The sequence below is a fragment of the Lissotriton helveticus genome, chromosome 3_1 (genome assembly GCF_964261635.1).
Source record: "Lissotriton helveticus chromosome 3_1, aLisHel1.1, whole genome shotgun sequence".
Classification (NCBI taxonomy): domain Eukaryota; kingdom Metazoa; phylum Chordata; class Amphibia; order Caudata; family Salamandridae; genus Lissotriton; species Lissotriton helveticus.
Genome location: NC_136061.1, coordinates 678,751,024 through 678,823,112, shown reverse-complemented (window position 1 = coordinate 678,823,112; position 72,089 = coordinate 678,751,024).

Here is a 72,089-nt window from a genome sequence, read left to right as displayed (position 1 = left end):
GTATTACAGAATCGCTAATAGCGGGAGCACTTTCAAGGGTGTCAAAGGGACACCCTGTTGCACCCCTGAAATGTGTATGTGTGCACATTTGGGCACATACATGCCCTAAGGGCATGAATGTGTGCCACATGGCACTTAACAAAAAAGAGATTTTTTAAAGGAAATCGGTAATTACCACCAACTTGAAGTTGGTGGTAATTACCGATTTCTTAAGGCTCAAAAACACTCTTTAATGTGCTTCCTACATCGCATTTAAGGAATCGGTATTACCGATTCCTTAAATGCAAGAGCAATAAGGAATCAGTATTTACCGATTTCTTCTTTACCGATTCCTTATTTACTGATTCCTTACCTACACTAGGAATGGCTAAATACCGGTCAGTAATGAATTTCGGTGTTACCGACCGGTATTTAGCCACTTATATCTGGCCCTTAGTGCCATATGAAGTGCTAGTAGTTAAGAGCCACTTTTTGTTTAAATGTACTTACACTGAGGTAGTGATGCTCACTGATGGCATAATGCCATTGATTTTAAAGTTACCTGCGTCTGCAGAGAGCAGGAACTACCAGCCTGCAAAACAATGAACACTGTCCTGAGGTTTAACCAGGACAACTGCTAATTTTTCCTTGACCCCTTATCCCCTTATCATTTTTCCTGGCTGCATGCACCTGTAGCAGCTAAATGCTGAGTATCAGTCTTTCTCAGCGCACTGACAAATAGCTTTTAACACTAGTGACATAAAAATACCGACTGCTGGTGATGGCAGAGGAACCCTCCAAATTGTATTGTGTTGTTGTATTGTATTATAATTGCATTTATATAGCGCTTACTACCCCTGACGAGATGTCAAAGCGCTTTTTTGCGAGTAGCACGCTACTCGGTAACCCATAAAGAATTAGTGTTGAATTAGTATAGTGAAATATGAAAGTAATTTGAGCGGTGGATATGTTATTCAGTTATTTGGGAAGAGAAGGGTAGCGGAGGGATAGAAGATTGAAAAAAAGGTTGCATTTAAATAGTGCTTGCTACCCCCGATGAGGTGTTGAATCGTTTTCTTCGGCGAGTGGCACACTACTCTGAAACCCATAAAGGATTAGTGGTGAATTAGTATAGCGAAATATGAAATTTGAGAAGTGGATATGTAAGTCTGTTATTTTGATTGAAACGATAGTGGAGGGATAGAAGAGTGAAGGATTTAGAATGTTTTTTTGGGGGGGGGTCATAGCAGTAGGAGGAGACTTGGGATGAGTAAAAAGGGATGTGGTGGGAACCAGACGCAAACATTCCACTCCGGGGTTGCCCCCTATCAACAAATCGAGCAGGAAGATTATCCCATAGCGTGTGCATGTCCCATCTACACTTACAACGCTCTATCCTGAAGTTACGAGGAAGGACACCCCAGTTGACAGTCTTTTGGCTACTTACAAAGACTTTGAAAGGAAGATTATTTCAGCCTTAAATGCGTTTGACACTCACTCGGATCTCTGCACTAGAGCAAACTGTTGGTTCTTTGAAGGTATCAGTGGATACCCTATATTCAAGTATAAGTAGCCGGTGCGCTGATTCCCAGCATACAATTCCAAACGCAGGTCCGAGTGCTCTCCCCCGTGACGCCATTGCCAGCAGAAGGGGGGGAGCAACATCTCAGGCTCAAGCACAAGCCCAGGTCTCATTGGCAGCATTATCACAACCGCCTTTGGGATCCTACACTCCCAACCTACCCAATGTTCCGAGGGTCACGGAGGCTAACTCTGGGTGGTAAACACTTAGCACGGCGACCCAGCAGGGAAGCCTGAGCAGCTCAGATAATGTGGGTGGTGCATGTGTGTGTTTGGATGGTGTTGTCACGGAACCTCCCCTCCACTACGAAAACCCCCCACTGTAGAATCATTACCTACCCTGGTGAAGGTGGCACGTGGGTGAATATCACCTAAAGGAAGGCCCCTTGTTTTTTATTGTTCATCGACAGGAAGAGACAGGACAGGGCCACCCCTCTGATAATTGGATATTGAACAGTCAGCTACAGTTCCAAAGGTACCTCCTTTCTACCACAAACCCAGGTGTTTCATCATTGCCTACATCTCTGTAAGTAAGCGCAGTTTAAGGGAGAAATGGGTATAAGGAAAGCTATTGATGCCCCAGGAGAAGATCAAATAGGAAAGGCAAGAAGCGTAAAAGGTCCGGAAAGTGGTCAATGGTACAAAATAGTAACCGAGCTATAGCCCTTATTGATGACCTGGTAAATGAGTGTGAGGTGATATTAACAACCCCTACTCCCATGGGTCCGGGATGTAGTATGATAGCCGAGTCACCAACCGTCCAGCGTCCATTATAGAAATTCCACCCCACATGTCCCAGATATGTTTGAGAAAAAAGCGAACTCCAAGGGACTAACTATGAGTTACAAAGTAGAATGCATCCGAAATTCCCAAATTATAGTTACAAGTACCGATGACACAAGCATTATCCAAATGGAACCCGTAATAGAATGTACTAACAGGTTTGCTGTATTATCTTCGTTGGATGAAGAATGTCTGGATGTAGCATATACTGAAGAGGTTGTCATCACAAGACATAATGTCACTCTACTCTGTTCATGCAGGACCAAGTGTTCGGATGTATTCTCTGGCCGGCTGTCCAGCTTAAAAGCCCAAACCATCAAACTCACTTAAGCAGTTACCTCACTTAAAAGTTTAGTTAGAAAACTAAGAAAGTTAATGAAAAATCACTTGCAAGATATTTCTGTTGGCACAACCAAACCTCCATTGACTCTGCAATCACAGGAGAGTACGCCTATCAGCCTGGGAAGTAGGGAAAGACTAAAAAGTAATACTGAAATTGACCCTTTGACAACTAACAAGGACAATAATAAATATCATCAAGTTACGAACTCTACTAAACCCCTAGTCCCAAATGGATTGAAAGTGAATCAGGGTTTCCAACGACAGAATGAGGGAGCAAGTAGGAATTATCACTTGCCGCCAAAAATCAGTCATCCCCCAGGGACAGAAACAACTGACGATTACAGCAAATGGGGTAAAGTACCAATACGAAACATGAGGAATAATCAAATATTTGTAACCAGTGTGCCAAAGCTAACTCTTAGCTCAGCAAAAGAGGACGTACTTACTTTGATTAACAAAAGCATTCACTGGCTCAGACAGGTGCGTAAATGTAGATCAGTCAATCGGGAAGATATAAACTTGGCAAAAAGGTGCAGTTTGAAGGTTCTAATTTTGACTATGTTCGCCTTACTTTGGTATCTCGAGACTTGGTGGATAACTTGGTGGCCTTTGAGATCAGGACATCAAATCTGATCTCACCACAGATAAAAATGAAGTATAATCCCCCATTTTCACCAATAAAGCGAAATGTAACTGCTCCAAGCCTATTAGCCAGTGAGGGATCGAGTTTGTCAAATATAGATTGAAGCCTAATGAACCCAATCTCTCCTACAAATCAACGGACAGCTCCACACACAGAGGTCATTGTAGAAAACGATTCATATATACTAAACCGCAGTAATATGAGCAGGTTGGATAACAAAGTAATGCCTAAGAGAGAGTGTAGAAGAAAGGCCCAAGTCTATTATAGTCCTCGTGCTAATTTCATCCAAAATTTGACGCCAGGGGCAAATGGTGTATTAAATCCCCCTGCCGGCTCTTTCCCATCACATACCCCTGATCAGGTGATTTTTGTTACATGGAACATAGCAGGTTTGCACTCTAAAATATCATCCTCGGATTGGCTAAACTTTATAGACAAACACAATATCTGTGCCTTCCAAGAAACTTGGTCATTAAATCCAATTTTTCATGTAGGTTACTTAATTTTTTTAAACCAGCAATAGGGGGCAGAGGGGCAGGTCATCTGGAGGTCTTACTATTTGGGTGAAACAGTGTATTTGCTATAAAATTGAGGAAGTATATGTCTCCTTAAGCTCAAACAACTTGTGTCACTTAATTCTGATAAATGTTTATACCACAGTCCCCAAATTACAGCACCTTTTAGGCAACCTAAAAGGCGCAAGTAACGTGGTGATTGTGGGGGATTTTAACACTACCTTCGAACCCCTCGACAGGGAGGATGGCAATCTCAGTGAGGAGGAAGATGCCCAATGGATCATTCCCTCACTAGAGTTGCCACCAATAAGAAATTGGACCGAGGCTGCATTACAATTAAAAGCACTTTGGAGAAGGGACTTAGGGCCACAAATGGAAGAACGCCCACAGACAGGCTGGGTTCCCCAACATATAGTAATGGACTGAGAAGTAGCCGCATAGACTACATTCTCATCAGCCTTGAACAATGGCCAGCCCTCATAGATATGGCGGTATGTGAGCGTATTGAAAGCGACCACAAACCACTTGTACTATCTATTTTGTTCCTGGGCACCAAAACGCCTTGGTGAACAACATCTGAGAGTGAAACTGCTGAAGTTCTACTATGTAACAACCTGAGGCGGGTGAAATGGGATAGGATTGTAACCAATGCAAATTCCCTCACACAAATGAAAGCAGCTGTGGAGAGTACCCTAGTAGATTTTCATACCAGGACAGCACTTGAGAAATGTAACGCTACAATCATCAAAGCTCATGGAGAATTGTTTGTAAAAATCAATTCTTTTTTTACAAAAATATATAAACCAATTGATAAAGGACCAGCTAGGCAGGACAGATGTTATAACAAAAGCTGCGGAGAGGCATATAGGCAGTTATTCCTTAGCCATTAAATAAAAAGATATGGGGAGAATAAGAACTGCTCGAACTTTTTACAAGACCACCTTAGTAACAGCAAAAAGGGATTGGGATGAGCAAAGATGGTCAGAGCTCCTACAGGCTAGCAAGGGAAAAAATATGCAGTCTTTTTTGGAATTTGGTTAAATGGGGGAATGTTGGGCCAGGGCTAAAACCATGTAATCATGTTGCCTCGGCCACGTGGGTCTCCTTTTTTGAGGGGTAATTCACCGCCAAAGATGGTGATGACACCGATTTTTTAATTCCCAATGTAGACCAGCCTCTGTTATTTGTTCGAGAAGAGGTGGAGAATGCTCTGAAGGCAGTACCCAGGGGAAGCGCACCAGGGTTAGATCGTATCCCCGTTTGTTCATGATAAAGAGAACAGGGTACAGTATATTCTTTGGTTGTCAAATGCTATTGCAAATGGAGCCCCCATCCCAGAATCTTGGTGTGGTGCCGAAATCCTCCCAATTTATAAAAAAAGGGGATCACTCCTGTCCTAGCAACCATAGGCCGATTAGCCTTAGTAATTCTATACAAAAGATTACCGCAAGGCTAGTGCTGAGCAGGATTGGATTGAACCCAAAGACATATTATCTCCCCTTCAGGCAGGATTTTGTTCTAATACAAGCACCATTGACCACGTTTTCCGTTTTTTATTAATTTATTGGTGCATTGTTGTAGTAGTAGGTGGCACCATCTATGCAGCTTTTGTTGACCTTAAGTCAGCATTTGATATGGTCCAGCGTATGAAGCTATGGGAAGTATTGCATCACCATGGGATGCCCTATGGTAGTGCGACTGCACAAGGACAATTTCGCACAAGTCCGATGGGGGACCCAGGGAGACGTAACCCCACGATTTCCAGTCTCCAAAGGGCTGCGGCAAGGGTGTGTCCTAGCCCCAACCTTATTTCCATTATTTATTAATGGGGTTGTAAAATATTTTCTTACACACCCGACAGACGCTCCTTCCTTGCTGGCACTAAAATACCCTTACTTACGTTTGCGGACGTCACCCTGATTATATCAAAAACACAAGCAGGGTTAGATAGGGCACTTAGGAGATTTGAGGTGTTCTGCCAAGATCACAACTTGGTGATTAACGTAGACAAGACAACATTTATAGTCTTGCATAAGCAGAACGTAGTCAAAGGGAGAGTAGCCATGAACAAGAAGCAACTAGAACAGACAGATTTGTTTACATACTTAGGGGCAGATTTATGTTAACTGGCGCATCCCCAGGGATGCGCCAGTTAATGTGCGCCACAGTGCGCCACAGCTCTGCCACCCATGGTGCGGCGCATTTACAATGCGGCGCACCATGGGGCAAAAACGGCACAGATGCGTGACGCATCTGTGCCGTAAAGGCGGCGCATTGCTGGAGTTGCGTCGCAAGCGAGACGCAGCTCCAGCAAGGCTCGGTGGTGCCCTATCTGACCAATGCTGCATCAAGACCTACGCCTGCTTCAAGCAGGCGCTGGCTTTTGACGCAGCATTGGCCTGAAAGTGACTGAGTGAAATCTTATAGATTTCACTCAGCCATTTTTGCGAGGCGCACCTGCCCCGGAACGCCCACCCTGCGCAGGAACGCCCACAAGCGGCGCAGGGCTTTACAACATGACGCATCTGCCTAGATGCGTCACGTTGTAAATCGTTCGTAGGGATGCGCCACGTTTACGCCGCCTTGCGTGACGCAACAGCGGCGTAAACGTGGCGCAAGGGCCTCATAAATCTGCCCCTTAGGGATTACCCTGAGTAGAAAGCTAAACTGGAAGCCCCACATAGACCTCTTGGGCTTTAAACATAGCCAACTAGCCGGGGTCCTATTAAAAGAATTCTATCTCTCCCATACCAAGCCTATAGGTCCAGCAATTAAGATTTATAACACCAAGGTTAGGTCCTCCAACAGTACGGTGCAGAACTTTATGGTTTCAATGACCTTTCACCCTTGATACTTGCCCAGAACAAATTTGTGAGAGCTCTGACTGGACTACCACAAAACACTCCACTAACACATTTGTTATCTGATTTGGGCTGTAATCTGCTGGTGGAAGAAATACGATTCAGACCAGTAGCATTTTGGCGCCGATTATGGTCCACTCCAGAGCTCACACATTACGCAATGGCAGTGAAGGATGTAGTAGAGGTAGATAAATCATGCAAGGTTGTCTGGCTCCAAAGGTTTAAGACCATGCTGGTAGATATGGGCATGGGTCATTTGTGGGAAGACCCGGTTGGTAATCAGTTTCCATCTAAAAAAAGAATTAAAGGAGGCATATTGGTCGATGGTTAAGGCAGAGCATATACACTCCACAAGGGTTAATTCATTGACTGGTCTATTTTTGAAGCATAAGGTTGCCCCCAAATATGAAAACCTTTGGGATTTTATAACTATACCCAGTGATAGGAGATTATATTTCCAATTTAGGGTAGGCAGCCTTCCGGTTAACTTTTATACTAGAAAATGATCCACTACAAATAATAGTAAATGTTTGTGCTGTAAAGAGCAGGACGAAATGGTACTACATATCCTATTTGTTTGCCCAACATATAAAATCCCCCGTAAAAAATGGTTAAAACCAATCTGTTCCAAAATGGGCACGCGGTCAAACACTATTGCTTTGTGCATCCTTATGACCAACACCAACGAGCTAATTGTAATAACTACTGCTACATTTGTAAGTTGGTCTCGGAGAATTTGCGCAAACTGCTCTAAAAATCAGGCTACAGGGGGCACAGTTAATACTGAGAAAGACTAATCGCCTGTTAGGGATTTAGTATGATCAAGCCTAGGGGAGATACTCTCGATATACCATAAAGTTTGTGAAGTGACAAAATGGAACAGCCATTTTTAATTATGAATTTTACTGTCCCCTGTAAATTTATATAGTGTTATCATTTTATGAATTGTTAAATCCATTCACTGGAATTGTTTATGACAAGAACTATTTTTAATTAATTTCTGGTACCAATGGACACTGTATTTTATGGCAAATGGCTTTTATGATTGATCTAATAGAAATGAAGCTTGAATTGAATTTGAGTGGTGAATAGGTTAGTCAGGTATTTGGATTAAGAAGGATAGCACAGGGAAAAAGGTTTGCATTTATATAGCGCTTGTTACCCGTGATGGGGTGTTGAAGCGCTTTTGTCAACGTGTAGCTCGCTACTCTGAAACCCATAATGGATTAGTGGTGAATTAGTATATTGAATTATGAAATTTGTGAAGTGGACATGTTAGTCTCTTATAAGAGTGAAGGATTTAGACCTTTTTTTCTGGAGGTAATAGCAGTAGTGGGAGGCTTGGGATGAGTAAAAAGGTTTGTGGAGGTGAAGAGTAAGAGTGAAAAGTTTAGAAAGCTTGTTTTGGGGATCAGTATAGTAAAAGAGGTGTCAGATGGTGCAAGGAGGGGTAGAGTAGGGAAGAGTCTAGAAAGGGCTATTTTGGGGATCATAGTGGTGGTATGGGGTTTGAGATGAATGAGAGAGTGGATGTAGAGGATATATTGATAGAGGTATAGGGTGAGAAATAGGGTAGTGTATTGGATATGCTGAATTAGAAGAAAGTAGTAAATATATAGATCCATAAGTACATGGAAAGTTTATAGATGCATAACAGAAGTAAGTATATGTAGATTAAATATATTGATATAAGTATAGAGTGAGAAATATGGTAGTGCATTGAATATGCTTTTCTTTGGAGGAACGTAATAAATATATAGATCCAAGTACATGGAAGGTATATAGATACATAAAAGAAGTAAGTGTAAGTAGATTAAAGATGCATTCGATAAACTCTGGTTTTCAGGTGTTGTACTTAAAAAACATTTTTGTTTTTTTAAACATAATTATTCAACATGTTTACACAAAGCAATAAACATATATAGGTACATATCTATAGTAGAAATAAACGCTTATATACAGAGGGATGTGATGTATATTTCTGTTGGCGTACGGTGCTTATGTGGGGAAGAGTCACTGAAGATGTGGTGGTTGTCCGTGGATCTTATGTTGAGGAGTAAAGAGTTTCATATTTTGGCTGCTTGAACAGAGAAGGAAGTGCCACCCATGTTTTTTTTTCTTATATCTTGGGATTTTGAGGTGAGGTGCCACTCTAGAGCAGAGTTTCCTATGATGAATGTGTTTGGTGATTTTATAGAAGAGTGGTCCCATTCCATGTATCGCTTTGTGGGTGATACAAAGCAGCTTGAACGTGGATCTTCTGGCAACCGGTAACCAATGCAGGGCTTTCAAGGCAGGGAAGATGTGTCCTCGCGGTTTGGATATGCAAGAGTAGTCTGGCAGCAGAGTACTGAATCCGTTGTAGTCTTTTCATAGTCGTTAAAGGTGATCTGTGGTAGAAGCTATTGGCGTAATCTAGTTTAGACAGAATAAGAGTGCTGGTAGCTTGGACCTTGTGTGGAAATCCCAAATGGGGAAAGATTTGTCACAGAGTTTTTATAGTAATAAAGCTTGATCTTGAAAGTTTGTCCATTTGGGCATTCATTGATAGCTTTAAGTCCATGGTCATTCCGAGGTTTCTTACTTACTTTGCTACTTTAGGCGGTGATCCCAGTTCATTAGGCCAGATGGCAAGTTAGTCATAATGTTTCTAATCTCCACATGTGAGTATTTCCGTTTTGAAAGCATTAAATTTGAGATGCTCCAAGTCATCCATTGATTCACAGCTCTGAGACAACTGAAAATTGGCGAGTTTCCAATGTCTTTGGGGCACTCCAGTTGAAGGAGTATTGGCGTGTCATCTGCATAGTTATAGCACGTGAGTTGAAATTGATTGATCAGTACCGGTAATGACTTCATGTAGATGTTGAAAAGCATCGGCGAGATGATAGAGCCTTGAGGGGCACCAGTTTTTGTGGATTATGGTTTGGACGAAAAAGGTGGGGTATGGATGACATTAGTTCTGTTTCGAAGGTAGTATGTGATCCCGTCTAAAGCAGTCCCCTCTATGCCAGCTTCATAGAGTCTTTGTATCGAAGTGTCATGATCAACCGTGTTAAAGGCAGCCAAGAGGTCTAAGAGGAGTAGCACAGCACCCCGTTGCGGTTAACTGTGTTCTTCATGTCATCCCAGATGGCAAGGAGGGCAGATTCAGTTACTCTTCCCAAACGGAATCCTGTTTAGAAGTCTGAAAGTATGGCATTGTCTTCAATTAATTGTGACATCTGGGCAAACACTGCTCTTTCTATCAGTTTGCTCAGGAAAGGTCCATTTGTAATGGGTCTGTAGTTGTCAGGGTTCAGCGGGCCCAAGTTTGTTTTCTTCAGTAAAGGGCGTATGTATGACTTTTTGAGTTCTTCTGCAAATATTCCGGTAGTTAAGGAATCGTTTATGATTCTTCTTACTGAAGTGGCAGCAGAGGTTGTTAGAAGAATTGTCTTGAAAGTTTGCGGTGGACACGGGTCAGAAGGGCTGCCGGCAGGCCTACTTGCTTTGAACAGGACCATAAATTCATTGTGTGAAATGTGTTGGAAGATACGGAGAGGCTGAGTTAGAGTATTCTTGGATTGTTGTTTGTAAGAGGGTTAGTGCTGGCGCTTTGTCTCTGTTTTGAGTACGAGTCCAACGTGTCTGCTTTGTCTGTGTAATGATTTGCCAGTTTGTCTGTGAAATCTTGAGTAACAGGATGAGTTCCTTCTAGGCAATTTGGTTTACAAAATTCATTGAGTATTTTATAGAATTCTGAATTTGCACATTTAGCATTTAGAATTCTGTCTGAATAGTACCTTTTCTTTGCTTTTTTGATAGCTGACTAGTATAATCTGTTAATTTTCTGTAGGTGAATTTGTCTTGTTTGTTTTTTGTTTTGAGCCAGGCACGTTGCAGCTTTCTAATTTGTAGTTTTATGTCTTTTGTCTCCTTATTTCTCCAAGGTGCTTGTTTTCTTTTTTTCTGTTGTGTGGTTTTGAGTGGTATCAGGATATCAAAAGCTTCCTGTAGCCACTCATATAGTTTTTTAACAGAATTTATTGTTTCCAAATCTGTCCTGGATGTTAGTTGTGTTTCTGAGTAAAAATGTTCCAGGATGGTAATGAGAGAATAACTAACGATTTGTGTTACTCTCACCCATGATGCGGAGCACTTGGCAAGGCTTTGTTTCCAACGATGGCTGATGGAATTCGGAAGTGGTGGGGCGTAAGACCAGTTGATGAACTTTAAGAGCAAACAAGTTAATGAGCGAGCTTGATATTTCCTTGGTGTAGGAAATTGTGCATGTGCTTGTACAATTTCTGTAGTAAATTGACCAAAAACGCATGGAGGTATGCCCTGATGTAGCCCTCACTATTACTCTGCCTCAATAACAGCAGATTCTAATGCAGATGGTTGAGGGAAGCTTAAACCTATTTAAAAGGTGGAAACCTATTTAAAAGGTGGTGTCCAAAACATGGATTAAACTAAGAAAGAGATGCTTTTTCAGTTAGATGGTTGCCTACAAAGTAGCATTCCGGCCAATGTGCATAGAGTACACTATCTGGCATGGTTCTAGCACACGTTAGCAGTCATGTGAACGGTGTTTAAAGTACTTTAAAAAAGAAATTGTGGGAAGCGTGATTGCGAGTATCATGGGATAAGGGAGTTAATTGAATGTGGGGGTGGGCCAAAGACGTGCATAAAGAACAAAATGTTCTTTAACAATAATTAAAAAAAATTTTTTTTCAGGTAACTGCCTTTAAATAAAACACATACCTGAAGTGAAAAATGTATGTTAGTTAAACCTAGCCTTGGGATGTTAACTCTTTTACATTATGATACCTTAATTGGATTATGCGATAGTGCAGATGTTAGTGTGTATCCAGAGAGCCGCAGAATTGAATCCTGGTTGGCGCACTGGAGACTGGCGATTTACGGTGTTATTATGTCCCTTGTTCCAGCCTTCAACTGAAAGCACTGTAAACAAGTAGTCATTATATTACAATTTATTGCCAAATGTGAAAAATTATTTATTTATAAAAGTTTTATATAGCGCAAACTTAATCCCGAAGGATATCAGAGCGCTTTACAATTTGAGGCAAAGGTAACAAATCAGAACATTAGTCTAACATGGGGAATCTAATGGGCATTGAATAAACTAGTACAAACATACTGCGCCGAAATGCGTAGACTGTCCATATCTCTGCAGGAATGGTGAAATATTTTAGTGCTGAAGCTGTAGGATGACATGCTGGTGTGCCGCGGCATAGGGTAAAAAATGCTGCCACAGAAAACATTATAGCTGAATGTCATAAGAGAAGCAGGCAGCACCCACATGTTACATACAAGCTTCAGTCGGACTCGTCCATCACCAGGAAACAGATTTCACTTGATACAAGAGTGTGAATCAAAATGGGCAACTTTATTAAACTGTTGGGAGTTGAACTTTTGCGGAGTCAGCGCTGCCATATAATTATTGACCCAGGAGACACTCAAATTAGTTAATGTCACTTCCCTACATGGCTAGTCCAGGCAGGCAGGTGATGGCCCATAACTAATGACCATCTCTGTGGAGTTTAGTGCTATATTAATAAACCAAGATCTAATAGGTAAATCCGCTGCTGTTATGATAATATTTAGCAGAGCATAGTTACTACTGGGATGGTCAAAATCCAGCAATTCCTGCATCTGCTCTAGGGGCCAGATGTATGGAAAAAGCATTTTGTGATTCTCAAATAGTGATTTTTACAGAATCGCTATTTGGTAATCGCAAAATGCTTTGAATGAAGGAATCGCAAAATATTTTGCAATTCCTTAATATTACCTAATAGCGATTCAGTAAACAGGGAATCGCTATTAGAAAATATTACTCCTTACGTTCCCATGGGCCAAAAGGCCCATAGGTACGAATGGTTTTGCATTAGGTCATTTGTGATTACCGAATTGCTAATCGCAAATTAGTGAATGCAAAGCTAAGGGGAACCAAACAGCCTAAGCCCCCCCTGAAGTACCCCAAAAAAAGAAAATGGGCATATGTGCGCTACATGGCACTTTGAAAACTGCATTTTTGTGCATTGTTCTAAATTTGCATATGCTTACCATCAACTTGAAGCTGATGGTAATATCATTTCTCTAAATGCACTTTTCGCATTTAGGAAATGCTTCTTACATGTGCATTAGTGATTTGCAAATTGCGCCTCTCTATTTACGTTTGCAATTTAGGTAATCGCTAAAAATTGCAATTACCTAAATTGCGAATCCAAAAGCCTTTCATACATAAGGAAAGGACATTTTGCATTTGCAAATGGCCGAACTTTGCGATCTGCACCGTTTGCGAATGCAAAATGCCTTCATACATCTGGCCCTAGGTTTTCCATACTAAAAGCACTTTGTGCACTTGCGCAATCACCTGCAAAAAATGAGAACAATAAGGACAGACAAAAGTATGCTCATGGATGGTAAATAACTACACACTAAAAGTAGATGGATTAAAAAAAAAAAGCAATATAAAGATAGGTCCTGTATAAAAATATTATGGGCCTCCCTTCCCCCCACACTACGCATTGTCATCACTAATATGTGCAGGGCATTCGCAAGCTAAGACGTCTGACCTAGTGAGGCCATTATTTCGATACACTCAGGACCAACCACATGTAAATCTGTCCGCATTCACCCCTACAAGAGTGACATCAAAGGCAAAACCATAATTTTAAAGTTAAGGAACTGGAAGGCATATAATATAACCTATTGTTTTAGGGAGCTGGTGTGTTTGCTTTATCTCCCACACAAGCTGAGCAGATTACTTTGGTTCCAAAGTCTCTGTGACTGGAACTGCTCCAGTGTTTCCCTTCCATCACTGGCAAACACAAAGTATGTAAAACCACTTTAAAAGACCTTGAAGCAGTCTGCCAGGAGCCTGAATCGGTATGTTCAAGAGCAGCTCTAAAATAATACCTCCAGGCAGTGTATACAACAGAACTTGTGAGACAATCATGGAGTCCTGGAGTAAGGAAGAGAGAGAGCATTGTAACGTGGTGGTATGCAGCTTCATTGGCTTGGCTCATTCAAATCTCAGTGGAAGAACGTAAAATATTGGGATGCCCCATGAAGGCACTGAGGGACCCCTTAGACTCCCGCATCTCACAGATATTCATAGGCCTTGGGCCTGAAGGGGTACCCCTCAGCGTCAGGTGGAGCTTTGCCCCCTGCCTGCTAACTATTTTATTATAATTTTATTTTTCGTCAGGAGACGCATCTTGAGGGTGGGGCCATACGAAGAATGATGACGGAGTGGTGTGCACTGCTGTCAGTGCGCATGCCGATTTGGCCAGCAGTCTAGGCCAGCCAAACTGACGTGCACTGATATGTCTCCAACCCAGCAGCGTTGCTGGGTGGAGAACAACAGTAGGCACAGGCTGGCAATTCCCATTGAAGCACAAAACTAGCCCGCTCCACCCAATCCCGACATTGCTCTCCTGGGTATTAACAGCATGAGAGCAGTATCCGGGTTGGTTTTAGGGTAGTCTGGGAGCCTCAGCCTGTGCACAGCGAGCGGCAGGTAAGTTCTTTTTTTGCTGTTTGATTTTTGGTTTCAAGCTAGCCTGGCTGATGAGGGGTGTTGCCCCAACACCGGTCCCAGGATGCTTGTTTCCGGTCCATGGAGGATCTGGCTTGGTAGTTCGGGCTAGACTGTTCCCATGAGGCACAGGGTCAAGACTGACTTGCATATAGCTGGGTCTTTACTGGGGTGGCGAAGTGAGCTAAAGAACGATGATGGATTCAACCCAGATATGTGACTGGGGGTGAGTGTCTGAAAAGTTTCAGCGCTGTCAATCATCTCCTTGTGTTTGATACATTTTACGAGCTACACGTATGTTTCTTCTGCAGTGTGGGCAAAGGTGAAGACAGATGTTCAAGATTCTGATGGGATGAGAACTTCTGGTGATTGCCAAAGAATTGTCAGTATTCTAGTGGCTCAATTGCGGTAAACAGTCAAGAAAAGCACCCCTCCCAGGACAAGAAGAGCGTCTCCCCCCTGCACTCCACACAATGTTCAACTCCCTATTCCACTGGTAAAAAACTTTCTTTTGCAAATTTCAGGTGTAATCAATAGTTCGTTTTATTCCATTCCTTAAGTTTTTTCTTAGGATGTTCATCAACTCTGTTATTATTACGTCATAATAGCTGGACAAGTAAACCATACAAATTCTTTATGCCAAATGCATTTCGGGCACAGATGCTCTTCTTCAGGGGATGTACTGTAACATTCCCGGTCAACTTTTAAACTGTGTATGGTAAAACGGGTCAACGTGGTCCCAAAAACAAAACACTTGTGTTTTTTACCAGTGGAATAAAGAATCGAACACTGTACAGAGTGCAAAAGGGAGACGCTCCTCCTGTCCCAAGGAGAGTGCTTTTCTTGACTGTTTACACATTCCTCATACCCAGGAGGACCAACCCGATTGCAGCACCTACCTCCTTAACCTTTTTTACCAGAACCTACTCATAGGAGTGCGTCCTTCTGTTTCAGTTCCAATTGCGGTAAAGACATTTACGTCTAACTGTTAAAATTCAGTATGTTCGAAATAAAGACTTTTTTTGTGTGCAACCAATTGTGATTGCATCATTATGCAAATGATTATGACATGTATTGCAGTTGTTTTGCTGTTTTCAATGTCCATTCATTATCCCAGACAAGAGCACCCCAACACCCATAGGAATCCCCAGTAATTAATGAGTACAATAATAAGCGCAGGACCCAAACTTTTAGTTGGAAACCTGCTGCCAGCAGTGCTGAATGTCAGCGTGCCGAATACTCAGACTGCCTACCCTGAATCCACCTCGTGTCTCTTGGATACACCACCATGCACTCTCCGAACCTTTATCTCACTCTTGCACCTTCTTTTTTATCCCTGCTTTCTTCCTTTGTTGCTGTTTTTGTGTCTTTCTCCCACACATGGGAAGGCTCACAGTCTTTGTGGTCTGATGGTTACATTCTCGATTTTCATGAGGTTCTGTAAGCAGAAGCCACATCTGTTTAAACTTATTATATTGATGCTCAATGTCATACACTATTTTTCTGGCGCTTGTGCAATCCACAGCTTGGAACGTTATCTTACTAGTGTAGGATGGCCTGCCTGTGTCCAGACTGCATCCATTAGTTGTTTAGATGTGGGCAACCGGATAAGTCGCAGATGGCTGAGATATTCCCATCAAACCACCCATTTTTTGGCGGAGTATCATCATGTGGGAAGGTTGTTACAACATCCAATACTCATACCATCCGGTGATGGTGCGGAAATGGGTGAAACAGTAGACACTCTAGCCAAATGCTGCTCATGAGGTAGTGTTTGAAGTGAATGTGCAGTGCTTGTGGTGAAAATTGTTAAAATTAGCGACTCAGACAAAACAAAATTTATTAGACATGTCTAAGTGTTAATGTTAAAAACACGCCTGGTAGTTGAAACTCATGACTACACTATGGCGCTGTGCAGGAGGTCGACATGTTTCAGCCTTTTAGACATTATTTGTCAAGGCAAGCACTCTTGACATTATTAGTGCTAGATCCGATTCTAACGTCAGGTCTTCATCTGTTGCAAAGTAAATAAAATAAGATAGATCACAATCTCCAGCTACATTGTTGGCCAAACGGCTGTGCGAACGATTACAGTTCCTTTACTACCTGACGCGGCATGCGTTTCCCCCTTTTTTCATTATACGCATGCGCGTCTGAATAGTGCCATGTCTATGCTACACACAACCGCGCATGCTCTAGCTGTAGTGAAGTCAGTCGGCAGCGCGAGTGACTAGTGCTTTGCCGTCTACCTGACGCAGTATGCGCACTCTTCTTTATCATACGCATGCGCGTTTGAACAGCGCTGTGTTCATACTAAATACAACAGCGCATTCTCCAGCTGTATAGCGGAAAAACCCGACGGACAATTATTTCCGGGCTTTACGGAATCTTTCTGATTCGATGAGCCAGTCCCACCTCGTTAGGCCAATTACGCTAATAGGTGGGACTATTTAAAGGGTGCGACCTGTTCCGTTCGGTACCTCCACTTCCTCTCGGACGCCGGAGAGAGGTACCGACGGACAGGTAAGGCTAATTTTCGCGCCCCTATCATTGGTCCCCTAGCATAGCCTCCAAAATATCTCTTCCTATAGTATATCTTTCTCTAAAACTCATTAAGTCACTATAGGAATCTATAGATAAAAAATATTCTACCAGAATACCCAGTCCTGGGGAGCTTTTTGTCATGGAGCATACTTAACTTTGTTCATAGCTATTGGTTTGATATTTAGGATGCACAAAACTAGAAGTAGGAGGCATTTACATTTTTTATAAATATTTGCTTTCTTATGCACCTTAGAGCGGGGCCTCATATTCCCGAGCGGATGCCGGGCGAGGTGAGGTTTTCCCCTCGCGAATGCGTGGTGAGTATTCACAATCCCTAAATATGTTTTGTGAATGAGTCAAAATTACTCTTAAGCAAACAGGGTGAAATCCACCCTGTTTCTGTGTATGGTTTGTTCAGTTTCATGTGAGAATGTGACTATATACATGTACATGGATGTTTGTTTTTATATCTTTCTACAGGATTGAAATAGAGTATTTACCTTCTACATGGACATTGGGGCTCCAAGTTCATGGTAGATATATTCTTTCCTTAAATTTCTTTACTTTCTCACTTTTTGGGTTTAATATTCACTTATACTTGTTGCAGTAGCTCACAATCTGGGTCCTGAAGAAAGCCTTGACAAATAATGTCTAAAAGGCTGAAACATGTCTGTGAGAAGTTGGCCTGGTATATGATGCTCACTAGTTCTAGTGATCACCTTGTACCATGCCAAGCAACCCTTATGGTGCAGGTTGTAAAGTCAACCTTATAGACAAGCTATCCTAGGGGTAGCATGGACTAAGCAGTCTTAGGCTAAACTCTGTAAAGGCATGTGAAGCAAGCTGTTTTAACATACACAATCCCTTGAATACCAAATGAAAGGACACCACACAGATATATATTGAAAATATATATGGATTTATTACTACAAATATCCCTGATACTCTTTATGAGCACAGAAGCAAATGCGTTAAAACAAAACACAGTTAAAATAAACAAAAGTTGCACAATTTTGGATGAGCCCTAGGGGCCACCTAAACCATATACTAAAATAGTGGTATAAGAACCACTATGGGGAAAGTGAAGAGGCCTAGGGCCTGGGGAATCGCTGGAGCTGTTCGGGACTAACAGTGAAGAAGTCGGGAAAGGCCCGCGGGACTCGGGAGCAGTGTTTAAAGTGCACGCACTCACCAATGCAAAGTCTATGTGTGCGTAAAAAGTACAACGTTAGTTAGAAAGGAACCTTCCGAGTGACCTAGAAGGATGAAACTTCAGACACAGACACTAGAGGTGTGTACCAGTGTGGGAACACCGGCAGAGCTGAGTTACCTCACCCACAGGAAGCGGGTGCATAGGGTCGAAGTAGTGTCGGGTTTCGTCACGCAGGTCGATGGTGCTTGGAGCTGAAGATGCTGCAGGCGGCTCGATGTGAAGAGTTCCGGTGGATCCAAGGGTGAATCTGAAGAGGTGAAGACCTGAAAGCAGAGGGGACAATGTTCAAAGTCACTAGCCAGTGACTACCGTGGAACCAGAGTGGAACCAGGCGATGTCGGGTGCAAACAGGCGTCGAGGTGTAGCTTCTCTCTGCAGCCACGTGGACACGAGGGGTCGAAGACGTCCAGGAGTCGGTCAAGAGCTGTCCCACGCAGGCTTCTCGCTGTTGGCGGTGTCGGCAACTTGATTGAAGCAAACAGGCCTTGGCTAATGCAAGCCACGCAGGAATCGAAAAAGGCTTGTTACTCGGACCAGCAAGGTCAGAGCAGGGACTCCTTTTTACAGGAGCAAGGGCAAGTCTGGAGCAACCAGACCCACAGTGAAAGTTGTAGGTTTCGTCGCCAAGATGGCCACTAGCCGCGTGGCAAGTGGACGGTTAGGCGCGTCGAGTGGCACGATGCAAAAGGGCCCCACGCAGATCGTGGAGATGCTGGGGGGCTGATCTTCGGTGCAAGGGCTGCTCGAGGTTAGGGCTTCTCAAACCCCAAAGCACAGCATCGAGGGTGCCTCTGATGCTGCGCAGTCCGCATCTCGGGGGTCTTCCAAGATGTCCGGTCCCACGTCTCTCGGTGCCTCCACGGGTACCTTCTTTGCAGGGACTGTGGATCGGGCTGTGAGAAGTCTGGGAGTCTGGGTCTTGTCAGGCTCTGGGCTCGGGCTCCGGCGGGAGGCGGCGGCAAAGCAGACGTCGAGTTGCTGGTTGGTGCCTGTGTTCACAGGGTGGTCACTCCTTGGCCACAAGGGAGATTCTCTTCCGTCTTCTGTGCAGCAGAATGTCGAAGTCCAGTCTTCTTCTGTATTTCAAGTTGATTCAGGATGATCTGAAGTCTCAGGACACAGCTCCCACTCTTATTCGAATCTGGGGGGCCGGATCACCTACTAGGTCCCTCCTCTGGGTGGAACCAGGAAGGGGGGTGGTTACACCCCCTTTCCTTTGTCCAGTTTCGCGCCAGGACTGGTGCTGGAAAGCCCCAGCACCGGTTTGAACTGGCCTATGCACAGGGACACCTTGTGTGCCCGAGGCATGTCTGATTCTATTCAGCCCTGTCCTACCCAATACACAAAATCCTGTCTGGAGTGGTGCTAGCACCTCCCCAGGCAGGAAACCCTTTGTCCAAGCTGCCCTCGCTGGAAGGACTCCCAGGAGCAGGAGGTCAGACTTGTGTCTGTGATGGCAGCATCCATTTTGGGATGCTAAGGCTCTGTTTCACTTTAACCGGGGTTCAGGCTAGGTACATGTCGTGTCCCTCTAGAAGGGTGGAATGCTACCCCCGTCGCCAGAACTGGCGAGGGGGTAGTATTCCAATTCGTATGACACCTTACTCGACATGTTTTGATAAAGCCAAACCTAAGATAGCATTTAACCGCGAGGTTCATAATGCACTTAAGAGTATATGGTATGGCAATATCATGAAACAGCTAAAGGACATGGTTCCGAAAGCTGTAGACAGGCTCAGCTCATGCCAGAGCACCATCTCACATATTTTCAAGCACTCTGCCTCCAGGATTGATGAGGCCTTCCATAGGAGTGACTGATAGGAACATATGTGTCCATTTTAGGTTAGGTATAGGCATACTACACCTAAGTAAGGGGTTGTTACACCGACTTACCCCAGCTGAGTGATCAGCCAGTTGTGTCAAATATGGAGGCCAGGCCAGGGGTGGCACAATACATGCTGCAGCCCCTGGTAGGCCTTGGAAGCACCTATGCCCTGGGTACCTGGGTACACTGTTACAGGGGCCAATAAGGTGAACCAGTTCCAATTTCGTTATGCACCTAAAGTACATGGGTTACAATTTAGAGAGAGAACAGCAGGCTGTGGGTCTGATTAGCAGGCCCACAGCCACATTAAGTCATAAACCAGTGAAGCAAAAAGCAAAAATTTGGGGTGACCATAGGATAGCAGACCCTACTCTCCTACACAACCCCCCCCCCCAAACGCAGGGACATTAGACTAACCTTGACCAGTTGTGTCTTCATGTTCTAAGTGGAAGTACCTGGAGAGACCATCTGCATTACCATGGTCAGTCCCTGGGCGGTGCTCCACTGTAAAGTCCATCCCCTGTAGGGAAATGGACCACCTGAGTAGTTTGGGGTTTTCACCCTTCATCTGATTAAGCCATAAGAGGGGCTTATGGTCGGTCTGAATCTTGAAGTGAGTGCCAAACAAGTATGGTCTCAACTTCTTCAGGGCCCACACCACAGCAAAGGCCTCCCTCTCAATGGCTGACCAACGTTTCTCTCTGGGGGTCAGCCTTCTGCTAATGAAAGCAATGGGCTGGTCTTGACCATCTACATTAAGTTGTGAAAGCACAGCTCCCACTCCCAACTCAAAAGCATCTGTTTGGACAATAAACTCTCTGGAGTAGTCAGGACTCTTCAGGATAGGTGCAGAGCACATGGCCTTCTTCAGGTCATCAAATGCCTTTTGCCAGTATTCTGTACACTGAACCTTTTTGGGCATCTTCTTGGATGTCAGATCATTAAGAGGAGTCACAATGGACCCATAGTTCTTAACAAACTTCCTGTAGTACCCAGTCAGGCCCAAGAAAGCTCTGACCTGAGTCTGGGTAGTTGGAGGAGTCCAGTCCTTTATGGTCTGAATCTTACTCTCCAGTGGTTGAACTTGGCCTCCACCCACAAGGTGGCCCAAGTACACAACCTTACTCTGCCCTATCTGGCACTTGGTTGCCTTGATAGTGAGGCCTGCCTTTTGCAGAGCCTCTAGCACTTCCTTCAGGTGGACCAGGTGATCCTTCCAGGTGGAGCTAAAGACAGCAATATCATCCAGATATGCTGCACAAAAGTCATCCAACCCAGTAAGGACTTGATTCACCAACCTTTGGAAGGTGGCAGGTGCATTTTTCAAACCAAAGGGCATCACCACAAACTGGTAATGCCCACTGGGGGTAGAAAATGCTGTCTTGGCTTTAGACTCCTCAGCTAACCTGATTTGCCAGTAGCCAGCTGTCAAGTCAAATGTGCTCAAAAACTTGGCAGAAGCCAATTTGTCTATGAGCTCATCTGCCCTTGGAATTGGGTGTGCATCTGTCCTGGTGACAGCATTGAGTCCTCTGTAGTCCACACAAAACCTCATCTCTCTCTTTCCATCTTTGGTGTGAGGTTTGGGGACCAGAACCACTGGGCTAGCCCAGGGGCTCTCTGAAGGCTCAATGACACCTAACTCCAGCATCTTTTGCACCTCAGCCTTTATACAGTCTCTGACATGGTCAGGCTGCCTGTAAATCTTGTTCTTTACAGGAAGACTATCACCAGTGTCCACCACATGGGTACACCAGTTAGTCTGACTGGGTGTCAGGGAGAACATATGTCGATATGACTGCAAAACCTGTCTACAGTCATGTTGCTGATGTTCAGTGAGGCTGCCATCTAAGGCCACACCATCAACTGAGCCATCTTCAGGGTTCTGAGTCAGCAGGTCTGGGAGAGGGTCACTCTCTTCCTCCTGCCCCTCATCTGTAGCCATGAGCAAGCCCATGTCTGCCCTGTCAACATATGCTTTCAGCCTGTTAACATGGAGCACCCTGTGGGGGCTCCTGGGAGTTCCAAGGTCCACCAAGTAGGTAACCTCTCCCTTTTTCTCAATGATTGTATGGGGTCCAGACCATTTGTCTTGGAGTGCTGCTGGGGCCACTGGCTCCAACACCCATACCTTCTGTCCAGGCTGGTACTCAGTCAGGACAGCCTTTTGGTCATGCCAGGCTTTCTGTAAGGCCTGGCTAGCCTCAAGGTTTTTGGATGCCTTCTCCATATACTCAGCCATCCTGGAGCGGAGACCAAGTACATAGTCCACTATGTCTTGCTTGGGCTTTTTGAGAGGTAACTCCCATCCTTCCCTCGCCAGACATAGGGGTCCTCTTACAGGATGTCCAAACAACAATTCAAAGGGGCTAAAGCCAACACCTTTTTGTGGGACCTCTCTGTAAGCAAACAGAAGGCAGGGCAGAAGGATATCGCATCTTCGCCTGAGCTTCTCAGGTAATCCTTTGATCATGCCCTTTAGGGTCTTGTTGAATCTCTCAACAAGCCCATTTCATTGTGGATGATAGGGAGTGGTGAACTTATAGTTAACACCATATTCCTTCCACATAGCTGTCAAGTATCCTGACATGAAGTTGGCACCTCTATCGGATACTACCTCCTTAGGAAACCCCACTCTGGAGAAAACTCCAAGTAAGGCCCTGGCCACAACAGGAGCTGTTGTGGTCCTAAGTGGAATTGCCTCTGGGTACCTGGTGGCATGGTCCACCACCACCAGTATGAATCTGTGCCCAGATGCTGTAGGGGGATCCATTGGTCCAACAATGTCAATCCCCACTCTTTCAAAGGGCACCCCCACCACAGGTAATGGTATAAGGGGGGCCTTTGTGGAACCACCTGCTTTGCCACTTGCTTGGCAGGTTACACAGGAGCGACAAAACTCCTTTGTATCTTCTGACATGTGAGGTCAGTGAAAGTGACAGACAAGTCTGTCCCATGTTTTGTTCTGGCCTAGGTGTCCTGCTAAGGGAATATCATGTGCCAAGGTAAGAAGGAAGCCCCTAAATTGCAGAGGTATGACCAACCTCCTGGTTGTACCAGGCTTGGGGTCTCTACCCTCTGAATAAAGGAGCCCATCATCCCAATAAACCTTATGGGTACCTTGAGCATTCCCAGCAGCCTCAGCAGCAGCCTGCTGTCTGAGGGGTTCAAGAGAAGGACAGGATAACTGAGCCTGCCCCAAGTCTGCCCTAGAAGGTCCCCCTGTCCCCAGAAACTCAACCTGATCAGGTTCAAGCTCTATAGGGACAGTTCCTTCAGGGGTCTCAGAATCATCTTCCTGTGAAGGCTGATCCTCACTTGTAGGCATTTGGGAAGGCACAGCCTTTGCCCTCCTGTTCCTTGTCTTGGAAGGTACGTGGTCCATTGTTCCTGGATCCAAGACCTGAGGTTCAGAGAGGCACTTTTTGGCCTGTGACCTGGTCACAGCAAGGCGTGATGATATCCCTAACATCTCTGCATGAGTCCTGTACTCAACTTCTGACCATAGAGAGCTCTCCAGGTCATTGCCCAACAAACATTCTACTGGGAGATCAGCACTAACCACAACTCTTTTTAGGCCAGTTACCCCTCCCCAGGAAAAGTTAACAATTGCCACACTATGTGTAGTAGTGACATTGCTGGCATTGGTCACCAGGTAATTATCACCTGGAATGTACTGTCCAGGGTCCACAAAGCTAGGCGTCACCATAGTGACACTGGCACATGTGTCCCTGTATGCTTAGGCCACTTTTTCGTTAATTAAAGGTGTCTGTCTGTACTTGCCCAAATTATTGAGACTGACAGTAGGGGAGAAATCAATCTCCCCATCACAGATCAGAACAGCCTGTGTGGGGACTCTGACTAGGTCAGAATCTCCATCAGTTCCCAAGGTGATACCCACTACCCCCTTAGTCTGTGGTCCAACACTGCCAGCTGTACTAGTGGGTGCAGGTGCCTTAGGGGCTGCAGTGTTGGTGGCTCCACCCTTTTTACAATCACTTGTCCAGTGAGTGGTGTTTTTGCAAAAGCTACACCAGGGTTTTCTTTGACCTTCTTTCTTCTTCTTCTTGGAAGTTTGGGACCCACCCTCAGTATTAGTTTGGGGCCCTGTTGAAGACTTCTGGTCTTTAGCTCTCTGCTCCCCACCCTTCTGGTCTGTTTTCTTTTGGTCACCACCCTGGTTCTGGTTCTGGTTCTTTTGCTTAACTCTGGTTCTAACCCATTTGTCTGCCCTCTTTCCCAATTCTTGGGGAGAGGTTAGATCTGAGTCAACCAAATGTTGATGCAACTGCTGGTTCTGACAGTTATTTAAAATCTGTTCTCTCATAAGCAAATTGTACAATCTTTCATAGTCTGTAACCTTACTTCCCAGCAACCAGCCCTCCAGAGCCTTAGTGGCACATTTAACAAATTCAGACCAGTCCTGAGTCTGTGTCTTCTGGGTATCTCTGAACATTAACCTGTACTGTTCAGTGGTTAAGCCTAACCCATCAATCAGAGCACTCTTCAGGACCAGGTAGTTTCTAGAATCCCCATCACTAACTGTGAGGAGTCTGTCTCGGCCTCTACCTTCAAAGGAGAGCCACAAGATTGCTGCCCACTGCTCCTGAGGGACCGGCTGTACTTTGCAAGCTCTCTCAAGTGCAGTCATCCACTTGTGGATATCATCCCCAACTTTGTAGGGGGGCACAATCTTACTCAGGTTTCTATTGTCATAGGACCTGTCTTTATCCCTAGGGATAGTGCTGCCACCAGTGGAATCTGATCCACTCTCTCTAGGCTGCCTTGCTCTAGCAAGTTTCTCTTTGGCCAGGGCAACTTCTAATTCTTGTCTCTGGATCCTAAGTTCAGCCTCTCTCATTTTGGCCTCATGTTCCCTTCTCTGAGGGCTAGTCAACTCCCTTCTGGAGTTGCCATGAGAACCTTTAGAAACATGGGAAGTATTGGACTCACCTGAGTGATTCCTCCTCCTCCTATGCTCCTGGTTAAGTCCATTTGGGGGTCTGAATGGGTTGGACCCACCTTCAGTCCCAAATAAGCTTAGGTTAGCCTGGTTAAGCCTGCTGACTAACATCTGGCTATCTCTATCATCATCAGACTCACTTTCTTCAACCTCCTCCCCCTCTTCTTCTTCCTCAGGCTGAGTATTCCCAGTGGTCTGGTTTTCCTCATCTATCTGGACGACAGGGGCAGGGGTATCAGGGTTATCATCTTCAGTGGGAGATCCTCCATCTCCAGTCCCTGAGGGGCCTGGTTTGGAGTTCCTTAGAGCTTCAGACTGGTCTAACAGCTCTCTGAGGTGTCCTGCTGTAGGAGAAGGACCTGTTTTGATTCCTCTCATGGAACACAGTTGCCCCAGTTCCTTAAATGGAAAGGTAGCAAATTTGGATGGTGCCCTTGGAGAGTCACTCTCAACAGAGATGGGTCCAGTGGATCCCTCTGCTCCAGACATTGCTCTAGTGTGGTGGATGTGTTGCAATCTACCTACACTGGTGTTTTCCTACAAAACCTATCTAGTAGTTGTAGTGAGGGTGTGCTACTCCCTATCCTCTACAACAACTAAGTTCAGTAGAACTTAAGTATATCTAGTCTTGTTTTAGTGTACCTATCAGGTACTTGTATGATCTTTCAAATGATATTTTCAAAGATTGTAATGGTAAAACAACAGCAAGCTCAAATCCCACCGCTGCCACCAATGTGAGAAGTTGGCCTGGTATATGATGCTCACTAGTTCTAGTGATCACCTTGTACCATGCCAAGCAACCCTTATGGTGCAGGTTGTAAAGTCAACCTTATAGACAAGCTATCCTAGGGGTAGCATGGACTAAGCAGTCTTAGGCTAAACTCTGTAAAGGTATGTGAAGCAAGCTGTTTTACCATACACAATCCCTTGAATACCAAATGAAAGGACACCACACAGATATATATTGAAAATATATATGGATTTATTACTACAAATATCCCTGATACTCTTTATGAGCACAGAAGCAAATGCGTTAAATTTGAATTGAATTTAAAAACATTTGTATAGCGCACATATACCACGCGGTTTCTTGGCGCTTTTGGATTGCGAGAGGCAGCAGGAGCAAGAAGGATCTAAAGAACGTGAGCTCGAGAAAAGAGCAGGGTTTTGAGGCCTTTACGGAACTCAGTGTAAAGGGATGTCATGCGAAGCTCCGCGGGAAGGGAGTTCCAAAACATAGGGGCAAGGACTGCAAAAACAAAACACAGTTAAAATACACAAAAGTTGCACAATTTTGGATGAGCCCTAGGGGCCACCTAAACCATATACTAAAATAGTGGTATAAGAACCACTATGGGGAAAGTGAAGAGGCCTAGGGCCTGGGGAATCGCTGGAGCTGTTCGGGACTAACAGTGAAGAAGTCGGGAAAGGCCCGCGGGACTCGGGTGCAGTGTTTAAAGTGCACGCACTCACCAATGCAAAGTCTATGGTGCGTAAAAAGTACAAAGTTAGTTAGAAAGGAACCTTCCGAGTGACCTAGAAGGATGAAACTTCAGACACAGACACTAGAGGTGTGTACCAGTGTGGGAACACCGGCGGAGCTGAGTTACCTCACCCACAGGAAGCGGGTGCATAGGGTCGAAGTAGTGTCGGGTTTCGTCACGCAGGTCGATGGTGCTTGGAGCTGAAGATGCTGCAGGCGGCTTGATGTGAAGAGTTCCGGTGGATCCAAGGGTGGATCTGAAGAGGTGAAGACCTGAAAGCAGAGGGGACAATGTTCAAAGTCACTAGCCAGTGACTACCGTGGAACCAGAGTGGAACCAGGCGATGTCGGGTGCAAACAGGCGTCGAGGTGTAGCTTCTCTCTGCAGCCACGTGGACACGAGGGGTCGAAGATGTCCAGGAGTCAGTCACGAGCTGTCCCACGCAGGCTTCTCGCTGTTGGCGGTGTTGGCAACTTGATTGAAGCAAACAGGCCTTGGCTAATGCAAGCCACGCAGGAATCAAAAAAGGCTTGTTACTCGGACCAGCAAGGTCAGAGCAGGGGCTCCTTTTTACAGGAGCAAGGGCAAGTCTGGAACAACCAGACCCGCAGTGAAAGTTGTAGGTTTCCTCGCCAAGATTGCCACTAGCCGCGTGGCAAGTGGACGGTTAGGCGCGTCAAGTGGCACGATGCAAAAGGGCCCCAAGCAGATCGTGGAGATGCTGGGGGGCTGATCTTCGGTGCAAGGGCTGCTCGAGGTTAGGGCTTCTCAAACCCCAAAGCACAGCGTCGAGGGTGCCTCTGATGCTGCGCAGTCAGCGCCTCGGGGGTCTTCCAAGACGTCCGGTCCCACGTCTCTCGGTGCCTCCACGGGTCCCTTCTTTGCAGGGACTGTGGATCGGGCTGTGAGAAGTCTGGGAGTCTGGGTCTTGTCAGGCTCTGGGCTCGGGCTCCGGCGGGAGGCGGCGGCAAAGCAGACGTCGAGTTCCTGGTTGGTGCCTGTGTTCACAGGGTGGTCACTCCTTGGCCACAAGGGAGATTCTCTTCCGTCTTCTGTGCAGCAGAATGTCGAAGTCCAGTCTTCTTCTGTATTTCAAGTTGATTCAGGATGATCTGAAGTCTCAGGACACAGCTCCCACTCTTATTCGAATCTGGGGGGCCGGATCACCTACTAGGTCCTCCTCTGGGTGGAACCAGGAAGGGGGGTGGTTACACCCCCTTTCCTTTGTCCAGTTTCGCGCCAGGACTGGGGCTGGAAAGCCCCAGCACCGGTTTGAACTGGCCTATGCACAGGGACACCTTGTGTGCCCCAGGCATGTCTGATTCTATTCAGCCCTGTCCTACCCAATACACAAAATCCTGTCTGGAGTGGTGCTAGCACCTCCCCAGGCAGGAAACCCTTTGTCCAAGCTGCCCTCGCTGGAAGGACTCCCAGCAGCAGGAGGTCAGACTTGTGTCTGTGGTGGCAGCATCCATTTTGGGATGCTAAGGCTCTGTTTAACTTTAACCGGGGTTCAGGCTAGGTACATGTCGTGTCCCTCTAGAAGGGTGGAATGCTACCCCCGTCGCCAGAACTGGCGAGGGGGTAGTATTCCAATTGGTATGACACCTTACTCAACATGTTTTGATAAAGCCAAACCTAAGATAGCATTTAACCGCGAGGTTCATAATGCACTTAAGAGTATATGGTATGGCAATATCATGAAACAGCTAAAGGACATGGTTCCGAAAGCTGTAGACAGGCTCAGCTCATGCCAGAGCACCATCTCACATATTTCCAAGCACTCTGCCTCCAGGATTGATGAGGCCTTCCATAGGAGTGACTGATAGGAACATATGTGTCCATTTTAGGTTAGGTATAGGCATACTACACCTAAGTAAGGGGTGGTTACACCGACTTACCCCAGCTGAGTGATCAGCCAGTTGTGTCAAATATGGAGGCCAGGCCAGGGGTGGCACAATACATGCTGCAGCCCCTGGTAGGCCTTGGAAGCACCTATGCCCTGGGTACCTGGGTACACTGTTACAGGGGCCAATAAGGTGAACCAGTTCCAATTTTGTTATGCACCTAAAGTACATGGGTTACAATTTAGAGAGAGAACAGCAGGCTGTGGGTCTGATTAGCAGGCCCACAGCCACATTAAGTCATAAACCAGTGAAGCAAAAAGCAAAAATTTGGGGTGACCATAGGATAGCAGACCCTGCTCTCCTACAATGTCGACCTCCTGCACGGCGCCATAGTGTAGTCATGAGTTTCAACTACCAGGCGTGTTTTTAACATTAACACTTAGACATGTCTAATAAATTTTGTTTTGTCTGAGTCGCTAATTTTAACAATTTTCACCACAAGCACTGCACATTCACTTCAAACACTACCTCATGAACAGCATTTGGCTAGAGTGTCTACTGTTTCATCCATTTCCGCACCATCACCGGATGGTATGGCCGGTAGTATTGGATGTTGTAACAACCTTCCCACATGATGATACTCCGCCAAAAAATGGGTGGTTTGATGGGAATATTTCAGCCATCTGCGACTCCACATACTAGTTGTAGTCTGCCCTCACAGTTATCTGTATAGACCACTCACTTTAGACCTTTCATTCTCTTTGGTTTATCAGATATTGTCTTAGGAGATGAGATGATAGGTCTTTAAATATATCTCCACAGACCCTCTTTAGATATTTAGTTTACAACCGGATAAGTCTGCACCTATTGCAAATTTTGTGCAAACATACTCCAGAACTCATTAAGTAACACCCTTACATCATCTCTGAAAAAGAATAAAAATGTGTAACCCATCATGAAGCTTAAAGTGACTCCACCAATTAAAGTCCATACTTTTTGCCAAACAGCAATTACACTTGCGATTAACCAACTGCACACTTTAGCATTTCTTTCAGTTATGCAGCAGACGCTTACCTTTAAGAAGAGACAGGGCCTGGACTGGTGGTAAAGCTAGGGCAGCCTTTTGCTCGTGTCCACTTCCTACTAAACAGTGCAAACTGCAGACCTGGGGGCTCACTGTGTGGCATGGATCCTCACTCTTTTAAACATATAGTCATGTCATAAGACAAATCTTCGTGTATGTCCGAGTCCCACCTCCCTTTCTTGCTACCTTGCAACCCTGACAATGGGCATGGCGTTGATCTCATTAAACACGGTAGCTATTACGTTCATTTGTAGCATTCAACTTTAGAACTCTGAGCTTTTGGGACCGCTCTGCAGCTGATGAGTGTCCTTGCAAGTGATATGCTAAAGTAGCCTTCACATTTGACTTATTTTTCGAAAGCTGAATTTTCTCCTGTTTATTTCCTTTTTTGCAATTACATAGCGCAAATACGGCCTAAGGGTATTGGTGCACTTTACCTGAGCACCTGTTACATTGCGCAAGGGCAGATTCATATTATATTTTGGTTTTTATTTAGGTGCGGCGAGATGTAAATGCAATTACAAATAACTGATTTGTCCCCAATCACAGATGCAGATGCTGAAATTCGAGCCAATGTTTCTAGTTGCAAAGTTGGCAGCTCTAGATTAACCCTCATGATCTTTCTCCGGAGTTGACAAGGGCCTGCTTGAGCAGTGCGATGCCAGGAGGCAGGCATCTGTGCAAGAACAAGGGCTGCAATCTGTATTTACAGACACACATCAATGATAGGTAGGTGCAGGCCGGGCTCCCACTTGTAGAGAGCCACCCGGCCTCTCCTTAAAAATGTAGCTTTTGCACCCATGCATCCCTACACCTCTCGGGGCGGGCTCGCCCCGAGGGGATAAATAAAGGGGCCGTAGACCGCTCGGGGTCTTCCGGCCAGCAGTCATCCATTGCCTCACGTGTCCTTAATTATCGCGCTGCTGCCGCCTATGTCCTTAGGCCCCGGCATGCTACACTGGCGACGAGGCCGGTTTTTGACCACACGTGCTCACCTGCCGTGTGTGGTTTCAGCTGCGGTGCCCACCCGCATTGCCGGTGTGTCCTGACTTGCTGGTGCGATGCGCAAGCTCCAATCACGCTGCGGAGCCCACCCGCGTCTCTCTGGGCGCCTGGGAGGTGTTGCCCGGCTCGAGTCTGCCCACGCATCACCCTCCGCTGGGGAGCGTGTTCAGCTGGCGGTTCTCACCGAGGCAGCGCCTGCGAGGGTAAGCGAAATTAACCCCGCCTGCGCGCTCGCTCTGATGAATGCCCCGGGGTGAAGACTACTGGATGTTCTCACACAGCCAATTGAAGAGACCCACCGGTGCGCTACTGCCTCCAGTGCCTGTGCCCCCACATGTCAAGAGTGAAGACTGCTCCCACCAGCCTGAGTGTGTGGCCCTCGTGAGGAGGTGTCGACCCTGCAGGAGAGAGGCGTTCTCTGGGGTGTCTGGCCTGAGGAAGCCAACAAGCATTGGCAGCTCCAACCCCTGTAGCAGCTCCTGTGTGCAGCCATCTCAGTCTGTGTGACAAAGCTTTGGTGGAGAAGAGACTGGAGGAGACACCTGTCGTGTGTGAGGCCGGACCAACGTATTCTCACTGCCCCCGCTGCGCGCATCTTCAGGGAGAAGGGCCAAGGTGACAGGCTACGCCCTGCTGACGTTTGTGAAGAGGACTGTCGCAAACAAAGTCAGGTTGACTAACCTTGAAAAGCCGGTTACAGCAGAAGCGATGATGTTACGAGTTCTCCCCGTCCCTATATGTGGTGCCTCCTGTGAGCAGTATATACACTCCACATAGATTACCTCACAAGGGGAAGGGGAAAAAATGGAGAAATAAAATATAACAGTCTGGCAGCCAGAAACCATCTACAGCATGTGAAAGGAAGGTAGCAGATCACACTCTATGTCTACATTCTGTTTCCTGCATAAAAGACACAAAGAACACACATGAGTATTCCCCCTACCCCTATAGGCAAGGACAATATTAAATGTGTATGAATACCCACTCACTTGTTATGACTGCCACAAGCATCCTGATACAAAAGGCACAAAAGGTAAAAAATAAAGCAAGGAAAAGAAAAAGAGCACTGGTATCAACAGGTTCTAAATAGCTCTAGCCATAACCAACAATAGTCACGTGAAGTTATGGTAGGAGGCTACTTATCTGCAGATGGCGTCTCTGCTTGTTCCTGAAGCAGTGCTTGTCTGAGATCCAGATGGGTTACTGTCGCCTCAATCCACTGCCTGAATACCAATAAAGAAATAATCCGAGCCTCTCAGCGGCTCTGTCGTGTTTCCAAATCCAAAGTGTTTAGAATGGCCCCAACACTGGTAGAGAACGTCATAAAAGAAGAAGAATTTAGGCGCACCCTAGTTCACTTCAGCGTGTACCGAAGGTCTCTCTGTAGTTCAAATGTACTAGGCAAAACAACTTGCAGAGAATGATTTCCGCGTGCATCGGCAAAATAAAGAATTCAGCGTTTCAGCGTGACCAGCGCTGCGTGGGCCAGAGCTGAATTCAGGTTTAAAGGTCACGGAAATGCACAGCGCGTTCATGAACCTTTTCAGGCAACGAAACCTTTCCAGATAATAAATGAACCACGGATACGGCTCAATATCAGCGGAAGTTTCTTTCCTTCCACAAAACTCACAAGGGATGAAGTTGATGGCAAGTCGGCTTCTCATCGAACAGGAACTGCGATACTACTCAGGTGACAAGCACCGAAGGATTGAGAAGGAGGAGCATATGTAGGAAGCAGAAAAAGGTAGAGGGAACAAGAAATAGAAGACAGACCACACATCAGGCATTCTGGGATATGTAGTCATGATACTTAAGTGGCTGAGATCGAGACAAGGACAGATCAAGTCCACGTGCTGCGACGCCCGCTCAAGTGCAGTAAGTCAGCGGGCAGGACATAAGCTCAAACCCTCGCACCGCCACAGCTACGCTAGGATGACTGACCAGGCGACAGGCGGAGCAGCTCAGCAAGATGGAGGAAGGAACCCAGCGGTCGCCGTAAATCCTCCACCCCCGTTGCACACTCATACCGCGGTTGCGCCACTCCCACCTTTCAGCGAAGCCTCAGGCCCTGCAACAGCGGCACCCCGGTGGATGGCCTGGGTCGGATGACTCAACCACTACTTCAAGGGGACAAGGGAGACGGATGGCACCGTGAAACGGTCGCTCCTCATCTATTACGGCGGAGCCGAGATATACGACCTCTTCGAGACACTCCCCAACACGAGGAGAGAAGATGACTACGAAGCGGCAGTGGCCGCCCTCAACAGACATTTCGACCCGCAACTCAATCACGACTTTGAGAAGTTCAAATTAGGAGAGCGTGGCAAACTGAGACGGAATCAGTCGACATGTTCTACACGCGCCTACGCCGGCTAGCTAGCACGTGCCCCTTCACAGATCAGCGGTAAGAGATCCGTGATCAGATAATCCTTGGCTGTCGATCTAAACTGTTGAGAAAGCTCATTCTCCGACAACCGGGAATCTCGCTGGATGAAGTCCTGGTCCTTGCTCGCTCCCACTAGCTGTCCGACGCCAGGGCGGAGGAAATGGAGGCCGCCCTACATACACCAGTTGTCGCGTCGCAGGCGCCCAAGGTCCCGGCCATCAAAGAGGAGAAGGTAGAGGCTATCCAGAGGCGAACCCAGACGTTGCGCCCAGCGCCCAAATCAAGCCCGGGAGGACTGTACGGGTATTGCAGTGAAGATCACCCTGCGACGTCTGTCTGCGGGGCGAAGGGGAAGACGTGCTTTCGGTGCGGAAGACAAAATCACTATGCCCGAGTATGCCGTGGTGGGCGGGTTCGACCGACAATGTCAAGGCCGCGGAACATGTCTCAGAGGGTCCGACAAATATGGTGGACACGTCACCGGTGCCGGGCGACCGATCGCAAGAAAGGTGCCCCATGTACGAAGATGAAGACGATGAAGAAGTATTCATAGTCTCCTATGTCTGCCGAACAGGGACTCGTCGGAGGCCACCTCCCATGTGCTCTGTGCCCATTGACGGTACAGACGTACGAGCCCTCATTGACACCGGTGCCTCGGTCAATGTCATGGACTCCGATCAATATGACCGCTTGTCACCGCGACCTCATCTGGCACCGTCTACTGCCCGCATCTACACCTATGGAGGGACGGACCCACTCCCTCTCAGGGGCATCATCCAGACCACGGTTGTCAGCAGCAGCTACACCACGGAGGCGAGATTCCATATCACCGACGGCAAAAGGGGACTCTGCTGAGTTGTCACACTGCCGAAGATCTGGGGCTCGTCTTCTTTGCTAACCAGGTCCACAAATCTCATGCAGAGGTGATGCTAGAGGTGTTCCCGGAGCTTTCCAAAGTACTAGGGGAGCTAAAAGGCAAAAGGTTCAAGCTGCACATTGATCCGACAGTCCGGTCTGTGGCCCTCTGGCATCGACGTGTAACTTTCAACTTACGTCCACAAGTAGAGGAGGAGCTGAGGAAGCTTGAGGAACTAGGAGTAATCGAGAAGGTGTCTGGGCCCACACCGCTGGTCGTGGCGCCCAAGCCCAAGCAGCCAGGAGCCATTCGACTCTGCGTCGATATGAAACTACCCAATACCGCAGTAAAAAGGGAGCGCCACATCACCCCCACAATGGACGACATTGTGGCCGATTAGAACGGCGCAAAGTGGTTTTCGAAACTGGACCTGAATGCTGGGTACCACCAGCTGGAGCTCGACCCTGAAAGTAGATACATCACCATGGTTTGAACGCATGTGCGGTTTCGCCATTATAAGAGACTCAGTTTCGGAGTGTCCTTGGCCGCGGAGGTTTTTTCAGAACGCCAATCGGGAGACGCTGTCGGGGTTGCAAGGCGTAATCAATCTAAGCGACGACATCCTAGTATACTCCCAGATGTTTGAGGAACATCATACCCACCTCCGCGCGACCCTGAGGAGACTTACTGATTGTGGGTTGACTCTGCACAAGGCCAAGTGTTCCTTTTACCAAGAGAGCGTGGACTTCTTTGGGTACACTTTCACCCGGGAAGGGCTGTTGGTTGACCAGAAAAAGGCAGAGGCAATCAGGACCGCCAGCATGCCACAAAACGCCACCGAGGTGAGGAGCTTCCTCGGTATGGCTACATATTGTGGATGCTTCATCCCCAATCTGGCCGCCATATCTGAGCCGCTACGTGCCCTCACGTGACATGATCGGAAGTGGAAATGGACACCGGCGGCCAACAAAGCGTTCCAGGATGTCAAGGCGGGCCTGCTGGACAAAACGGTGATGGCATACTTCCATCCACGACCCCGAACAGAACTGGTCGTTGACGCGAGCCCGGTGGGCCTTGGCGCAGTCCTTCTCCAGGAACACGGCCCTGACGTGTGGAAGCCAGTGGCCTAAACCAGCAAGGCACTTACCGACACGGAGACCAGATACGCCCAAATCGAAAGGGAGGCACTGGCGATCAAATGGGCGTGCCAGGACTTCCATCTGTATCTGTGTGGCCAAGAATTCAGCGTTGTGACTGATCACAAGCCGTTGCTCCCGCTGTTCGCAGGCTCCTACCGACTGGTCCCACAGAGGATCGAACGCTGGGCCGTGCAGCTCCAAGGATACAATTTCAACATGGTGTTCCGCCCAGGGGCGCACAACCCTGCCGACTACTTGTCCCATCACCCGGAATCCTTGACGTCATCCCCATCGTCTGTGGATGCTTGCAACACAGAGGCATTCATGCACATGGTGTCGCAGGGCGCCTGTCCGAAAGCGATGACACTCGAAATCAGCCACGCCACTCGAGAAGACCCCACGCTCGCCCGAGTTCGAGAAGCCCTGGAGAAATATGGATGGACTCACTTCATGGACGGGGCTCGGGCTTTCCGGCTGGAGGACAGTCATGCACGTCAGCTGCTATGGCAAGTGAGAAGTGAGTTGAGTGTAGGAGCGGAAGGAGGTATCTTGAGAGGGCATCTCATCGTAATACCCAAAAAGCTCCAGAAGAGGATCCTCGCTTTGGCTCACGTCGGCCACCAGGGAATGGCCAAGGCCAAGGCCTGACTACGGGATAAGGTGTGGTTCCCGGTGATGGACTCCATGGTGGAGGAAATGGTGAGGCAGTGCCATGCCTGCACAATCACAGGAGGAGGCCCTGCCCCAGCACCTGTGCTCACAGAAGAGCTGAGCAATGCCCCGTGTACACACCTCAGTGTGGACTTCTGTTGCTTTCCGGATGGATGACACATGCTGGTAATAGTCGATTCCTACTCGAAGTTTCCAATCGTTGAGGTGGTGGCCTCCACCGCGTTTCCACATGTGAAGAAGGTATTGGATCGGGCATTCGCGATGATGGGGTTACCCGAAGAAGTCAAGTCCGACAACGGACCCATTTTTCAGGGGAGAGAATTTCAAGAATAGCTCGAGAGCCGAGCGGTAAAGCACAGGAAAATCACCCCACTGTGGCCTCAGGCAAACGGCTAAGTAGAAAGGCTCATGAGAACCATCAACCGGGCGCTACGCATCGCCGTAGATAGCCGCAAAGATCCTGAGGCAGCCTTAGAGGAATTCCTGGGTGCATACCGTTGGACTCCCCATAGCACCACCAAGTGTGCTCCGGCTCATCTTCTGTTCAAGTGTGCTCCAAGAGATAGCATCCCGGCTGACCCAGCGTGGGTACCCGTGGAGAGGGACGATGCCGCTGCCCAGGCCCGGAGGGAGACAACGAATCGGAAGGCGAGTGAGCCCCGGAGGGTTCAGGAACCCCAGCTGAGAGTGGGAGACCGGGTAGTGATCAAAGACCGACACCCCGGTGGAAGTTCCGGATGCCCTATGAGCCTGAGGAATGGGAAGTGGTGAACGGCCAAGGCACCATGGTTACAGCCCGAAGAGGACAACAGTCTATCACGAGGAACGTATCCAGCTTCAAGAAGACCGTGGAAGCGGATGGATGTCCTGAGACCTGGGTGTGTCAAGAATCTCAGCTGGTCTTCTCCCCTGCAAGGTCACCGGACATAGGAGGCTCAGGGCTGGAGTCACCAAGGGCAGCGGGTCCAGGGAGTGCGAAAAATGCAAGACCGATGACTCCGAACGCTGGCGCAGCGTCTGTGGAGGGCACCCCGGCTGGGGTGGAGACATCCCCTTCTTCCCGGAGCCAGAGGTGTGGTCTCCGGCCGAATCCAGCACCTAGCCAGCGTTTAAAAGACTTTGTATATACCTCTCCGTGAACTGTACAGTTTCTGAATGTGCAGGACTAAAAGAAGAAAGGGATGTAGATAGCCACCCGGCCTCTCCTTAAAAATGTAGCTTTTGCACCTATGCATCCCTAGACCTCTCGGGGCGGGCTCGTCCCGAGGGGATAAATAAAGGGGCCGTAGAGCGCTCGGGGTCTTCCGGCCAGCAGTCATCCATTGCCTCATGTGTCCTTAATTATCGCGCTGCTGCGGCCTATGTCCTTAGGCCCCGACACGCTACACCACTCAAGCACAGAGGGGTTTATGTGTCAGAACTTGGCATATACAGTCTCCTGTCACACAACCAATAGCAGGGGCCCCAATCCTGCAGGGAAGGGGTCATCTGGTCCCGGGGATCTGCCGGTGGGAGCCCGCCCTGGCGCCTGCCATTGGGATCTATTGAGAGCCGATTAGACGAACCTTATTGCCGCCTTTTGCAGAATGCTGCTTCTGTGTACCCACCCTTTCCAAATAGTCATAAGGTGAGGTGGGGTCTCTGATTCTTACGGACCCCACCCCACCCTATGATGACATGAGAAAGGGAGGGGATGTGAGGCAGTAAACAGCAGCATGCAGCTCCGGCTGTTACAAAGCTGATAATCATGCCGCCCGGGGCTGCTTCAAAAACTGACACTCCTGCGCGTCATTTGGGGGTGGAAGCCAAAGTACACAGATAAAGCCAGCCCAGGGCTGCAGCGAATTACGCACTTTGGTCTCCACAATGGCTGGCACATGCGCACCATTGCATGTTCTAGTGACAGTGGCTGCCTGACCTTCGCATAACACAAGCCTCAGATTATGAAGCCAACAGACAGGTTTCTGTGCAGCTTGCTAAATCGCATGCAAGCCATGATGATGTTTCCCTAAAAGATTGACACACACATCTCTGATTGTGGGTTCTTATGCCATAGTCTTCTGGCATGTTATACTCTATTAGTAAAATTAATACAGTTATAATTTGCAATTTGATTGACACATGATTCTTTCATTCCCAGGTGTCTCCTCTGTATATTTCCCGTGCTATGATAGCATTTTCAGTCGCAGCCGGCATGGCTCGCTAGTGGGGTAGCGGGGTAGCGCAGGGTTTAATTTATAATAATAATAATAATTTAAAAAAAATTGAACTTACCTTTGTTCCCGGCTGGGTCCCCCGTCTTCTCTGCTCCTGCTCTCCTGCCTCCTGCGGCCAGGCTACCTCCCCTAAGCCAATCACAATGCTGCAAGCAGCGTTGTGATTGGTCGGTACGCTGCCCAGCCAGGGACTTATGGGAAGGTCATGTTCTCCTCACCGGGGCGAGGGAAGAAACGTAAATATTAAATAAGGTTGGGCTGAGGGAGGAGCCCTGAGGGACCCTCCCTGGGAGTTTGAAAGGTCTAGATTCAAAATCTCCCAAAGCCACCACCTGGACCCTGTCGGCTAGGAAGGACTTCAGTAAGCTTAGGGCTGTCCCCTGAATTCCGCAGCCTTCTAAACGATCCACCAAAATGCTATGATGGACCGTATCGAAGGCCGCGGAAAGATCGAGGAGAACCAGAGCTGCCCGTCCTCCTGCATCCAGCGCCTTCCTGATCTCTTCCGTGGACTTGATCAGGGCAGTCTCGGTGCTGTGGCCTTCCCTAAACCCTTGTTGGGCTAAATCCAAACACTGAGAAGATCTGAGAAAGTCGCATAGCTGTACATTCATGACTTTCTCAATGAGTTTGGCCGGAAGTGGTAACCTGGCTATGGGCCGAAAGCTATTGGGGTCTGAGATGTCGAGTGCTGGTTTTTTAAGCAGTGGGGCAATCGAAACTCGTTTCCAGCAAGTTGGATATTCTCCGATGACAAACATCTGATTGAATACCTCCGTCAGAATTCATGAGATGGGGATAGCTGCCAATTTTGCCACTGAAGCTGGGCATGGATCTTGAGGCGAACCTGATTTCGATGCCTGAAGCACATTTTTTATCTCATCCGAATTCACAGGACAAAAACCGGCACATTTCGCCGTGTGTGATTTTTCCGAAGTGGTCCTGAGAGTCCCTTCAAGGAGAGACAGCCCCACTTGATGTTCCAATGCTGAGAAAATCAGTTCCACTTTGTTTGAAAAGAACTTGGCGAGGGTCTCACAAAGTTCAAAACTTGAGGGAATAGTCGCTGATTTGGGGGTAACCAAACTGGCTACTGTGTCAAAAAGTTCTCTGGTAGAATTTTTGGCTCCCTCAATCCGATCAGAAAAGTAAGTACTTTTAGCCTTCCTCATCATTTCTTTGTAGATCCTTTGACTGGCTTTAAGTTTAATTTTATCTACCTGCAGGTAGTCTGAGCGCCAGGCGCGTTCTAGTTTTTTACAGATCACTTTATGGTCTCGTAGCTCCTGGGTAAACCAAGGAGCAGATGGTATTGTACGAGTAGGGCGACAGAGTTTGGGCTGAGCTAAAATAGTGCATGCTCGGTCTATCCAGTCTGTGTACTTTCCAGCGGCTTCATTGACATCAGTAGGTAGTGTAAATATAGAGGATGTTAGCTGATCCTCCAGCGCCCTTCCATCAAGCTCTTTCCAAGGTCTATATAACTTGGCAGACTTCCTGTCCTGCCTGCCCCTGACCTGCTGGGGCTTTTGAATGTTAAAAAGCACCACTGAGTGATCTGACCAGGCCATGGATTCTGTATGGATAAAATGTAGGTCTAAATTGTTTGTAAAAATACCATCTAAGGTATGCCCTATTGTATGTGTGGCTCCCCTTACCACCTGAGTGAGGGCTGCCGCCTGCATTGCTTCGGTCAGAGCTAAAGTGTCCGGATCTGAGCCTCCTTCTAAATGAAAATTAAAATCTCCTAAAACTGTAAATGACTTAGTGCATAGGGCTTCCTCCAACAAGGTGCCCACCGCATCGAGGAACAGAGATCTCGGTCCGGGTGGTCTATATATAAGGCAGCCCTGAAAGGTGTAGTGATTAGATAAAGAAAGCTTAAATCCCAGTGCCTCATAAGTCTGTGAGGACGCCGCCTGAAATGATCCCTGGATAGAAGCATGATAGATAATAGCAAGCCCACCCCCTCTTTTACCTGCTCGGTCCAACACACGGCTATAATAGCCTGCTGGTGTTGCATTGACTAGATCCGGTCCTGATGCCGCATCAGTCCAGGTCTCCGTAATAAATGCAATTTTGGCCTTTTTATCCAGAATCAATTCAGCGCATTCTGTGCTATGTTTAACCAGGGACCTAGCATTATTAAGTATACATTTGAATGTATTCTCCTCCCTATCCTCCTTAAAATAGTGGGACCTAACAAGTCCCTTAATAGGAGTGCATGTAATGACAGGTAGGCAAGAACGGCATGCTGGGCACATAATAGGTCCAGTTGGCATTTCTGGTGTTATACAAGAGCAGTCGTCCTGCACCCTTCCCCTTAGATTCAGCAGCAACTCACGGCTGTAAACTCTCCCAGACTGATGATATGGGAATAAATGACCAGGGGTCCTGGCACTTGGCGCTGTACTGGCGCGGACGGGCGCAGACGGGCTTGCCTTTGGCACGCCCGCTGTGCCCGCCCGCTGCGCGGACGGGTATGTAGGGTCATTTATAGGAGGAGAGGGAGGGTGGAAGACAGCCAGCAGCTAGAACGCTGTCCTTGGTGTCCACCCAAGATGGCGTCCACCCCTGCCTCCAACCGCGTAAGCACGTAGTCTGCTACGCGAGGAGCGGGGTTCGAAATGGGGCAGATTTGGCCTTAGCAGCAAGTAAGTTTGTTTTTTTAAAATGGGCAAATAAAAATCAGACAAAATCGTAGCAAAACGTTTTTTTTAAAATCAAGAGCAGTACCTATCCCCCGGCTTCCGCCTCAGGGGAAATGTCACACTGAATCTAGGCGCTGCCGAAAATGCGCGATTTAAGTAGCCAGGAGGGGGAAGACATTCAGCAGCTAGAACGCTGTCCTTGGTGTCCACCCAAGATGGCGTCCACCCCTGCCTCCAACCGCGTAAGCACGTAGTCTGCTACGCGAGGAGCGGGGTTCGAAATGGGGCAGATTGGCCTTAGCAGCAAGTAAGTTTTTTTTTTTTAAATGGGCAAATAAAAGTCAGACAAAATCGTAGCAAATCGTTTTTTTTTTTAAATCAAGAGCAGTACCTATCCCTCTGCTTCCGCCTCAGGGGAAATGTCACACTGAAAAACCATGGTGCAATATCTGAGAGATAAAGGACTGCAACGAAAACGATTTTTTTAAAACAGGCATCAGTGCAAAATATTGCATGACCAGCTTAACATGCGGGCAGGAGCGCAGGTGTGGCCTATGGTTCTTACCAAATTACCATTTGTTCTGGATTTGCCTGGAAGGTGCAAGGCCTGGCTGTCCTTTTACACGCTAGACACATTTTCACCATGGAATTATAATGTAATGGTTCTCACCTTTAACTTTCGTTGCAAGATTCTCATATAATCATTCTGAAGAATTGCGGTGTGGTAAAAATGATGAACCCACTTCTATTACTGCGAGGAATGTGCGGAATGTTCCCAGCATTCCCTTCTTGTTGATTGATGGTGGGCCTGCTAAGTGCATATAAAATACATTTCAAATACATGAAAGAACGTAAGGAAGATAATAGAGCGTACGATTACCAGCACCATCCATGACAGAGACTGGGACCAGACTTTGCAAATGCTCTGAGAGCTTTCTAAACCCCTCCCTCCCTCCCCTGGTTTCTCAGCAGCACTTTCCTAGGGGGCAGCACTAGTCTGTAGCTAGTCTTGTTAAAGTGACATCACTACAGTTCTCAGCAACCAGCTCTTAAAAAAAGCATTTGGCTGTGGCTGTTATCGTGCGTCTGCCGCTTGTTTATATATGCATTGCGCTTTCACCTTAAGTGAAAGCGCGATGAATATATAAATACGCGTGTCTGGAAGAGACGCCGTGCACGAGTGTGGTTGAGCGAAATCTCCAGTCCAGGTGGGCGGGGCCTAATGCAGACACGGCAGACACCAACCCCGCTTCCAGAAAGGCCGGACATGAAAGTGACGACAATACATCTTGTGACTTTGCAATTTGTGAAATTGTAGTAGTACCACTTTCGAGTAGTTTTAGGGTTGCTAATATAACCATAATAGCTACTGATGCTGATGCATTTGGGCTTGGTGATGTTTTAAGTCAGATTCAAGATTGAATGGAAGTTATTGTCTATGATATATAGTCAGACAGTGAACAATGATATTAAGTCATAGAAAAAGAAACACTAGCTATATTTTGGAATATAAAATCCTTTCAAACCTATATATGGGGGATACGTACTCATCACACATCACTAATTGAATTTTTATCTTCTAACGGGTCAGTAATGGCATCTATTATGATTGTAAGGTGTGACAAATTTAGAAGTTTTGTTTTACTATTCAGTTCATAGCGGGAAAGAATTATGAATTTGCTGATGCATTGCCCAGGATTAAGAACCAATATAGTTTGTGTATTAGTTTAGAATGGAATACACCCATCCGGTGGCATCCATTGAACCCATATATATTAAAACAATAGAAGAAGAAGAATAGAAGCAAGCTATTAAAGATGATGCTAATTTATCAACTCTCAATAGGTGGATCAAAGAAGGCTGGCCATTAAATCAGGAAGGATCTGAGAATTTTAGTTGTGTGAAAGAAGAACTGAGTGTAGATGAATGGGGATTCAGAAGTGATGTAAAGTTGATGAGTCTTAGGGGCATAGTGATAGGGTATGCTAATCAGGGAAATTTGAGACAGAACAAAACTAAGAGTAGGATCTTTTGGTGGCACGGTATGGACAAAGAAATAGAAGGACGCTAAAGGAATGTGTTATGTGTTCCAAGAGTGACAAGATACAGAAACTACAACGTAACCATTACAATCACTGAAATTTTCAAAGAAGCCATGTTTATCATTTTACTAGTCGATTGCTATTCCAAATGGTTTGAGTTTTAATTTGTTGGAGAAGTAATGAAAGATGTTTCGGAAAATTAATGAAGAATCTTTTTTTAAGGGAGGGTTAGTCAGAAGAATTAGTGACCGATCATGGACCACAATTTAATTCTACAGAGGTAGAGAGTTATTTATCCAATAGAAACATCTTGCATCGAAAGACACCTGTTTATAATTCCAAGGCTAATTGTCTTGTTGAAAGGGTGAAAATAATAATTAAAGAGAGTGTACAATTAGCCATAGCCATTAGTAGACTTATTATTGAACATGTGAAGCCGATGTTATGGTCATACAGAACCAGCGAGCATAATATGACATTTTATTCTCCATTTGATTTATTTCATGAGAAGAGACCTAGGTAGGCTTATACCACGGGGAAGGTGAACATATCCAAAGCTACATGCAGTGATGTAGTTCATAGAAGAATGCAGGCAAAACATGTGTCTTATAAAAGGAATTTCAATAAAACGTGAAAGGTGAAAAGGTTAGGATTGAATGAAGGACAAGAAGTTAAAGTCAGGATACCATGGAATGTTCGGAAAGGAAAATTGGTATATTCGGATCCTCAAGTGGTTAAGGGTGTGGCAGGAATTATGTCGAGTTCTTTGAGAATATGGAATAAGGAAACACTGGTAGTATATGAAGGAGTGTGTGTGAAATGTAAAGATGTGAAGAAACGGATTGAGGAGGATATGTGTAATAAAATGAGACATATGAAAATAAAGATTGCAATGGCACAACAATTCAGATTGCTTGTGGCTAGCTCACACAACTTCTTTCCATGAAGAGCACAAGGTTGATTCTTCATAAGCATAAAAAGAGTAATAAATCATGTACTCATGTACTACTGTAAATATTTACATAGTATCCTTCCAATTTACTCATTTTTCCAGTTACATTTTTCCATTTTTTTTATCCGCTTTTCTTGCTTGTTATATAAACGAGGGCACTGTAGTGTTCTATCCTTTTAATTAGATCCTTGGAAGCTTGTGAGAGTCTCAAATTTTGCACAGTGTGTATGTCATGGTTGCAAGATCCTATTTTGATCAGCGTTGTTTGACAGTGAATCTAATGCCACACTACTGAAGGCTGCTCTGGTGAGCGTTTCCAATAAACCTCATTTATCCTTGAATTCTAAACTTTGATCAATACAAAGAAAACATGACTTTGTGACTGTACATTTTCTACTGGTCTGACTAGTATGAACTCCTCTGGACACGAGAGTGAGTCATCCTCGCGTTCCAAGTTAATATAGTGTGTAAACTGTCATCCCAGAAAATATCGGATTTTGTGCGATTCCAGAACAGTGCCCAGTTTCCCTTCCCATACCAAATGGATGGTGAAGGTCCTACTAGCTTTTTCGGCATACAACAGTTTACAAATGCCTGAAATCGAGTGTCCTGAGCAACCTGTCATGTACAAAAGACTTTATTTACATGCAACATTTTTCTATATTTCCCCTTGTGACCGCCGTTCATGGAGCGTATCTTCAGGGAGGATGTTTGGGGTGTTACACCCCCGCAAAAAATATATTTTGTAGTAAATAGTTGGGTACAGGTACTTTCAGTGGGTTATTGTTACAGATTTCACCCCAGATTTTTACATGCAGTCACAGACAAACACACACAAACACACACTTTCTCTATCGTTTCTGCCTTGAAACTTGGTTAGTTTGAAAATTATTGTGTTTTAAGTAACACTAACCATCCCCACTCCTCTCTCTTTCCACTTCCTCTTAAGCCCCCCTCGTGTCTTGCTTCTCATACTGTATTTTAACAAGATGCATGATTTATGGGAAATCTGAAGCTGCACTGTTCCAATCTTACTGACCATGCTAGCTCCATGGAGAGACGTCTGAGTTGTTTTGAATGGGATGAAAGATTAGAAGAGTATGTGAGATTTCTCTCGACCTCTATTTTGTCTGACAGAATGAATTAGATTTAGATTTTACAGTGAGCAACTTACTTTCTATCAAAGTCCTATCAAAGTCTATTGGGGAGTGGGACAAGGGGTGTGGTCTATAAACATAATTTCTGTCTCATTTCTAGTTTGCACCATACCAACTGTAATTGCAATCACACTGCCTGGAATTATTTTGATGGATTCTAAATACTTGTTTCCCTATTGAGATACATTTCTGAATGACGTGCTAGAGGATTTTAATGCATCCCAGTATAAAATGTATTGTCCCAATTTGAAAGCCTGTCCATGGTATTGTCATTGTGCCATCTTTCAAGATCTTATCTGATGTCTGTAAGCAGGGGTGCATATTTAATGGCAGTCATAGCTTTCATTGCCGGGAGATGGGAGTATCCAAATACTTTATAGATTCTTTTTCTATCTGCTATAATGCTGCTATGTACAGTTTGCTTGGGTCGAGTTTGAAACGTGCCATCTTCTCATTGTTTCCCAGTTCTCAAACTGCATCCAGATGCGACAGTTCTGGGACTGTCAAAGAGCCCAGATCATTTCCAAACAAGGATTTAAAAAAAAATAATAAATACACTGAAATGTTTGTTACTGCAGTCCTGCAGTCAGGTATTGTCTGTGCCAGAGGTCTCAGTGGGTGTGGACATAATAGGAGTGACTTAATAAACATTCCCTAGATTTCAAGCTAATCAAGATGGTTGCCAAGAGCTTCCATTTTATTCTGATCTGCACTGTTGGACATTTATATCCTGTCATAACCCATACTCTGTCATTTCAGCCAAAGTCCAAGAGTGAAATCCTGGAAGACCTAATTTATCTGACCCAACGATTTCTCTTCTAATGACCGTTTGATAGTTGCTTTCGTTTGTAACAGTTTGACATCTACAATCTGAATATGTTTCCTCTCCTGATAAATCTGATAGGCCAGGGGATGTATCAATGAAGGTATCAGATTGTCAAATCTCCCTCTACAGTTCTTGAAACACCTGCTTAAAACATTTTTCTATACAATTATCAAGAAAAGTGCATGAAGTCATCTAATACTTGGTCTGTCACAATACTAGAAATATTTTCTTCTACAGCAGGTTTAACACCACAGAAGTTACAAAACCTATATAACATATATTTTATTTCTTTAGTATATAACACAGACCATATTAGGCTCTTGATTGCAGTGCAAGTAGCGCACATTCACTTTTAATTGAAAAGGGCATTTACTGTAAAACTTCACACATTTTAAGACACTCCTTGAGCAACCTCATGGGGCACTAATTATTTTTTTTAACCTTTGTGAGATTTTAAAACCACATATAAGTTATTTACTCTAGGGAGTGCCTTTACTACCCTACTTTCTGTGATGCTGTGTGACGGAAAGATCAGAAGACCAATAGTCATGCCTTAACAATAATGCGCTCAAAGTGGTTTTTGAACACCCCTATGGCAAAACAAAACACGACAGCGATCAAATGGGGGTGGGGAGGTGGAGTGGGCGAGATTGGAAGCTAGATCATGTTTATTTTTATGAACTTAAGAAAATCAGCTTGGATTTCCACTATAAGTTTATGTAAAGCCAAGGAAGCTAACCTTATGCCACATCCTTTTATTGCTCCACTCACAGCAGCAACAATTGAAAGAATGTGGAACTTTTCAACATTCTGTTCTAAAACCCCCAAACACACAGCACTCTTCCTTCTTTTGTTGCTGCTGCTCACAAGGTAAGTGGCTGCTCATGCCCCTGAACATAAAAACGAGTTAATACAAACTACTACAGTAATGCTCTTCGCTTAACAGCATTTTAAACATATTGTAGCCTTTATATGTTGACTTGTATCTATGTATAGGGTATAACATTAATATAACTGAGGTGTATTGTTCATAATGTTTAGAAATGTGCTTAATTAAGCACTTTAAGTAAGGCTTTTGGGAGATATTTTAGCCATGGAACAAGCATGGTCACATTTAATTCTATAAACTGTGACATTTATGTTATGTTATGTTATGTTATCCCATTGTTAAAGCGCAAACAGCTGCCCCAGCAACGGAGCGTCCCGGCGCTGACCTAACGAGTACCTGAGGGGAGGAGGGGGATAACCAACAGAAGAACTAGATAAGGGAAAAGAGATGAGTTTTTAGTTCTTTTCGAAAGGCAGTCAAGTTGGTTAGAGTGCGGATATGTAGAGGCAGGGAGTTCCAAAGTCTTGCCCCCAAGACTTTGAAGGAACGTCCGCCCAATCTACAAAGCCTGGAACGGGGGACCGTCACAAGGTGTTGTCCCAGTGAGCGTAAGGTACGCTGAGGAGTGTAGGGTACAAGGAGCGGGCGTAAGAGTTCAGGGCAGTCAGAGTTAAGAATTTTGAATGCAGTGGTAAGGGTTTTGAAATGAATTCGGGATTCAATTGGCAGCCAGTGCAGATTACGGATGGTAGCTCTGGCAGAGCACCTGCGTGGGAGGCCAACCACAGCTCTGGCAGCCGAGTTCTGAATACGCTGCAGCCGTGCTAATTCTGCTTTATTTGCCCCCAAGAATAGCACATTGGCATAGTCCAGCCGGGCAAGAATCATGGACTGGATGATAAGTTGGCGGGTTCTGGAGTCGAAGAAACCGAGTATCGGGCTAAGACTCCTCATTAGGCCCACACACGTAGCTGCCACTTTCTTTGTGTGGGACTGAAAGTTGAGGGAGGAGTCGAGCCAGACTGTCAAATGTTAAACAAACTTTCTCCTTTGTCGAGGATTTGAGCCTGATCGGATTCGCTGGCACGAAAGATGTATGACAAAACTTTCAGTTGAAATTAAACATCACATTAGGCAGGTGTTCCGGCAACTGATTTCTTAAAAGCTGAGATCTTACAGCTTTATGTGAGGCACGGCAGTCTTTTTTTTCATGCGAGTCAGTTTATCAGGACTCACGCTCTATTAAAGGGCTTATGCTCTATGTTGATAGCATGCTATTAGAGGAAGGTACTTTACAGATGGCCACTGTGATGTATGACAGTTTCACACTGAGTGGGCAGCCATTTTTTTCAGATTGGGCAATGAAAGGTAAACTGAACGGGGCTGTTATGTTGAGAAGATTTCAAGTTCAGTTACGATTCGGTCAGTTGATAAAGTTAAGTACATTCTGGTAGCAATAGGAGTATGTGTAAGGAACAGCAAGAAATAGATATGGAAGGAAAAATTGAAGGTAAATAAGATTTTGGGTAAATTAATAGGGTCAGTTACTGACTCCATTGATTAAAAAAATTAGTCTATGGCAAATGTAAAGAAAAGGATTATCGAAGCTAGTGTTTCTGAGGACTTTCAAATTAATGAAGGTGATGGATGCAGTGGTCGGTTTGAAAGGGCTGAGGAAAAGGAGGAGCCAGGTATTGAAAGATCTAACAAGGAGAGAGCCTTAAGAAATGAGAACGCAGGCTTCCTCATAGTGAAGGAAAGAGAATTGAATGGTGCTTTAGGCATGGAGGAAGGGAAGAAAAAAAGCCCAGATAATGTTACCTCGAAAAATAATGGATCAGAAGTTATGTCGTAAGAGGCAGAAATCGGCCTCTTATACACCTCAGAGCATGAATCCGATCTGGAGGTGAACAAAGTTAAAAAGAAGGGAACATTGGGTGAGGCAGATAAGGCCTCTAAGCCAAAGTAGGTACTTCTAGACCCATTTGGGGATGAGAGATTTGATCCTTTTTTCAATTTCACACCCCTCGTGCCCAGAGTGGACACCATCTACTCATGGAGCCAAATACATCATTCAACGGCTGAGAAAAGAGATTCCAAAAGAGGTCAGATCAAGATTAGGATACCAGATAACAATTCTTTGACTCGTGATTTGGATGCAAAAGTATTTGCTTGTATTGGTGAAAGGGGGAAAAGCAAGAAAGCAAGTAAAAGTATAGATAGAGGTCTTAAGTCTTGTCAAGATTGCCTATTGGATATTGTAGGTCAATTTACCAAGATATTCGAAATGGCAGAAATGGCCTATATTAATGAAAACTTGTAGACCTGCAAGAGTTGTGACAGTGGTTGCAACTCTCTATTTGTTTATTGGGCAACACAAACAGGTGGAGCTATGGCTAAATATGTGGAGGTGTTTAGCTCTATACAAAAATTGCAGACAGATATAAAAAAAGTTTTGGGAGACAGAGTTTTTGCACGGCTAGAAGAATAAAGGGCCGGTTCCCCAGCCATACCAATGAGCAACTAGATTCTTCATGGGTCACGGCTTAAGACCCTCTAATGGTTACTATCAATTTGGGTATGTGTCCCCCCAGAGATTCTCTCTACAGAAACAAAGTCACAGAGGCAGATCAGTAGCACAAGATAAGGGTCAAGGAGGGAAATCAGCAGGTAAGTGTGCGTCAAGGCCATTCAGAAATCACAGCAAAATTGGGTGGCAATTTGCGAACTTTTATGGGAAGTGAATGTAGGTGACAAAAGATCCTTGTTTTTTAGAGACTGCATGAGGTTTCAAAATACAGTTCGTTGACAGTCCAGTACAAAAGAACGTTCCTCAGGAGATAACTTTCTCAGAAGAGGAAAGGTTTTTAGTAAGTAAGGAAGTCAAGGAACTGGCTGTAAAAAGGAATGATAACAGAGATAATCGATTGCCCACTGGGCTGTATTAGCAACATATTCTAAGAAGGGAAGAAGTACAAAGGAATGCGCCTAGTAATACATTTCAGAGAGTTGAAAGAGTGGATTGTGCATCACTATTTCAAAATGGAAGTTATTCATTTGCAAAGGAAGTGTTGAGGGAAATGATTAGTTGCCAAGGTTGGATCTGAATGATGCTTATTTGACGGTACCCATTTGCGATCCACACCATACGTTTCTACAATTCAGAAGGATGGAAAAAAGGTGGAGGTTCAGAAGCTTTCCATCTGGTCTGTTGTCAGCTCTGTGGCGCGTTAGAAATGTACTACGCCCAGTGGCAGCACTGTTAGGAAAAAAAGAGTAATATTAATAATCTATCAAGAGGGTCCTTTAATAATGGGACAATAAATGGGAGGTTGTAACCTATGGCACAATCATGGCAATTCATCTGTTGCACTCTCTGTTATTCATAGTAAACATGAGAAAAATATGTTTAGTACCAAGTCAGGAGATCCAATTTCTTGGCTTTGTGATAGATACAGCTCAGACAGAATTGAGGTTGACAAGGGAGAAGTTGAAAATATTAAGAAAAGAACTTCAGATGTTTTTGAGGTTGGAAGAAGTTTCATTGAGAATGTTGGCAATAATTACAGGTTTGTTGTCGCTGATCATTCAGGCAATATTCCCAGGTCCTCTTCATTATCGTGCTGTACAGAGATTGAAAAGGAGGTACATGAGGCAGAGTTGGTCATATTCTCTAAAGACATTCTTAGATCAAGAATCAAAGAAAGAGCAAATTTGGTTGCTTCAGAATGCAAAAGCATGGAATGGCAGAGCAATATTCGTAGAGCACCAGAAGTAGTGATCAAATCTGATACTAGTGTTGAAGGATGGGGCGCATAATGTGGGAAGTTGTCCACATGTGGTTGCTGGACAGATCAAGAGAAGAACTTGCTTATGAATTGTCTAGAACTGTTGGCAGGTTAATTTGCAGTCTATTGTTTTTGTCAGGACAGAGTGCAATGTTGTGTAATGCTACACATTGACAATGTTTCAGCAGGGAGATATGTCAACAAGATGGGAGGATCTTGTTCAAAGGGGCTAGCGGATTGTGCAAACCTGTTTTGTGAATACTTTTTGGGCAAGAAAATGTCACTAGTGTTGGAACATATTCCTGGGTTAAGCAATGGTGTTGAGGATTGGTTTTCCAGACATTTAAAGGATTCCATTGATTAGAAATTAGACAGGACAGTGTTTCTAAAGATTCAGAACATTTGAAGTCCATTTGGAGTGCATCTTTTGCAAAATGGCTAAATGCTCCATTTACCAAGGTTTTTCAGATTAAGGCCAGATATAGAGGCATGGGAAGTGGATGCATTTTTTCAGGATTGGAGAGGTCCCAAACTATACGCCTTTCCTCCCTTTCTATAGTTATTGTTAAAGGAAGTTGTTAATGCAGGTTTGCAGATGCAAAAAGGCAGTGGTTTTAGTAACTCCAATCTGGAGGTTTCAAACATCGTTTTAAATTATGATGGCGATTTCCTTGGATTGTCTGCATTTCACTCCGAAGTGCAGAAGCCTAATGTGAGGACCTCAGGAGGAATAGCACAACTTGATCGTGCAGGGTCATCTGACTCTAATGGCATGGAAGCTTTCAGCAGACAGTGAGAGATGCCAGGTCTTCCGGCAGGAGCTTTCAGACTTATATCAGATTCCTGGCACCGGGAATTATGCAAACGTATAGATTGGCATGGCAAAATTGGGCTGGTTGGCTCACTCAGATGGGTAAAATCCCATTTCTTTTAATAGGATGGTGCATATGTATAGATCTGCTATTGCAGCTGGTCATGTTTCATGTTTTGCTGGGTGGAGCTATGTTGGACAGAATTACTGGCAAAGAAAATGATGTGTAGTATGACAGTTTTAAAGCCAATAGTCTAAAAATTCATCTATGTGGGATGTGGAACAACTTTAGACTGTGGTTTAGAGTTGGGGCAACAATGACTTATTAAGTCTGAAATAAAGTTCATGGAAATTGTCAATGTTGCTATGTTTGGTGTTATTTAGAAGAACTTAAGTTGTGAGAAACCTGGATGCCTCTCATAGAACCTTTCAGCCATATTAAAAGCTGAACGAGGACGCTTTCAATAACAATATTTTATAATTATTTTGAAAATAATGAAAGATTGTCTGTGGTTAGATTTCTGAAAGATTATGAAAGAAAAATGACGAATTTGAAAGGTAACGAAAAGGCACAACTGTTGATCTCCTACAGGCTATGACGTCATCCAGTTTCACCCGCTACATTGGCCTAGATGGGTGAAGGAAGTGATGGCAAAAGCAGGTGTGGATGTTGGTAGATTTGGAGCAAATTCTGTGAGAGATGCTTCTGCATCGAAAGCATTTGTGATGTGTCGAAGCTTGCAGGATACTTTGAGAGTAGCGGACTGTTCAAATGAGAGCACTTGTGGAAACTGTTACTTTAAACCAGTGGGGAATGCTGTTTATTGCCTTTATAGTAGGGCTTTGAACTTGAATAATGTTAGACTCTGTGGCTTGACATAAAACGTAGATTTTGCACAGCCTAGTGGGCAGAAAATCTAGATTTTATTAAAGATACGGAACCTAAGTTTATCCCACCACTGTTATCCAACGATATGGAAAGATGGACTCATTTTGTTTTTGCAGATTAAGAAGCATTGTTCAAACGATTTCAATCTAAGAAGATCTGTTGAAGGATCTGATGGAGATTTATCGTTGTTACAACAGTTAAAGGGGCTCTGAAAGTTCCAAAGTTTTATCTTGTTCGCATCATACAAAGAAAGAAGAGAGCTGTGTATTCAGGGCTTTATATCAGAATGTTGGAACGTTCCATATTATTCCAATTTTGCTGCTGTGAGTGAGGCAATAAAAAGATGTTGTGTAACCTTAGCCGCTGTGCCTTTAATAAAATGCAGATGTTTTTCCAATCGGACTGTTGAAAATGTAAATTTTCCAGCAATAGAGCTTACTACAGATACAAAAGGTGCAGTGTCTCCCATTACCGAGAGGATGCTCTCTTTTTGCGCTATGAAATAAGTATTTAAGGGGTCGGAAGTCTCAGTTTACAAACTGTTGGATTCAGCATTTTGCCCTGTGAGAAGATGCGTTGGACTGTTAGAAGGAGCAGTGCACTCTGAGAAGGTGCATTGCACTGTGAGATAGTGCAGTGCAATGTTAGACGGTGCAGTGCAATGTTAGAAGGTGCAGTGCACTGAGAGAAGGTACCATGCTATGTACTATTAAAAAAAAAACCAATATAAAGCAAGTATTAAATATGTCACATCAAATTGGAAACATGATTTGGGTAGTTGTTGGTCTCCAATATGAAAGGCCCTGTGAAAGAGTCGGAAAAGGGTGAAATAGGGAACGGTTATACCCTGGTCAATCATGCTACTCAGCCAGCCTTACAATAAGCAAGCACTCCTTCCAAGGAATACACTTGCTTGGAGATAACTGGCTGCAGTGTATTATATTATTAACATAATCTTTAACATTAATCACTGTATCCGCTTGCAGGCAGAAAATCTGTCGCTTAACATTCTGATTGTACACTAGAATTGCAAACTTGGGTTGAGACAGCCAATTCTAGGCCTCCCTTGCTACCAGTGTGTGACCTCGTAAGGCCACTAAGCTGTGCCCAGGCTGCAAGAGCAGTGTCTGCTTTGCAGACCCCTATGACTCCTCTGTTGCCCCCCGCAATGCACCTGCCTTTAGACATCCCATGGCCAACCAGTACGCCAACCTCACCCTTCCTTAGGCCTGTGGGTATTCTTGTTAATGATTATTGTTGCTGGCTCTGCAACACCACCCAGGGGTTTGTATCTGTGACACCTTCAATTCTTGTGCTTTGGTGGTGGTGGTTGAGACAGCTTCAGGGGACAGTGGCCTTAGACCCTGCTCCCCGGCCTTTTGGCCATTCCGGGTCGCATGGCCAATGACACTCACTGGCCAGTTCAAAAGGTTTAGTCCAATTGTGTGAGGATGAATTCATGCACTGGCTAGGATGGTGGGCTTCTTGACGCCATTCCACCTACCATGAGTCCGATTTCCTGCGTTCTTCCCACCCACCAAGAGTTTCTGAAAGGAAGCGGGGATAGGATTCTGTGCTCCACCAACCTCCAATGATTGACCCTTCTGCCCTCCCGCATGTTAGACTTGGCTTCCAAAGGCCAGCTTTGCTGGCAAGGCCTGCACTTCAACCCTCTCTTTCATGCTACTTGGAATCACACTTGTTGGTATAAAAACAACTGACGCTTAAAATTCTGATTGTACAATGGATATGAAAACTCCAGTTGGTTGAGCACAGCAGATTTTCTGCTTCCCTTGCTACCAGTGTCTGACCTTCGAAGGCATTGTCGGTTATATGCAGACCCTAAGTGCTGTATCTGCTTTGTGGCTACCCGCTGACTCCTCTGTTACTCCCCCCAGTGTTCCTGACATTTAGCAACCCAAGACCGACCAGTATGGCAACCTCACCCTTCCTTAGGCTTTCCATCTGACCTGTGGGTGTCCTTGTTACTGATTATTGCTGCTGCCAATCGATTCCAGACCTTTGACATCTCCCCCTACTGCTGCTCCTTTTAGATCCCCTAAGATCAACCCACTAACTCCAATATCCCATAAAGATTTAGCAGAAACATGTCCATCCCCTCTCCATTCGAATCTGGGTATGATTTCTGACCTCAGAATGTCCCGGGGACCCAGCCTTCTGGCTACCAGACACAAGCCCCTCCTCTTATTGTCCAGTAGCTCTTTCGTTCCCAGCACTTTCAGATTATTTCTCCCAAAAGGACCACCAACATATCTTGTCTTGTTCTAGTTTCTAATATCCTTGTCTCCATCAGGAGTAGCTGGCACCGATTCGGTAAAATTGGTAAAAAGTCAAGGGTGGCAGGGTGTCACTTTGACACCCTGTTGCACCCCTGATTAGTGCTTGTGTGCACATGTGGCACACATACATGCCCTAAGGGCATGTATGTCTGTCACATGGCACAGGTGTAAATGCACATATTTGCATTTACATAGGAATTCATTATTTACCAACCAACTAATAGTTGGTGGTAAATAACGAATCCTTAATGCCCAGAAGCACTGTTTGCAGTGCTTCCTACATCACATTTACCGATTCGGTAAATACCGAATCAGTAAATGATGATTCGGTAAATACCGAATCGGTAAATACCGATTCGTTATTTACCGAATCGGTAAATATACCACCTACATCTCAAAAGTCTATTACCGGTCGACCGGTAATAGCCTACCTACATCTGGCCCCTATGTTGGTTTGTGTAACCATATCCCTTTACATTTTTGTTTTGAGCCCGCTCAACGCTCGGCTCTTACGATGTTTGTGTAGCCCAGTAGCCATTATGTCCACTTGTTGTGCTGTCCACCATTGAAAGATAAATCAGCTGCTTTGCATAAATCCAATGTGGCATTAGTCTTGAATGCTAGAAATCCCCATCTATCCACTCTCTTAATTACCTTGTTCCCAAGTCCATGTTAGGCTTCTGTATTCGCAGCCCATTACCAAAAGGAGCAGGTACCAAAGAGATGCACTGGTAAGCCCGTCCTTAAAATGTAAAACTGGAATGGTTTAAAAAATGAGCCATCATGGTGTATGAACATAGGCTGTCCCTGGATGGCCTGACAATAATAAGAGCGCTCTCAAGGCCAACTCAGAAAACATCCAATGCGGGACAATTTCCCTTCTACATCCTGGTATGTTTTGACTTCACGAATCTCAGTACCATGACACCCTCTGGTATTATATTGCCCCATTGTAAACAGGCTTGGCCAGCCTGGATGTATGATGAAACCACGCATGTGAATACCACGTGCTACCCTTACCACGCATGATGTTACAACAATTATGCCTTTACCATGCATGCCTTTCCAAATAATTACGGTGTAAAGGCAAGTATGGTAAGGGCATATGGGTAATATAGATGGTAAGGGCATATGTGTGGTAACAGCCGCATTATAAAAAAAGGTCAGTGCACCTTCTCCAGCAGACAATTCCCCTAACTTTCGCAGTGCTTTCTTCTTTTTCTAGTATTGAAAAATTACATGGTATTACATAAGAATGAGCTTGTTCAAAGCAGTAATTGAAATGGTAATCAATTCCATACAAAAACATGGAATGTCAACTTGCGCCCCTAATCACAAGTTCCACCTCCTCCATGATGCAAAATGCTAAGCACTTCTATGGCAGCTAAAGGCCTGGTGCAACCCCCTAGGTCCCCAGCCCTAACATAAATACTCAGCCCCAGTCCTGAGACTTAAAACCAGACCCCAGCTCAACCCCCCTGGCCCCCAGCCCTTTAAATAAAAACCTGGGCCAAGCCCTAAGACCTTAAACCAGACACTGGCACACCCCCCTGGCTCCCAGTCCTAAAAACAGTAACCCAGCTCCAGCCCTGAGCCCTAAACCTGGCCCCTGACGTTACCCCCTCTAGCCAACTGTCCTAAAATAAACTCACCCCCAGTCCTAAGCCTTAAAGCAGGACCCGCTGCGGCACCAGCCCTGAAACCCCGTGCCCCATGCCCTCTTATGAATTCCCCATTACCTATGAGGGTACGACTACATACCTGTTGCAGTTGGTCGACGCACAGGTTTTTTTTCTCCCTTTTTTGAAAGAAAAAGATCCCTTTGCTGGTCTTCTGAGGTAAAAACGCTGCCTGGCTGTAACAACCATTAACAACGTACTGTTACCATACATTTGCACTTACCACCTATACCACGCATATGCCCTTACTATACACGCCTTTACAATGTAATTCGTTGTAAAGGCATGTGTGGTAAAGGCATAATCTTTGTAACTTCATGTGTGGTAAAGGTAACGCGGGTAACAGTACCCGCGATGTAACCACTGCGTGGTAACAGTTGTATTGTAATGGCTATTTCCCAGCCTACCTCTATCCTCGATGGTGCCACAAACTTGCTGACCTGGAAAACCCCAAAGAATGCCACCACAAAAACTGTTCTGAATAGAGTGTTCCATATGGGCAGCTGCATAGCGCATGCGGTGCCCCAAAAACCGCCCTTAACCTGTCAAATTTGATGGGCAGCTTCTCATCCTTTGCAAGCTATCTGCAGACATTCACAATCCTTCCTTGTGGCCCTGCAGTAATGACTGCTTGTTGGGTCCCGCCAAGATTGCAATTATGAAAAGTATGCACCGCTGACAATTGTGTTTGAGCACAGGTCTTACTCTGTAGTGTAGTTCCTATATTCCCAATAGGCTCTACGCATTGGAATAATATATTCAGTAGTGTAGACGTAGGACTGAGGTTAGCTAGGTCTCTACTGACTATATTAGACTTATGGTTTGCCAGCTAGCTCAGAGGTCACTAGAAACTTTATCGAATAAACGAGGAGGAGTTTAACCTCCCTGGATAGACAAGAAGGGATTAGCTTCTGACAACCATAAAACATGACAACTTTGCTCTCCCTGATTAAGAGTGTATCTCTAGAGTCGTGTGAAAACAATAGACAGTTATTTCACTCAGTCAAATGTGCGTACTTAGTTTCACCAGAATGCAGAGAAAAGAGAGACGGGCGTTTTCAATAAAAGGTGTTATTTATTGAGCAGTCTTCTTCCTCATACAAGAGAAATGAATTGCCACGATTGTAATACTCATGGTAAAGTAAAGTGCGTACAGTAAAAGGAGGATTATAAAATAATACTGTAAAAGCATTGATATGGTTTCTTAGCCATATGATACTTTAAAATAGATAAAATATATACATACATATATACATTGACTAATCGTACTCAACTGGTGCTTCTAAATACGCCTACCCCGGTGTACCTGACCTAAGCCTAATACGTGGGAAGGAGTAAGTAGCAGTTTAAGTTAAGTTTGTTTTGCCAAGAATCTGACTCAAGAATTCTCTGTAAGGGTTTAGTCAGTTCCGTACCTGGGTAATAGAAAGCAGGAGGTCTTGTATTTCTTTCTCAGGACTCGATATCCCAGTAACCCGCGAAGGTATCTGTAAACACCGGAGCTGGATTTCTCGGCAGGAGAAAAGACAGCGTCTCTCTCAGTGCGTCAAGGAGGAGGGGCAGCGTCCGTGGGCTCTCGCATCAGCTGGGCTCTCGGGCAAGGAGATAGCTGCTCTGCTCCAGAATCACCACCGTGTGTTTGCTTAAGGCAACGTTGGTATATTTATACCTGAAAGGTGCCTGGGTTTGACGTAAGGTTGGACATAAGACGTCAATCAAGATGTCACTAAGAACTGGCCGTTCTTACAGTGCTTTACAGGAGTTCTAGGACGAAATCAAAACAAAAGCAAGGGGGATTTCCCAGGTGCTGGAGGCTTGGTTTTGTTTAGAGAACTCGGTGTGCTTACTAGGGGGCCGAAGAAGTAGCCTTGCTTAATGTGACAGCATGTGCTACGACTGAATTATGGATATGATTATTATGCCGTTGTATGGATATTATTGATTATAACCGGACAAGGGCAAAAAATAGGACTATCGATTCAGGTTCCTAGATAAAACACTACACCCACTCCACGAATTATTGTCCATCATTACTAAAACTTAAGCAATAGTAAACATAAAAGGAGCATGTGTATACCAACCCACCCCAAAATACATTTTTGCATTTGAAATGGTGTATGCGAAATACATGAAAATGATCATAGGTACTGTACGCTATTCAAGCAGTGTAATCATTCATTAGAAAGGATGCATATATATATATCGGCATGAATGATTTGCGAAATTTACACATGAAATGGCTCTTAATACAGAAAAAGGTGCGAGACCATTCCATCACATATAACTACAGTTATTTGTAAATATGCTAGAGGCTGAGGTAATCTATTGTCTCTAGAGTTCCTAAAAATAGAAGCTCTGTTCTCTAAGAATAGTTCTACTTTAAGCAGAGTACAAGTGCCCCAAAAAATTTAATATTTTGGAAGGGGACATGGAGAATTTTTTTTTTCACTCTCAGGGTAAAAATAGTTCCAAATATTTTCAGTAGCTTTTGTTTTCAAAGCCGAAGGCCGAATTCAGAGTTCATGGAACGCTGTGTGCTTGTTCGCTTAAAAGTTATTCTTTCTGTTCAGGGTAGAACATAATTTCAGACAGACTCGAAAAAAAGTTGTCTACGGCTTCAGGTGAAAGTTCAACCAAATTTGAAAATACCGCAACTGTGCAGTCTTGAGCATGATTGCTATCATCGATGACAGGATCAGCAGTGCTCACAGAAGGTCGTACCTGGGTGATGTTGCTCTCATTTCGCACTTCACTACCCTCTAATCGCAGTGGTGAAGTCTCAACGAATGCCGTCATCAGGATTGGTAACAGCTGGGGACAACACGATGCATGAGCCGTTACAGGACTTAGCAAAGTATCGGTATCCAATGGTACTGCTGATTGTAGTGTAAGACAGACGTCCAACACGCATTCTTCTCCGCATAGCATACATCTTTTACAATTATTACCACTAAGAAATACCTTCTGTTCCTTTTCACTATAACATGTGTGTGTGTAAGGTCATTTTCACGATGACTTAATGTACCCTTTACCCAACCTTTCATACTGGCCTGCTGGTATATACTCTTGACAGAATTTAAATTGGAAAGTTGTTATCGGAATAGTTATTATTCCGTGTATTATCCATTCAATGACAGGTCGTTCTGACATTGTCAATGGTAATCTCTCAAGTTTTTCAATGCTCAGAATTATATATTCCGCTCCTTTCTGTGCCAAGCTGATTTGTGTATCAGTAAGGTTAAAGATAGAGAATAATGACGTTGTGTTGATTAAACGCCAAGGCACGTAGCCTGAACGCAGATTTTGTAACGTCCAGCCAAGCTGTACAATAGAACGTAATTGGGACTGACCGTGTTGTAACATTAGCAAGTCCTGCTCTATTATATCTATAGCAGATGATACAATACTGTCCAGTGAATATATTCTGGAAGACAGAGTCATTAACCCATTGTCCACAACAGAAAGTGATTTTTCAAAATTAATACGGTCAATTTCCCGTATTTTTTCTGCTGTTTCAATTTGCGTTTCTTTCCAAGCTTCGTTGTAAGCTGCATATATACCGGCCGCTATGAAAAGTTTTGGACGCTGTTTGCGTGGTCCCATTATGAAATCACGCAAGTCAGCACCCTCTTTAAGTAAAGTCAAGTGTTGCTTAATTTCTGCCAGTGTGGATTTCTGTAGCCATTCGAGGCAGAGTTTTCCTACACTGTATGTTGTAACTATCCCTGGATGTTGTCTCTGGGAGTATCTATGGTCTGGCCTGGTCAATTTGAACCCCTGTATTTTGTTCAGGAATCTGTCTTGACAGTTATTTGTGTCTGTGGGCCAGATTAACCATTTTTTCCAATCAGGATGTGTTCTGTTTTGGTTAAAAATATGGGATACGTCTATCTCAACATCTGTAGTGCTATTACTGTCTGGTGTTGGCTTTGGAATAGACGGTTTGTTTAAGTCTTTAATTTTGGCTAGGCCAAGACAGGTTGTCTGTTGAATGGTATCATTCAAGAATATAATTTGTTCTGGGATCATGCAGGCTCTAAATAATGATTCTATACCTTGGACCTGCCAATCTTTGGTACCCCAGAGGGTTTTTGTTTCAATATTGTTTTTCCAAAAATCAAAACCAAATGTAGTCATTCGTTCATAAAATGCTTCTGAATAGATTAATTTAGTGTTTGTCAGCATTGTTTTCATTCCTGTCTTATTTAACATTTTAAAATAAAAGGCTTCTGCTTCACTTGTGTTAAACCCTGAGAAGTATGGGAATTTCTCATCAAATGTTTTTTAACTGCCTTTTGGTGGAGTTTCACAATGTTCCCATTGATTATAATTTAAAAATGTCTAGGTTGAGCAGATTTATGCAAATAGTGATGTGCAAAGTGGTTGTAGCAGTACATTTCTTCATAATTAGATGAACCCTGCAATTAATCATGTTCTGTAAATTTTGCTGACATTACTAAATCTGACATCATATCATTAATACTTTCAAAGTCCCAATCATCAGAGAATGTGCTCGGTTTTACAAAGTCACTTAATGAAACCTTAAACTGGTGTGGATACTTCAAGAGCTCGACCGGGCCATAGATTTCGTAATCTGTTTTGTCCCAAGCTACCCCACCGGGTATTGGATTGCCTGTGACATTCACGGATGATAGTTCTCTTTTCTCGATGTGAGATGACTTGTGTGGCTTTAGGACCAAGTTGATGTTCTGACTTGCTGTGTCCATTGTACTGTATTTTCCCTCAATGAATTTTCCCAAACAAAGAACCATGATGAGCCAAAGCAGGAGGAAAAGTACACCTAACACAATCCAAAATTCAATCCATGGAGAAATCAGATAGGTTTCTTTGAGTTGATGAAAGAGTTCTGTTATTTTGGTTTTAAAAGATTTAGTTGTTGGCTGTTCTTCAGGCTCGCTTGGATCCTCAGAAAAGTCATCGTAATTGATGAAGTAAACAGATGCAGTTCTGTCAATTGTTGGAATCGCTTCCGGATTTTTATTTGCTTTTGGAATTTTCTTTGTTTCATTAGCATAGTCTGTGGCTACATCGTTGTAGACAGGTGCTTCTTGATCAACTTTTGCAATTTGGGTTTCAAGAGGCACAAGTTCCATGGCATTGTTGCATAGTCCTTTTTTATTCACTGCAGGCTCATCAAATGTGATTAGTCTCTCAGTTTGAACCTCTTGTATTGTAGCAAACTTTGGTGTTCTGCTATTTTTTGGCAGTCCACTGGGCCTACTACTTATTATCGGCCACATGATTGTGGTTTTACCAGGTCGATGGAAACAACTCGGTTCTCCTTTTTACCAGCAAGGGGCGGTAGTACAACTGATCTTGTTCCGTTGACAGCTAAGGCAGGTACTGCTTTTCTGTCAGAAGGCCAGGCCAGCATGGTTTCCCCGTCTATGTATTTTTCTGAACGCTTTTTTGTGGCTACGGAAGCCGGATTAGTTGCTTCCGCTGTAGCTGTCTCAGCCAATGAATTCCCTGCAGCGTGAACGCCATCACGCTGATGACTCAGTGTATGGATCACGTGAGTCTTTTGTAGTTCTTTCTTCAAAAGAACTACTTGTTCCCAAAGCGATTTTTGCTTGATTGTGGCACCTGTGTCATCTTTGTAACCGTTTTGAACCCATTTCTGCAAGTCATTATTGTATGATTTGTCGCAGGAATGCGAATCGCACACTATTAGTGTCGGGAATTCGCGATCGGCAATGTCGAGCGCCATTTTTAAAGCTATTAATTCACTTTGTTGACCTGAATTCTCTTTTACAGATTGTGACATTGTTACCAGTGGTCTCAATTTATCTCCGCGCCACCGGCATTTGCCAACTGCGCATGCAGCACTGTAAGCCTGCTTACCCCCAACTGCGGGTTGTGCTGATCCATCTATATATATTATACAGCCGTAGTGTTCTAGAGGCAGGATTTCGGTCGGCAGAGGACATTCATATTCATATTGTAGAAATTCTTGTGTTTTCAAATTAGGATCAAATTCGTAAACTACGTCTGTTGCAACAAGAGAATTAACCCATTAGATCCATCTCGGATGTAGCGCTTTAGCATTCGGAATGCTTGCCTTTGTTACCGCTTCTAGGGCTGGTACTCGTGTAATGATTATTATTCGTTTACCTTGTGCTAGATTTCTTTCTGTTGCTACAGCAGTCTGAACCGCAGTTAGAATTTTTTCCGTTGAACTAAATTTCATTACAGCTTTTGTGTACAAATGTGATTTGTAAGCTATTGGTACCTTTTCTCCCACATTAGAGGTCAGGTACGTGAATCCGCATCTCCCTGGGATGACTCGGATTACATGGTTGCGTGTATTATCTCGAGTTTGTAATTTGTGTTTGCAATGATCTCAAAATTTCTGTGTGTGTTTGAGCCCAATTGATTGGTTTAAAATCAGGTTTTATTAATTCATAGAGAGGTTTAACCCTCTCTGCATAATTTAGAATGTATGTTCTTCCGAAATTCAGGAAACCTATTATTGATTGTAAGTTCCTCAGCGTTTTTGGTGCTTGGAGTACAGCACATTTCTCTAAGAAATTGTCTGCTAGGCTTTTGCCTTCACTCGATAATTCATATCCTAAAAACAGGACAGTCAGATGGGCAATTCGTGACTTTTTAAAGTTGAATTTGTAACCCTCTGCTGCGAACCCAAGTATTATGGTGTTTACTCTTTTCAAGTGAGTATCCAAGTCATCATCTGTCAAATAGATGTCATCGACATAAGATAATGCTTCATCATCATACATTTGTAGTAACTCTGTTACTCTTGCTGAGAATAATCCTGGGCTATTCTTGAACCCCTGTGGGAGTCGACAGAAATTTTTCTGCGAACCCATTATTGAGAAAGCGGTCAAATACCTGCTTTCGGGTGCAATGTTTTGACAAAAGAATCCATTAGAGATGTCTAATGTTGTTTTGTATTTTTTGCGCACGATGTTATTCATTAGTGCTGCACTGTGTGAGTTTTGTACTGCAAATGTCTTGCAACAGGAGTTAAGGTGTCTGTAGTCCAAAACTAGACGATATGAATCGTCTGGCTTGGAGACAGGAAACAAAGGATTGTTCATTTGTGAGGTGCATGTTTCAATCACCCCCTGGTAAGATCTCCCTGACCTGTTTTTTAGCTTCTTGCTTAATTGGGTACTGCCTTTGTGCAGTTGGTTGACATTTTAATTGGATTTTGTGAGGAGGAGAGTCCTCATCCCATCCTACATGATTTTTATATAATGCAGGAGCTTGGGCTACTGCCCACTTTCTTGCAAGTGTATATTTTTTATGAATTGGAATGTGATTTGAGAAGGCAGGCATAATCATTTTTTCGCCATGAGGGCACTCCCTGACAAACTCTGGTGGCCAGTCCTTTTCAGCTAAAAGGATGTCATAGCCTTTGGAAAGGTTATCCCAAAATAGACCCCTTACTTTCCTAGTCTTATCTCCCTCAATGCGTAATGTTATTTCATATATTTTATGAGGTTTGCTAACTCTGCTGTCTGCATTTTCCACTTGAATGTATTCATTCGTGTCCACTGTCTCCAGATGATTCATCAGGATCTTGCGAGCTATGGTCACTTCTGCTGCGCTGTCTAGGCCCACTCTCCGTTTTTCAGCTGTGTCCTCAGTATCCTCGGCATGTTTTATTATTTTAATGCTGGCTACCTTCTTTCTTGGAAATTGTAATTTTTTACTTTGATGAGCAGGTCCTTGTCTTTGGACTTGACATGCTCTTCCCTGTGTTCTGATCGTCCTTTTCTTTCCGATTTCTGCGAGGAAGTCTGAAAAGATTGAGAGGGACGTGTATCAATATCTTGATATCTATCAGGTTTCTTTAGATTATCCCTATTTCTAAGGTTGTATCTTTTCTCAGAGGGCTCCCTCTGGGGAGACTTGTGTCCTTGGTCCGGAGATCTTTCTCTCCGCCGAGGAGACCTTCCTCTGGACTGGAATCTTTTTTCTTTGGGAGTGGATTGTTTATTTCCATCCCAGCTCTTTTTTGGAGTGTTTAGATTATTTTTAATAAATATCTTTTCAGGATTTTCAGTTAGTTGGGGTTTTACTGGTTTCCCACCCAAACTCTCTCTTCCTAGTTCTTCATAGGCTTTTTCTATGATTCTGGCAAGTTCAAATGGTTGTTCTGCTATATCTGTTTCTTTCAATTTCTGGAGGAATAGTATATCCTCCGTTGCCAATTGAACCAACTCTCTATATGCCTGTGTTAATTCTTTTATTTTAACTAAGAGTTTTTCACTTGAAATTTTTTCGCTGTCTGGATGTGGTGTGTAGCTGGCTAGAACCGGCCACGTTGCTCCTGGTCTACCTAGTGGACCGAGCCTGGTGATGTGATTATTATGTTTTAGGGCGCCTTTAAACCAGAGCAGGTGCTCTTGGTATTTTAATGGGATTTCCACCTCCTCGAAAGGAGTGTATTCATCCGGAGGTTCCTCTATTTTGTAATAGTGGAATTCGTGTGTGACAGCGTTTGCTGCTGGAAAGTTTATCCATAAATAGAATACCTCTGTCTGCCGATATTCATGTGCCTCAATTACGAATATGACTGTACCACCTCTCGATGTCAGTCCACTTTCTATAAGTTTAAGAGTTATAGTTTTTCTGATGTTGACCGGAATGAGTATTGCATTTGGGTCATTTTCTTGGAGACTTGTGTCATCCGCTAGGAGACGAGCTGCTATTCTAGCTGCCTCCCTTTCGTTTTCACTATCTGACATTTTTACTGACAGAAAGGTTTTTGTTGCAGATCAAGTTTCAAGGAAACAAAGATTAGGTGCACAATCTTTTTGGAACACTGTATGCTTCAACGTTGACTAAACCAAAAACTATACATAGAAATCTCTTCCTACTAAGTTCCGGCGGATTTTTAACCTTTTACCCACTCCAGACATCTTTTGGAGTATTTACGGGAAAAAGGGTCTGTGTGAAAAAGCACGACTGAGTTACTCTAACGTCTTGCGTTAGATTTATCGCCTTACCAAACGTTGGGCGCCATGTAGTGTAGTTCCTATATTCCCAATAGGCTCTGCGCATTGGAATAATATATTCAGTAGTGTAGACGTAGGACTGAGGTTAGCTAGGTCTCTACTGACTATATTAGACTTAAGGTTTGCCAGCTAGCTCCGAGGTCACTAGAAACTTTCTCAAATAAACGAGGAGGAGTTTAACCTCCCTGGATAGACAAGAAGGGATTAGCTTCTGACAACCATAAAACATGACAACTTTGCTCTCCCTGAATAAGAGTGTATCTCTAGAGTCGTGTGAAAACAATAGACAGTTATTTCACTCAGTCAAATGTGCATACTTAGTTTCACCAGAATGCAGAGAAAAGAGAGACGGGCGTTTTCAATAAAAGGTGTTATTTATTGAGCAGTCTTCTTCCTCATACAAGAAAAATGAATTGCCACGATTGTAATACTGGTTGGTAAAGTGCGTACAGTAAAAGGAGGATTATAAAATAATACTGTAAAAGCATTGATATGGTTTCTTAGCCATATGATACTTTAAAATAGATAAAATATATACATACATATATACATTGACTAATCGTACTCAACTGGTGCTTCGAAATACGCCTACCCCGGTGTAGCTGACCTAAGCCTAATACGTGGGAAGGAGTAAGTAAGTAGCAGTTTAAGTTAAGTTTGTTTTGCCAAGAATCTGACTCAAGAATTCTCTGTAAGGGTTTAGTCAGTTCCGTACCTGGGTAATAGAAAGCAGGAGGTCTTGTATCTCTTTCTCAGGACTCGAAATCCCAGTAACCCGCGAAGGTATCTGGAAACACCGGAGCTGGATTTCTCGGCAGGAGAAAAGACAGCGTCTCTCTCAGTGCGTCACGGAGGAGGGGCAGCGTCCGGGGCTCTCGCATCAGCTGGGCTCTCGGGCAAGTAGATAGCTGCTCTGCTCCAGAATCACCACCGTGTGTTTGCTTAAGGCAACGTTGGTATATTTATACCTGAAAGGTGCCTGGGTTTGACGTAAGGTTGGACATAAGACGTCAATAAAGATGTCACTAAGAACTGGCCATTCTTACAGTGCTTTACAGGAGTTCTAGGACGAAATCAAAACAAAAGCAAGGGGGATTTCCCAGGTTGCTGGAGGCTTGGTTTTGTTTAGAGAACTCGGTGTGCTTACTAGGGGGCCGGAGAAGTAGCCTTGCTTAATGTGACAGCATGTGCTATGACTGAATTATGGATATGATTATCATGCCGTTGTATGGATATTATTGATTATAACCGGACAAGGGCAAAAAATAGGAATATCGATTCAGGTTCCTAGATAAAACACTACAACTCCTTCCTTTGTTTTGTGCCCAACATATGAACCTCTCTACTGCTACCGCTGCTTTATTTTCTCCCAGCTCTTGTAACCCTGTTACTTCTCAGGCACTTGTGATTTTTGGTAGCGATCTTGTGTGCCAGGTCAACCATTGCTCCTGAGTCAGGTGACCCTATCCCACAGCTCTGGTGGGAAACCAGTCATCTCTGGGTCCCCCTGTGGGGCCAGTTGTCTAAACTTGTCCCAATCAAGAAAGCACATCAGCAACAACCTTAATAGCGTCCGGCACAAGCCTCGTCCTAATGATCATATTCAAGATCCACTGGCATTTCACTCAGAGGCGCAATAGGTTCAGGAGCTGAGGACTACTCGCCGTACTGTTGTTCACCAGATGTACCACGGCATGGTTGTCTGACCACAATGTCAGCTGCGTAAGTAGGCATGTTCCTCCACATTGAGAAAGGCAGTACCAGAAATATTCCTATAGGGGTAATTTGCTTTGTAGTCACTGATACTGTATAAACAGGTCTTTACTTTAGAACGCTGTATGTGGTGCCCGAACAGAGCGGCCTTTTCACTTCCCTTGGGAAACTATTTTTGCAGTATTATTATTTTTCGAGTTTGAAAAGCTTTATTGAAGAGAAAAATAGTCAATAAACAGAGACATCAGCATAAACAATGAACATACTCATAAATAGCCAGGAAAATTAACAATACTAATGTCAATAATTGGAAAACAAAAGCATTTAATGAGGTTTTAAAGATACGGGAGAGGAAGGGGGGAGAGAGAGGGAGAGGGAGAGAAAGGATCGCAAAGGTATATATTAACAATAAGATTAAACACGGCAGATAACTAAATGGTGTACAGAAATATACAGTAAGTAAAGCAATAATATAACATAAGAAATCTATAAACAATAACAAAGTGACAAAAAGGAGAGCGTAATAGACCTTCAGGGAGGCTTAAAATTTTCTGAAGTGACATGAGAGTTCTTGAGAACAAACGATCCAGGTATGTGGTGAGAGGTAACCAGTAAAGATCTCTATTACGTATTGGCTTGCAGGAGGAAGCAAAGGCAACATCCAATCTGGGAAAATGACATAAAGTATTTCACCAACCCTGTGTAGAAACATTTGTAAGGGATTTCCAATTTGAGGAAATGTGTTGGAACGCGAGAGCAAGCATAAGATAAAAAAGTCCACGTGAGTGTGGAGGGAGATCCAGGAATTCTGATAGACTTCCCAGAAAAAGAAGATTAGTGGAGCATGGAACAGAAAGTGTAAAAATTAGAGAAAGGTATGACCGAACTCTTATCCAAAAAGCAGAGACAGGAGGACAGAAAAAGAATAGATGCCGGAGATCTGTGTTTGGAGAACCACAAGTCCAGCATTTAGAATCAAAAGAAGGAGAGAAACGAGACAAAGAGGTAGGAGGAAGGTAAAGGCGGTGATATAAAAAGAATAAGGATTGGGTAAGAGAGGAAGAACGAGTAATTTTTAAAGATCTGGACCAGAGCTTATCCCACAGAGCAACAGACCAAGCGCAGTCCAAATCCGCCTCCTAAGCAAGCTCTAATTTAGTTTTGGTGCTGTCTGGAGTAGGAGAGGAGAGGAATTTATAAAGAAGAGATGCCTTGGGAAGAGTAGAAAGAAGTGGAAGAATCGAAGACGGAGGGGTAATGGATGTGGAAGGAGGAAGAGAATAATAGCGCTCTAGAATTATTGCCATAAGAGTAGTACATTTCTGTAAGAAAGAGCGTGGACAATGGAACCTAAGTTGAAATTGGGGGAAAGAGCACGGTAGTAAACCATCAAAAAGATGGTTAACCCATATGATACCCTTTAGTCTCCAAGAGGACCAAAAGATGGGTCTATTATTGAAAAAAATAAATGAGTTAAACCAAATAGGTATTCATGAACGCTTCACATGTAATTTCAGACGAAAGAATAAAAGATTTTAAAAGAGAGGAAGTATCTATACTACTATTATAAAGAGAGAACTGTGTCCTTTGAGCCAGGTAAACTCGAAAAGTACACCACCAATCTAAACACCCAATACATCTTTGAAAACGTCAGGGCAAGCAGATGGACATAGGCTATATAAGAAAAAAATATATATGTTAGAAGGGCAAAGTAATTTTTTGGGAAAAGTAGTCCCTTCGAAGTAACGCCAGCTAACGACGTGCGTGCTAACATCACGGGTCAGCGACCATGAGCGCGGGGAGGAGCGGCCAGGAGCGCAAAAGCCGGAAGCAATGCATCACCCCCGAAATCAAGGAGCACACAGAAGCAATGCATCATCCCAGAAAGAAAGGAGCACACATTAAAAGGTACATTACCGCACAACCTTTCCACTTCTCTGTATAACAGCAGCCCTCGTCCTGCTAACATAGCACTCCAAGTGCCATCCGTCACAGCTAAAGCGAACATGCAGTCAACATTCTTCATTAGCGCTGATGCACTCTCCTCCTTGCCCCCATCTGTCACGAAGACTGTTTAAAATTCTGAGTTATTAGGCTTTATTTGGGAGCGGGTCTGGTTAATATCTCTAGGGGCTGAAGTCATCAAGCGTCCACGGTGCCCGAATCCCCATAATTCCTAGCCCTGTATCCGCGGCTGATAACCACTGCCCCGCGCACAGCCACAGGGCCATAAATCTAGCAGAGAGCAGCTCACACGCAAACTGGGTTAATTTTCTTTACTATATAGCCAGTGAGAATGCGGGCTTGACGCGGAGGGTGCTGACACAGGATTAAATGTGTGGGAAAAACAGAGCTAAAACCATAAATCAAGGAGCAGAAAAAAACCCAAAAAGGGTCTGAAAGACAGATTTTCATATTGGAGTTTCTGACACTATTTATAGAGCGTGGTGTCATGGAAATAAAGAGAGCATACTGCAATTAATTCTTTCCGTGAAGGGATTCAAGTGCACGCCAGCTATCTCTAGGCTACTTTCTGAAATGCCTTCTAACATACATGGGGCATTATGAGTGTGTTAAAGATGTATAGTATTTATGCAAAGGACCAATTTTACACTACACTGAGGCTGAGCGGCCAGGAGCGCGGGGCGGAGTGTCCACATCGACATTCCCAGGGGAGCGATGCTGGTGAGTACCTTTCACCCAGCAAAGCCTACCCGGACAACGTCGGGACGGGCTGCTAGTATTTAAATAAGGGGAGAGAACTGTAAAGAGACTTGGAGGAGAAATGTATTATTTCATCAAAAGAAAAAGGAAATATTAAAGATTGTTCGATAAAGAGCCAAAGAGGAAAAAAAGGGGAAGGAACTGATGAAAGCCAACGCGACGCCTGACGTAAAGAAAAGGATTTATGGTAGAGATGGAAGTCTGGAAAGTTAACACCTCCATTAGGTTTAGATTTGCGAAGTGAAACAAGAGAAATTCTAGGTTTTTTGTTCTTCCAGAGAAATTTCATAATGGAGGAATCTATACGTTTAAAATAGAGAATAGGAATTTGAACAGGTAACATAGAAAGGATATAAATTAAGATAGGAGCAATCATCATTTTGATAGAGTCCAAACGGCCCCACCAGGAAACAAAAAGAGGGTTCCAAGAGGAAAACAAATGATCAATTTGAGACAAAACAGCGGACATATTTAATTTAACTGAAGAGGTAATGGAGTTAGAGAACCAGACACCAAGATATTTAATCTTAGAGCTGTTCCATGCGAAACCAGTGGAGGAAAAAAAAAAGATGAGGGAGACATGTTTTGGTCACTGGAAGAATTTCAGTTTTGTCTGAGTTAATCTTATATCCAGATACTAAAGAGAATGAGACAAATTCAGATAGTAAGGAGGGAACAGATACTTCTGGATTTGAAATAAATAGGAGAATATCGTCTGCATAAGCAGAAAGTTTCAATTGATTATCGCCATAGGGAAAGCCAGAGATGGAATCATTGTTGTGGATGGAGGATAGGAATGGTTCAAGAGCTAAAACAAAAAGAAGAGGGGATAAGGGACAACCTTGACGAACTCCCCGTCGAAGATCGAAAGAGGAAAAAAGATGACCATTTACAAGCACTGAGGCTTTGGGTGCAGAGTATAATAGAGAAATGAGGGATATAAATTTGGAGCCAAAACCATGCCAACGCAATGAGGCAAACAAAAAGTACCAATCATCTCTGTCAAAGCCTTTTTCCGCGTCAACAGAAATAGTGGCAAGAGCAATTGAGAGAGATGGGGCTTTATTTAAGACATTAAGAAAGAGACGAGAATTATCATTGGGAAAGCCTTCCTTTAATAAATCCGCATTGCTCCTTACCAATGAGATGAGGCATAAAGGGGTCTAAGCGTAATGAAATTAATTTAGCAAACAATTCATAATCAACATTTACCAGCGATATTGGACGATAATTTTTACAAAATTTGGGATCACAGCCCTCTTTCGGAATATGACAAATGGTGGCATCCTGGAAAAAGCCAGCTGCCTTACCGGCTAAACAAAATGATTGGAAAAGTGTTAAAAGTTTGGGTAACAAAAGATCAGAAAAATGTAAATAAAATTCCACAGGGAAACCATCAGGACCAGGTCCATCCCCTTAATGAGGGATGTTAAAGCAGAAGAGAGTTCGTGTAATGAGAGGTCAAGGTCAAGATCTGGAAAGTTGAGGTGAGAGTTAGTAGGTTTAGGAAGTTTCTCCAAATAATTTTGAATAAGAGAAGGAGATGGAGGAGACTCAGGGGTGCAAAGGTGTTGATAAAATAGTCGAAATTGATCAAGCAATTTGTTGTCTTTATGAAGGAGAGTATTATCAGAGAAATAAATACTTTCTATTTGGGTGCGTTTTTTACGAGATTTAAGGTAGTTAGCTAATAGTTTTCCCGATTTGTTACGACCACCATAATAACGAGCACTACTACGGAAGAGAAAGGAGGATGCGTTATCAGTGGTAGATTTATGAAAGTCTAGTTTGGCTTTCAAAAGATCTAGTGAAATACCTTTATTTGAGGAGGTTTAAAATTTATGCTCAAGTAGTTTTATATGAGCTAAAGAGGCTTTACGTTTCTGAAGATATTGCTTCTTTTTCTTGGAAACAAAATCAATAATAAATCCCCTAGCCGTGGCTTTAAAAGAATCCCAAAGGATGTGTGGAGGGGAAGAGAGACAAAATATCGAAATTAAAATATCGATATACAATAATATATATACAATAATATCGATGTTTTAATTTCGATGGTATAAAATATCGATGTGCAAAATATCGATAGACAGAATATCGTTTTTAAGGTATGTATGTTATTAATATCGAAATTTTGTTTAGTGTTATGTATTTTATTATGTTGTTTATATGTTTGTTAAATATGTTTTTAAATGTATGTTTGGAAATTAGTAATTTTGTTTACATTTTGCGTTTCAGTATCAGAGCGGGTTGTGGGTTTATAGGGGAATAGGGTGGGAAGTATATTAATAATAATTAATTAATTAATATTTTAAAAAATATATTTTTTTAATTAATACTTAATTGGTAATTAATTATTATTAATTATTTAATTGAATTAATTAGAGTTAATGTAGTAGTTTTTACTATTGTTTGTTATTGTTAATTAATAATTAATTGGTAATTAATTATTATTAATTAGGTAATTAAATTAATTAAAGTTAATGTGCTAATATATTTAATTTTTTGTTATTAATTAATAATTATTTGGTGATTAATTATTATTAATTAGCTAATTAAATTAATTAGAGTTAATGTGCTAATATATTTAAATTTTTTATTGTTAATTAATAATTAATTGGTAATTAATTATTATTAAGTGATTAAATTATGTGATTTATTTATGTGTAGTGGGTTGTGTGTTTATAGGAGAATAGGGTGTGAAATTTACATTTAATTAATTAAAGAGATTGTATTTATTTATTGGTATTTATTGTTAATTAATTGGTAATTAATATGTGTTAATTAGTTCATTTATAATTACATCAATTTAATATTATTGATTGTTATTAATTGATTAATTTATATTTATATTAATTGTGTTTTTTTGTATGTGTAGTGTGTTAAAGAGGGAGAAGTGTGGGAAGTAATTTTTACCCCTATGCTATCCAACGCTTTCCCTACTGTTGCACCCTCTGGAGTGGGAATAGTAATGTTTACCCCTACGCTATCCAACACTTTCCCTACTGTTGCACCCTCTGGAGTGGGAATAGTAATTTTTACCCCTACGCTATCCTACGTTTTCCCTACTGTTGCACCCTCTGGAGTGGGAATAGTCATTTTTACCCCTACGCTATCCAAAGCTTTCCCTACTGTTGCACCCTCTGGAGTGGGAATAGTAATTTTTACCCCTACGCTATCCAACGCTTTCCCTACTTTTGCACCCTCTGGAGTGGGAATAGTAATTTTTACCCTTACGC